The 52404-nt window shown below is 37.4% G+C and overlaps 7 protein-coding genes across 14 annotated transcripts; 5 read left to right on the top strand and 2 right to left on the bottom strand.

The window, feature by feature from the left end:
* The first annotated feature begins 7097 nt into the window (after positions 1-7097).
* LOC110718180 (protein CELLULOSE SYNTHASE INTERACTIVE 1-like) lies at positions 7098-17607 on the top strand. The gene is made up of 8 exons (XM_021896989.1): positions 7098-7631; positions 8100-8258; positions 9115-9188; positions 9832-12880; positions 13154-15698; positions 16138-16592; positions 16893-17009; positions 17098-17607. Exons 3-8 carry the CDS (start codon positions 9124-9126, stop codon positions 17236-17238), a joined length of 6372 nt encoding a protein of 2123 aa, XP_021752681.1. The 5' UTR covers positions 7098-7631; positions 8100-8258; positions 9115-9123; the 3' UTR covers positions 17239-17607.
* A 517-nt stretch (positions 17608-18124) lies between these two features.
* On the top strand, positions 18125-24669 carry LOC110717428 (aspartic proteinase-like protein 1). Of its 2 annotated transcripts, none has more exons than XM_021896126.1 (10): positions 18125-18724; positions 19990-20128; positions 20849-21084; positions 21219-21449; positions 21567-21708; positions 21784-21854; positions 21948-22047; positions 23444-23508; positions 23600-23671; positions 24126-24253. In XM_021896126.1, exons 1-9 carry the CDS (start codon positions 18444-18446, stop codon positions 23631-23633), a joined length of 1299 nt encoding a protein of 432 aa, XP_021751818.1. In that variant the 5' UTR covers positions 18125-18443; the 3' UTR covers positions 23634-23671; positions 24126-24253. The 2 variants fall into 2 exon arrangements, with proteins under 2 accessions (XP_021751818.1, XP_021751817.1); XM_021896125.1 differs by having other exon boundaries at positions 18129-18724; positions 23444-23504; positions 24126-24669.
* Positions 24670-24764: 95 nt separating this feature from the next.
* LOC110717429 (heavy metal-associated isoprenylated plant protein 23-like) lies at positions 24765-27506 on the top strand. The gene is made up of 2 exons (XM_021896127.1): positions 24765-26919; positions 27071-27506. The coding sequence occupies exons 1-2, from the start codon at positions 26760-26762 to the stop codon at positions 27376-27378; spliced, it is 468 nt and encodes a 155-aa protein (XP_021751819.1). The 5' UTR covers positions 24765-26759; the 3' UTR covers positions 27379-27506.
* A 127-nt stretch (positions 27507-27633) lies between these two features.
* Positions 27634-29797, bottom strand: LOC110717926 (photosynthetic NDH subunit of lumenal location 4, chloroplastic-like). 6 transcript variants are annotated; one of them, XM_021896724.1, is made up of 6 exons: positions 29318-29797; positions 29124-29216; positions 28707-28767; positions 28542-28610; positions 28230-28381; positions 27634-27941 (listed from the first exon to the last, which is right to left on the bottom strand). In XM_021896724.1, the coding sequence occupies exons 1-5, from the start codon at positions 29720-29722 to the stop codon at positions 28299-28301; spliced, it is 711 nt and encodes a 236-aa protein (XP_021752416.1). In that variant the 5' UTR covers positions 29723-29797; the 3' UTR covers positions 27634-27941; positions 28230-28298. The 6 variants fall into 6 exon arrangements, with proteins under 6 accessions (XP_021752416.1, XP_021752417.1, XP_021752418.1 ...); XM_021896725.1 differs by having other exon boundaries at positions 27634-27922; XM_021896726.1 differs by having other exon boundaries at positions 27634-27914.
* A 1131-nt stretch (positions 29798-30928) lies between these two features.
* LOC110717635 (agamous-like MADS-box protein AGL66) lies at positions 30929-33971 on the top strand. 2 transcript variants are annotated; one of them, XM_021896382.1, is made up of 11 exons: positions 30929-31113; positions 31230-31283; positions 31410-31428; positions 31682-31743; positions 31904-31931; positions 32018-32079; positions 32272-32371; positions 32678-32728; positions 32820-32944; positions 33050-33377; positions 33459-33971. In XM_021896382.1, exons 1-11 carry the CDS (start codon positions 30929-30931, stop codon positions 33660-33662), a joined length of 1218 nt encoding a protein of 405 aa, XP_021752074.1. In that variant the 3' UTR covers positions 33663-33971. The 2 variants fall into 2 exon arrangements, with proteins under 2 accessions (XP_021752074.1, XP_021752073.1); XM_021896381.1 differs by lacking the exon at positions 30929-31113 and having other exon boundaries at positions 31129-31743; positions 32015-32079.
* Positions 33972-35119: 1148 nt separating this feature from the next.
* Positions 35120-37952, bottom strand: LOC110717796 (L-ascorbate oxidase-like). The gene is made up of 5 exons (XM_021896560.1): positions 37387-37952; positions 37125-37217; positions 36779-36991; positions 36363-36548; positions 35120-36227 (listed from the first exon to the last, which is right to left on the bottom strand). The coding sequence occupies exons 1-5, from the start codon at positions 37672-37674 to the stop codon at positions 35256-35258; spliced, it is 1752 nt and encodes a 583-aa protein (XP_021752252.1). The 5' UTR covers positions 37675-37952; the 3' UTR covers positions 35120-35255.
* A 3126-nt stretch (positions 37953-41078) lies between these two features.
* LOC110717450 (trafficking protein particle complex subunit 12-like) lies at positions 41079-44601 on the top strand. The gene is made up of 2 exons (XM_021896151.1): positions 41079-42414; positions 44116-44601. Exon 1 carries the CDS (start codon positions 41343-41345, stop codon positions 42411-42413), a length of 1071 nt encoding a protein of 356 aa, XP_021751843.1. The 5' UTR covers positions 41079-41342; the 3' UTR covers position 42414; positions 44116-44601.
* Positions 44602-52404: the final 7803 nt, after the last annotated feature.

The following is a 52404-nucleotide window of genomic DNA, read 5'->3' as shown; positions in this document are numbered from 1 at the left end:
ACTGTTTCTTCAATTCTGCTGAACATAAACTTGCACTGGTAGTGCCTCTTGCCCCCCCAGAAATGAAGTTTGACCTCAGCTGAATAAACAATTTCTCTATTTCTTAAAAATGGGTATCCGAAACACGGGGCCAACTGAAGGCAATGCTTCGGATAATGGCTTTCTGGGATACAAGGCTCAGCTAAGGCAATATCCCAGACTTGTCCATGGACTCATGCCATTGGAGAACAAATCTTACTGAAGTTTGACTTCAGCTGAAAGACCAGAGTTCTTTAAAAAGACGAGTCTGCCAGCAATCTGAAACCCAGGTACCCGAAGGCGAAGGTTTCAGACGAGGCTGAATAAACAATTTCCAACAGTTGCTGTTATCCTTAATTTTCTGGCTATCTTTAAAAAATGGATATCCGAAACACAGGGCCAACTGAAGGCAATGTTTCGGATAATGGCTTTATGGGATACAAGGCTCAGTTAAGCCAATATCCCAGACTTGTCCATGGACTCATGCCTTTGGAGAACAAGTCTTACTGAAGTTTGACTTCAGATGAAAGACCAGTGTTCTTTAAAAAGACGAGTTTGTCAGCAATCTGAAACCCAGTTACCCGAAGGCGAAGGTTTCAGACGAGGCTGAATAAAAACCCTTAAAGAGTAGATAGAACAAAGAAAACTTTGAAAGAATAAAAAGTTGCAAATATTTATATAAATGGTGGCTCCAAGGCCTTTCATTAATTCAAAATGTACTTACAAAGATTGTTCTGCCCCGAAGGGTTTACACATGATATTTTTTCAGTACATCAGCGTTCCAGTGATTTTTCAACTCAGTTCCATCCAATTGCCGAAGTCGATATGTCCCTGGCTGAAGCTCATCTCCCATGCAGCTGAGAGTTTCCCTTGGATTCGGCTTTTCTGAACTACAGCAGCATTCCGAAGGACAAGGTCTCCAATTTTGAGAGGCCTTGCATGGACCCTTCGGTTGTAAAATTTTCTGATTCTCTGCTTATAAGCAGTCATTCTGTCTCGGGCCGAGTCTCTTACTTCGTCGAGGAAATCGAGAGATTCCTTCATCAGTTGCTCATTCTCAGCCGAGAAGTGGTGCACTCGTAAACTCTCAGAGCCGATTTCCACTGGAAGAACGGCTTCGGCACCATACACCAGTTCAAAAGGTGAATAGCCCGTTGCCTCTTTTTCAGTTGTCCGAAGGGACCAAAGGGTTCCAGGGAGCTCCTCCAGCCACTTGGACTTTTGATCTTCCACCCTCTTTTTGAGGGCATTTAGGATCTGTTTATTTGCAGCTTCAGCTTGTCCGTTACTTTGCGGGTGACATACCGCTGAATATGCCAGTTTGATGCCGAACTGATTTGTATACCGCTTCAGCGGTAAGTTATCGAATTGCCTCCCATGATCGAATACAAATACTCTCGGGATGCCGAAACGAGTGATGATATTCTGCCAGATAAATTTTCTGACAGTTTGCTCTGTAATGTTCGAGGCTGCTTCGGCCTCGATCCACTTACTGAAGTAGTCAACACCAACTATCAGCCATTTTTTTTGGTACATAGCATCTGGAAATGGTCCTAGTATATCCAGTCCCCATTGGGCAAACGGGAGTGGATTAAGGATCGGCTGAAGATCCCTTGCTGGCTGGTGGATAACCGGTGCGTATTTTTGACATTTTTCGCATTTCAGGACCAACTCCTTAGCATCTACGATCATGGTGGGCCAGTAATATCCGGCCCTCAATGCCTTGTGGGCTAAGGTCCTTCCCCCGATGTGGTTCCCGCAGATGCCGAGGTGAATCTCCCGTAGGATATAATCCGCATCTGTTGGTCCCACGCATTTCAGCAATGGGGCTGAGAAGGACTTTTTCAGAAGCTCCCCCCTGAAGACAATGAACCTTGAGCTGGTTCTCTTCATCTTAGAGGCCAAAATCCTATCTTCGGGAATCTCTCCCCGAAGCTTGAAAGCTAGGATGGGGTCCATCCAGCTAGGCTCTGGGTCAGCGCAGCACACTTCAGGTGCTTCGTCGACACCTCTTTCTCGACGCACTTCCACATATACAGATCTGTTCAGCTCAGTGAGAGTTGAACTGGCAAGTTTGGAGAGTGCATCGGCTTGAGTATTCTGAGCCCTTGGGATCAGCTGAACCTCAAAAGTTCTCAGCTTTGCAATGACTGATTTGATCTTGGCAAGATAGGCTATCATGGAGGGCTCTTTGGCCTCGTAGCTGCCACTGATCTGATATGCAACTAGCTGAGAGTCTGTTTTCAAGCAGACATGCTCGGCTTCCAGGGAGATGCACAACTCTAGGCCAGCGATTTCTGCCTCATATTCGGCTTCGTTGTTCGAGGCCTTAAAAGAAAATTTTAGTGCATACTCAAAGGATTTGCCTTCGGGAGAGGTTATCACTACCCCTGCCCCGAACCATTTTCGGTGGAGGATCCATCCGTAAACACGGTCCAGACTTTCTTTTCATTGTCTAGCGCCTCCTGGTACGAGCATTCGACCAAGAAGTCCGCTAGAGCTTGAGCCTTGATGGCAGCCCTCGGATGGTAGCTGATGCTGAATTCGGTGAGCTCAAAAGCCCACTTGGCCAGCCTACCTGATTTTTCAACTTTGCCGAGAACTTTTTCCAGCGGCTGATCAGTTAAGACCACTATCTGATGGCAATCAAAATAGGGCCTCAGCTTCTGAGCAGCTACCACTACCGCAAAAGCGACTTTCTCGAGTAGAGGGTAGCGAGTCTCGGCATCCGTCAGAGTGTGACTGACGAAATAGATCAGTTGCTGAATTTTGCTTTCTTCCTTCAGCAGCACTGCACTGATGGTGGCCGGGCTAACGGCCACATACAGATACAAAGTTTCTCCTTCTGCTGGGCTAGCCAGCGTTGGGAGTTGAGCCAGATGCTCCCTAAGCTGCTTAAAGGCTTCTTTTTGCTCTTTCTCCCAAACAAGCTCTTTTGTTTTCGGGAGTTTCAGGGCTTTGAAGAAAGGTAACCCCTTATCCGAAGCTCTGGAAATGAACCTCGAGAGGGCTGCCATTCTTCTGGTGAGCCGCTGGACATCCCGCTTTGTTTTCGGCTCAGGAAGGTCGAGCGCTGCTTTGACTTTGGAGGGATTGGCATCAATCCCCCTCTTGCTGACTATGAACCCAAGGAATTTCCCTGACTTCACGCCGAAGACACACTTCTTCGGATTCAGCTTAATTTGATGCTTTCTTAAGGTGGCGAAGGTTTCAGCCAGGTCTTTAACATGGTCCTCGGATTTTTTGCTTTTGACGATCGAATCGTTGACATAGACCTCCATGTTTCGGCTTTTTTGAACGGCGAAAACTTGATCCACCAGCCTTTGATAGGTTGCCCCCGCATTTTTCAATCCGAAGGGCATCATTTTATAATTGTACACCCCGGCGTTTGTGACGAATGCCGTCTTTGCTCGATCGTCGGGGTGCATGAAGATCTGATGATACCCCGAGAATGCGTCCATGAAACTAGGCAAGGCATGGCCAATTGTCGAATCGACTAGCTGATCGATCCTTGGCAAGGGATAGAAATCCTTCGGACAAGCCTTATTTAGGTCCGTGAAGTCAACGCACATCCTCCAGGTACCATTGGCCTTCTGAACCATCACCACATTTGCCAGCCATTCTGGATATTGGCAAGGCTCGATGAAGCCTGCCTCCAGCAACTTTTTGACCTCAGCTGCGATGTCTCGGTTCTTATTAGCGGAGTAATTCCGATTCTTTTGCTTAATTGGTCGACACGTTGGGTCAACATTAAGCTTATGGGAGATGAGGTCTGGACTTATCCCGGGCATATCAGCTGCCGAGAAAGCAAACACATCTCTTTTGTCCCGAAGGAGCTGAATAAGTTCACAACGGGTGTTCGGATCAAGGTCCATCCCGATTGTTACACATTTCTCAGCGTCTCCTTCGGCCAACTCGACTGTTTCAGTCTGTTGGTCCATGTCCATTGCTGATGGACTGGACTCTTCACAATCTAGCCTGCTGCCTATGTCAGCAGGTGTCCCAGTCTTTTTGTTCTTCGGCTGGCTCTCTGAGTCTTTCGGCTCAGCTGAAGAGCTAGCCTTTTCCCTTTCTGGCCCTTTTTCTCTGGGCACAAATCCTTGGGCCGAAGCACTTAGGCCTTTCGGCTTTTTTGTGCTTGGCTCTCTTTCTTTTTCTTTCTCCTCCTCATCCTTGTCGTCATCTGGGCGACTAGTGGATGGCTTGAGGTAGTTGCACCTTCGGGCGTCCTTTTGGCTGCCCCTGTATCCTTTCGGGGAAGCCGGCGTCTGAGACGTAAATCATCAGCTGATGATAAGTTGAGACGACCCCTTGGATCTCATGAATTATGGGTCTCCCCAAAATCACGTTGTATACTGAAGGAGCGTCAATGACCAAAAATTCAGTCATGACATTCCTGGCTGCCTCATCGCAGCCGATGGTGACAGGAAGTGTCACCTTCCCATCTGGATAAGTTGAAGCCCCGTTGAATCCGGATACCGGGTAAGGTACCGGCGTAAGGTGCTTGGGCTTCAGCTTGATTCGATTGTAGGCCTTTCGGAACAGAATGTTTGCTCCGCTGCCACCGTCAACAAGGACCTTACTGACGTCGTGGTTGGCCACCGTGGCGATGATCACCAACGGATCCTCGTGAGGGAACGTTACCCCCCGGCAGTCGGCGGCTGTGAACGTCATGTTCGGCACCGGCGACTGGGGAGGCTGAATGTCAGCGTTGTTCACCTGGTGGGTCAGAGCCCTAAGGTGTCACTTGTGTTCCCTCCGAGAGCATATTCCTCCCGAGATAACATTGATCGGAGAGAATTTTCCCTCCGCCTTTTTACTGTTCTTCCGGGGGAAGTCGAGGTCTTGCCGAGGGTCCTTTGCTGACTTCTCGGCCTCCTTTTTCTCGCGGTGATCCATGATGTATTTTTTCAAGTATCCCTTCCGGACCATGTCCTCTATCTGGTCCTTCAGTTGGATACACTCCTCAGTGTTATGTCCCAGAGATTCGTGGAACTCGCACCACTGATTTTTATTTTTTCGCTGATACCACTCTGGGAGTGGTCTCGGCTTTCGGTAACTCTGCTCCTCCTTCGTCACGCTGTAAATTTTGGCGCGTGGAAGAGAGAGCGGAGTGTAGGACTCGTATCTGCCTGTGTATGAGGCAGATTTTTCCTTCTTTGGCTCGCTGGCCGAAGATTGTTCTGAGGCCTTGGCCTTTCCCTTTGTCCTCTGGCCTTGGCCTTCAGACAAGGGCGTTTGTTTTTGCTTCCCTCCCCCAGATTGAGGTTGGGTTTTTGTTTTGTTCCACTCTTCGGCTTGGATGAATTTATCCGAGGCGTTCAGGGCTTCCTCCAAGGTCTGTGGGGTATGCATGACCATGAAGTCTAGGAACTTCCCGGGCTGAAGGCCATACTGCATTGCAAAAACGGCTAGCCCCTGGTCCAGCTGAGAGACGCTGGATGACTCGTTGCTGAAACGGGTCAGATAGTCTCGGAGGCTTTCGGTCTCCCCCTGTTGCAGACCCATGAGTTCTGCAGTAGTCTTCTCTCGGCGGTTTTCCGTGGAAAACTTGCTCCTAAATTTGGAGGACAGATCATCCCACCCTGTTATAGAGCCTTGCTTCACTCCCTTGGAGATCCATGCTTGCGCGACCCCCTTTAGAGTGGTTGGAAAATATTTGCACCAAGTCGCTTCGGATCTGGGGCAAAGATGCATATGAGCCTCATACGATGCAACGTGGTCCTTCGGATCCGAAGTCCCATCATATGTGATGTGCGACGGTATTTTAACCGTGGGCACGTGCTCTTCCAGTATCCATTGCTCGAATGGGGAACTGGTGGGTAGCATAACGGCCTTGCCCTTGTTCCTGGCCGAAGGGACCGCGCTCCGCCCTCTTAGAGAGGTAGGAGTGGTTTTCGTCCCTGGCTGGGAAGTCTGGGCCTCAGCTGCAGGGAACGAGAGGCGACTGTGCACGCTCGGTTCCTTGCCGCCGAGTCGGTCGAGGACGCTTCGGCGAACAGTCTCAGGTTCTCGGCGAGCAGATTCTGGCCGAGAAGCTGAGCTGCTGCTCTTATGCGTTTCCGGTCGGGAGGTTGAGGATCCTCTGAAAAATTGAGGGTTCTTTTTCCTCTCTCTTTCAGTTTTCCAGGTATCCTCTTCCTACTCTTCCAGTTCCCGGAAGGAAGGAAGTTTCCCACCATCATGGTCTAGCTTCCTCCGCTGATGCCGGGTATGCGGAGGAGTTCGATCGCGAGGTGGCGGCATATTTTGTGCCCTCATTGCCTCCATGAGCACTGCCAGCGCTCTCGCCACCTCCTCCGAGCTGGGCCCCGTCAAAGGGGTCCTCGGCTGAGTGTGGGAATGAGAGCGGACGGTCGATGGTTAGCTTTGGAGCACTGAATGGGTCCTATGATCGGACTGACCCCTGCTAGACCGAGAGGGACTCGGCCTATGATGAGAGTTGTGAATTACGGGAGAAAGGGAATCCTCCCTGTATGATCCTCCCCCCGAGCTGGCACCCTTGGGAGAGTTCCGGTCCGGTGAGGGTGATGGTGTAGGGGTTTTAGGCTTTTCGCCTGCTCCTTGACGGAGGCTTTTGCTTTTGCGGTTCTTAGCCATTGCTACTAAGATAATTGCAAGATGATTTTGGTTAGAAATTTGGCTTAAAGATTTTTGAAAGTCCTCCCCACAGACGGCGCCAAATTGTTTAGGGTGAAAACAATGGGACCTTGTCGAGGGTCCGATGAAGTGGAGAAGACTGGATTCGGTCCAAGTGATGTTGGGCCGAAAGTTTCCTGCACAGCGAACACACGTAAACTAGCCTCGGGGGTGTTGCCGAGGGAGGCCCCTCCGATGCTAAAGTCAGTACAGTGTGTAGAAAGAGAATGCTATGCAAGAGAATAAATTGCTTGAGGCTCTGTCTGAATGAATGTACAAATGTAATATTGATGGCTTTTATACCTTTGCATATATGGAGAAGTTGGGTCTTAGCCCAATTGACTTGCCTTGTGGACTGATCTTGACTTTAGCACAATTGGAGAGGTGAACCTTGACCTTGGGTTTTTAATTGGATCATTTAATGACTAGGCCCAATTGGACTAAATTGGACCCAAACAGTTGCCATAGGACAATCTTACATCTAAACAATAATCTACGCTAAAGTGGTAAAACAATTTACAGACCGATAAGTAATTACTCCGTAAGTACTTCAATATTAAAATAATTAAAAAAAAAAACAAAAACAGTAGGAAAAACCAAAACCAAATTATAGGAAAAATAATTAATCATAGAAAAAAATAAAAAAAATTGCAGACATTCGGATGTGTCGGTGGCGTTTCTGTAAAACTGAAAGCTCAAGCTTCTCTGTCAGTAGTCTTTTCTCCCACTCGTATGCATGTGTGTTTCTTCAACTACACCCCCCCTTAAAACTTTTATAATTTAACTCCAATGAATTTTCTCTAATTTCCGAATCTCTCTTTCTCTCTCCTCTTTTTTCCCAGCCCCCACTTACACTTTCTCTCTCTAAAACCTCTGCTAATTTGGTTTCCCTTGTTTGTTACGCAACAAAGTTTTCATTATTACTAGTGGATGCTTCATTTTGCTACTTCCTCATTTTCTCACTCTCTCTCCAGGTTTTTTTTTTTTACTTTTCTGCATTCAATTCAATTCATTTCCTTGTAATTTCTTCTGATCTGCTTATTTTTATTCAATTTGTTATTGATTTTGTTTGTTTGATTATGCATTTGATTATACTTGTATTGATTTTGATTTTGTTACTGCGTTTTTGCATAATTTAATAATTGAATTTGATTTTAGTGATTAATTTGCATGATTTTGATGCGAAATGCGGCTCGTTTTACTCGATCTACTTGCTTTTGATTCAGATTTGCGTTAGTTCGTTTGATTTTCTGTTGAATTTTGCTTCGCTTTTATTGATTTGGTTTAATTTGTGAATTTTTTTGTTTAATTTGATCGGCGAAGTAGTGGAAATACTTAAAAGTTAATGTGAACGAATAGGATCTGGAATTGATACTGTTTGAGTGATGATGATGTTACTGGAGTTTACTTACTGAATTATTTTATGTTGCTGGTCTATACAGGATGCTTCTAGATTAAAAGCAGATTCTGCATCTGGAGAGAGACAACTGAAGCTAATATCTGCATCTCTGTAATTTTTTATAAAGCCTGTCAAGCTGGCGGCTGCGACCGCTTGGAGGTTTGCTGGCAGCAATGGCAATGGCCATGCTGCCAATGATCTGGTAATGCTCCAACTATATCTGTATTTTGGACTGAAATGCCGATGGCAGTGAAAATAAGAAGTTTATTTGCAGATCTGTTATGACTTCTAGTTTGTTATGCATGGGTGCACAATTAAGTCCATTGTGGCACTTGTCAGTGTTGTGAACTCTCACTTTTCGCGGCTGTTTTTTATGGCTGCATTACTGGTCTGCATAATTTGATTTCTAGCAACAAGGGTTATGCTTCGATATGGTGCTATAAAACTCACGCTATCTTTAATATGATTGGAGCCTTTTGTTCTTGGGTAACATTAACAATTATGCTTCGATATGCTGGCGATTGTTATGCTACATCAAGTTAACTATTGATCTTGGCTGCATATACCTTTTATTTTTGAGGCAGGCTAGATTTCTATTTTACACAATTCTGTTTCTGACACAAGTGATCCTGGCTCTATAAATGGAGTTTTGGACAGAATAATTGGCCTTATGATTTGGGTACATCTTTTTAGGAGTGTAATTTTGTAAGAAAGATTTAAGCATGAAATTCGGTTGCTGCCGACATTGATAATGTAGAAATAGTTGAGTGTAGTAGTAATTGTATTTTTGAAAGTTACTACTTCAAGCTGACAGTTTGACATCATATGAACTCATGACAGATGACAAACATGACATAGTGGGATATGTGATCTTGAGGTCATAGGCGTTGAAACCTATTCATTGTTTCCCTGTGTCTATCTTTCTAAACTTGTACAACAATTTAAGTTAGTTAATTTTGTCTAGTTATGTCATCAACTCTGTTGTTTTACTTTACAGAGAAAGTACCCCTTTTATTGTTTCTAATTTCCATTGCTACTAAATCTTTTGATTTATGCAGGAAAGAAATATGGATGGAAAACTCCAAAATTCAGAACCTTCATCCCCACGATCGGTTACAAAAATGGGATTGAGGTTAGTAGCTTCAATTTTGTTTATTATGTTGGACTTGTTCATTTAGTAGGAAGGGATCAAGGGTAAAGAATTTTCCACTTTAAAACATGCACTTTCTTAGATATAAGATCCTGTGTCTTGCCGTATGCTCATGTTATAAACTAAATTTCACTTGCTTGAGTGAAATACCTAAATGTCATATTATCTCATTGTAAATGGAATTTGTAAGCAAGATTTTGTGATGAAGTGAAATAATAAATCTTTCACTACCATGGATACAAGTATACTGTGGTGTACAAAACAATGTATATTATTCATTTAGTGTCATATGAGATATACAGAGGAATAATTGGCTAAACTCCTGTTTCTAGTAGTTGAACTGACTAGAGAAGTTTAAGTAGTGTTCCTTTGTCTGAGAGCATCACTTTTCTTTTTCTGTAGTTTTGATGGCTTCCTCTCAAATGTTTAATTTGGGTTAGAACTGCTGACATTAGCCGTTTGTCATCCCTTCTCCTTGGTTTATGTATCAGTAGTGTCTTTGAACTATCAGAAAAGCGTTTAGTGATTGAAAAAAAATTGAACAAGTAAAATATTTAAAGTTCTTGCATTTGATGGCACTAATAACTGGGATTTTGATATTTTGTCCTTTGATTTCAATGTGTAGAGACCGTACAACCAGTATGGAGGATCCAGATGGGACACTAGCAAGTGTTGCCCAATGCATTGAGCAGTTGAGGCAGAATTCTTCCTCGTTTCAAGAGAAAGAGTTTTCTTTAAGGCAGTTGCTGGAACTCATTGAAACACGGGAAAATGCACTGAGTGCTGTTGGATCTCACTCACAGGCAGTCCCAGTGCTTGTTTCTCTTTTGAGGTCAGGGTCGCTAGTGGTCAAAATACAAGCTGCTCGTGTATTAGGGTCTCTCTGCAAGGAGAATGAACTGAGGGTGAAAGTTTTGCTAGGTGGTTGCATACCTCCTCTGCTTGGGCTTCTTAGGTCCAGCTCCTCTGATGGTCAGGTTGCTGCTGCAAAGACCTTATATGCAGTCTCTCAAGGAGATGCGAGGGATCATGTTGGTTCGAAAATTTTCTCCACCGAAGGTGTTGTACCAGTGCTATGGGGACAGCTAGAGCGAGGGCTGGAAGCTGGGAAATTGGTTGAAGAATTACTGACTGGAGCTTTGAAAAATCTTTGTGGAAGCACAGAGGGATTTTGGTCAGCAACAGTCCGAGCTGGAGGAGTGGATATACTTGTGAAATTGCTGACAACTGGACAGCCTGGTACTCAAGCAAACGTGTGCTTTCTTCTTGCTTGTATGATGATGGAGGATGCATCTATCTGCTCTACTGTATTGGCTGGCGAGGCAGTCAAACAACTCCTGAAGTTGTTAAAATCTGGTAATGAAGCAGCTGTCAGAGCAGAAGCTGCGGGTGCTCTAAAATCTCTTTCTGCTCAGAGTAAGGAGGCAAGGAAAGAGATAGCTAACAATAATGGCATACCAGCTCTCATAAATGCTACCATTGCTCCCTCAAAAGAATTTATGCAAGGGGAGCATGCCCAAGCATTGCAGGAAAATGCGATGTGTGCTCTGGCGAACATATCAGGTGGGTTGTCTTCTGTCATATCCAGCCTTGGAAAAAGCCTTGAATCTTGCACTTCACCATCACAGGTCGCTGATACTTTAGGAGCTTTGGCTTCGGCTCTTATGATATATGATCAGGAAGCTGAATCTACGAAAGTTTCAGACCCTCAAACTGTTGAACAGACATTGATTAAGCAGTTTAAACCTAACTTACCATTTCTCATCCAAGAGCGCACCATTGAGGCACTTGCCAGTTTGTATGGGAATTCTGTACTTTCAAGAAAACTTGCAAATGCAGATGCTAAGCGGTTGTTGGTTGGTTTGATCACAATGGCTTCAAATGAGGCTCAGGATGAGCTGGTAAAATCGCTGTTGAAGATTTGTGATAATGAAGGTAATCTCTGGCATGCACTTCAAGGGCGTGATGGTGTCCAGCTACTAATATCCCTTCTTGGATTGTCGTCAGAGCAGCAACAAGAATGTGCTGTTGCATTGCTTTCCCTTCTTTCAAATGAGAATGATGAGAGCAAATGGGCTATTACCGCGGCTGGTGGAATACCTCCGCTGGTTCAGATTCTGGAGACTGGTTCTGCAAAAGCCAAAGAAGACTCTGCAACTATATTGGGAAACCTGTGTAATCATAGTGAAGATATACGAGCATGTGTTGAAAGTGCTGATGCTGTTCCTGCTCTGCTGTGGTTATTGAAGAATGGGAGCTCAAATGGGAAGGAGATTGCAGCCAAAACATTGCATCATCTAATCCACAAATCTGATACTTCTACCATCAGCCAACTCACTGCACTTTTAACCAGCGATCTTCCTGAATCTAAAATTTATGTTCTGGATGCTTTGAAAAGTATGCTGTCTGTGGTACCTCTTAATGATATTCTACGGGATGGTAGTGCTGCCAATGATGCTATTGAGACTATGGTTAAAATATTGGGTTCTGCAAAAGAAGAAACCCAGGCAAAGTCTGCCTCCACTCTTGCTGGAATATTTCATCTTAGGAAAGATTTACGTGAGAGCAGTATTGCAGTTAAGACTCTCTGGTCAGTAACGAAGCTCCTGAATTCAGAATCAGAGAAGATTATAGTTGCTACCTCTTGTTGTCTTGCTGCTATATTTCTGTCAGTAAGGGAAAACTCTGAAATCGGTTCTGTTGCTAGAGATGTTTTGCCTCGGCTACTTGTTCTTGCAAGTTCTTCTGTTCTTGAAGTTGCTGAGCAGGCAACATGTGCACTTGCAAATCTCCTATTGGATGATGAACTTTCAGAAAGAGTGGTACCTGAAGAAATTATATTACCTGCTACAAGGGTTTTGCGGGAGGGTACACTTTCTGGCAAAACTCATGCAGCAGCTGCTGTTGCTCGTCTTCTGCATAAACGTCTGATTGATGATGCTCTATGTGACTGTGTGAATCGTGTTGGTACTGTTCTGTGTTTAGTTTCTTTCTTGGAGTTAGCCAAGGATGGCTCCCTTGCCACATCAGAAGCCTTGGATGCCCTTGCATATCTGTCAAGAGCTGGAGTTCCAGGTGGAAAAGTCCGACCAGCATGGGCAATTCTAGCAGAGTCTCCAAGCCGGATCACTCCAATAGTTTCATGTATAGCTGATGCTGCTCCAGCATTACAGGATAAAGCAATTGAGATATTATCTAGGCTTTGCCGTGATCAGTTAGTTGCACTAGGGGAGATAATTTGTAGTTCTTCTGGTTGTATTGAATCTATTGCTAGAAGAGTTATTAGTTCTAGGGACACAATTGTTACAGTTGGGGGTGCTGCACTTCTTTCTTGTGCAGCAAGAGTTAATCATCACAGAGTAGTGGAGGATCTGAATGACTCGAAATTATCTACTTATCTCATACAGGCTCTGGTGGAAGTGGTTACTACCTCTCAAAGTTCACTGGAAGATCAGGAGGATAATGAGCAGGAGGCAGTGTACATTTGCATTCAGTGGGTTACAGAAGAGGGAAGGGATGCAGAAGCCACTCCTGCCACAAAGGTCATGTGTGGTACCAATATTGCTGTGTGGTTGTTGTCTATACTTGCTACTCATGATGAGAAAAGTAAACTTGCTATAATGGAAGCTGGAGGAATTGAGGCTGTCACAGAGAAAATTTCACTGTATACTCAGGTAATGCTTTTACTCAGTTTAATATTGGGATTTCATGTGCTGGTAGATTTGGTTTTCTGTTGGGCTGAATATATATATATATATATATATATATATATATATATATATATATATATATATATATATATATATATATATATATATATATATATATATATATATATATATATATATATCATTAAATGTTCATTTGTATGTTGATTTTTTCCCTTTTCTTTGGGTGAGGATTTGCATAAATATTTCCTTGATATGTATTTGTTATATATGTTGCAGACTGACTATATTGAAGATAGTAGCATATGGACCTATGCTTTATTGCTGGCGATACTGTTTCAAGATAGAGATATCATACGAGCAAATGCAACCATGAAATCCATTCCAGTTCTTGCGAATTTGTTGAGGTCGGAAGAGCCAGCTCACAGATATTTTGCAGCACAAGCATTGGCCAGTCTAGTCTGTAATGGTAGCAGGGGAACTCTCTTATCTGTTGCAAACTCTGGTGTAGCTGGCGGGCTTATTGCTTTACTTGGCTGTGCTGACGAAGATATATACACTCTCTTGAAATTGTCGGAGGAGTTTTCTTTGGTTCGTTATCCTGATCAAGTGACGCTAGAAAGATTGTTTAGAGTTGATGACATTAGAGTTGGAGCTATGTCTCGGAAAGCAATACCTGCCCTTGTGGATCTCCTTAAACCAATTCCTGATCGTCCAGGGGCACCATTCCTTGCTCTTGGGCTTCTCACCCAGCTTGCGTTTGACTGTCCATCAAATAAGATGGTGATGGTAGAGTCAGGAGCACTTGAGGCAGTGACCAAATATCTTTCACTTGGTCCTCAAGATGCAACTGAAGAAGCTGCTACTGATTTGTTGGGGATTCTCTTTAGTAGTGCTGAAATATGCAAGCATGAATCTGCATTTGGTTCAGTAACGCAGCTTGTAGCTGTCTTGCGCTTGGGTGGAAGGGCGGCTAGATACAGTGCAGCCAAAGCGCTGGAAAGCTTATTTTCTGCAGACCATGTAAGAAATGCAGAAACAGCTAGACAAGCTGTGCAGCCATTGGTGGAAGTTTTAAGTACTGGCTCGGAGAGAGAACAGCATGCTGCAATTGCAGCACTGATCAGGCTGTTAAGTGAAAATCCTTCTAGAGCCCTAGGAGTGGCTGATGTTGAAATGAGTGCAGTGGATGTTCTTTGCAAAATCCTGTCATCAAATTGTTCAATGGAGTTGAAGGGTGATGCTGCTGAGCTATGCTCTGTTCTCTTCACAAATACAAGAATCAGGTCTACAGTAGCTGCAGCACGTTGTGTTGAGCCATTGGTCTCTCTTCTAGTTACAGAATTCACCCCTGCCCAGCATTCAGTTGTTCATGCTTTGGATAAGCTCTTGGATGACGAGCAGTTGGCTGAACTAGTTTCAGCTCATGGTGCAGTCATTCCTCTTGTTGGCCTTCTATATAGCAGGAATTACTTGCTTCATGAGGCTGTTTCAAGAGCTTTGGTGAAGTTGGGAAAAGACAGACCTTCTTGCAAGACGGAAATGGTGAAAGCTGGGGTCATCGAAAGCATACTCGACATACTCCATGAAGCACCTAATTTTCTTTCTGCTGCTTTTGCTGAATTGCTCCGGATATTGACAAATAATGCCACAATTGCCAAAGGCCCGTCGGCAGCTAAAGTGGTTGAGCCACTTTTCATGTTGCTGTCACGATCAGACCTTGGCCCAGATGGGCAACACAGTGCTTTACAGGTTCTTGTTAATATTTTAGAACATCCGCAGTGTCGTGCTGACCACACCTTAACCACTCACCAGGCTATTGAACCTGTTATTCCATTACTAGACTCAAATGTTCCGGCCGTACAACAGTTGGCTGCTGAACTTTTATCCCACTTGTTGTTGGAGGAGAACCTGCAGAAGGACTCCTTGACACAACAAGTTATTGGTCCACTTGTAAAAGCTCTTGGATCTGGGATACACATTTTGCAGCAGAGAGCAATTAAGGCTCTCGTTGGTATTGCACTTATTTGGCCAAATGAAATCGCAAAGGAGGGTGGTGTTATTGAGCTGTCCAAGGTGATATTGCAAGTTGAGCCACCACTTCCTCATGCTCTGTGGGAATCTGCAGCCTCTGTTTTATCTTGTATTCTGCAATTCAGCTCAGAATTTTATTTGGAAGTTCCCATTGCTGTGCTTGTAAGATTGCTTCACTCTGGTTCAGAAAGTACTGTAATTGGAGCATTGAATGCTCTTCTGGTTTTGGAGAGTGATGATTCAACCAGCGCTGAGGCCATGGCTGAAAGTGGTGCAATTGAAGCTCTGTTAGAGCTTCTTAGATGCCATCAATGCGAGGACACTTCTGCAAGATTGCTTGAGGTGTTGCTGAATAATGTAAAAATCAGGGAGTCAAAAGCCGGTCGATCTGCTATCTTACCTTTGTCTCAATATCTCTTAGACCCTCAAACACAAGGTCAGCAGGCAAGGTTGTTGGCAACTCTGGCTTTGGGTGATCTATTCCAGAATGAGACTCTAGCCCGTTCTGCTGATGCCGTTTCAGCTTGTCGTGCCCTGGTTAATTTACTTGAAGATCAGCCCACTGAGGAAATGAAAGTGGTAGCCATCTGTGCCCTTCAGAATCTCGTGACATACAGCCGAGCAAATAAAAGAGCAGTTGCAGAAGCCGGTGGAGTTCAAGTTATACTTGATCTGATTGGTTCCAGTGATCCAGAAACTTCAATTCAGGCAGCTATGTTTATTAAGCTTCTCTTTTCCAACAATACAATCCAGGAGTATGCTTCCAGTGAAACTGTCAGGGCTATAACTGGTAAATTTCCTGAACTCATGGTAAAAGTTGCTAGTACTTTTGTTAAAATGATTGAGTTACCTCGGTCTTCAACTATCATTCTCATCTTCTTGAAGTCGAATAGAGAAAACATGTCCACCTTGTTGTCTAGTCACCTTGTTGGGCAACCTAGTCACCTTGTTGTCTGCACATGGTCAAATACTTGCTGCAGTTCCCTTTTGTTTGCTCTCCACTACATTGTGGCATTTTGCCTTTAATAGATCCTTCTTTGCTTTAAACATGTCCACCTTGAAATCTTCAAAATTAAATTTAGAATCTTAGTGGTCCCAAACTCTGCTGATGCAATGAGTGGAGGGAAAAAAGGAGTGAAGTCAACTTTTCCCATGGCAATTTCTATTATCAGCATTAGATGGTTATCCATTTATAAAGTTCTGTTTTTGACTAGTTCTTGATCTTGCAGCTGCTGTTGAAAAGGATTTATGGGCCTCTGGAAATGTAAATGATGAGTATTTGAAAGCCCTGAATGCACTTTTTGGCAACTTCCCACGTCTGAGAGCCACTGAACCTGCTACCCTTAGTATACCACATCTAGTGACCTCACTCAAAACAGGCTCAGAGGCAACTCAAGAAGCTGCCTTAGATGCTCTATTTCTTTTAAGACAAGCGTGGTCAGCATGCCCTGCAGAAGTATCTCGTGCTCAATCTATAGCTGCTGCAGATGCAATTCCTTTGCTGCAGTATTTGATCCAATCTGGCCCTCCTCGTTTCCAAGAGAAGGCTGAATTTCTGCTGCAGTGTTTGCCTGGAACTCTTACTGTAATTATCAAGCGTGGAAATAATATGAGGCAATCAGTGGGAAACCCTAGTGTATTTTGCAAGCTAACATTAGGGAATACTCCACCCAGACAGACAAAGGTAAGATTCAACTTAGTTATTTGCTAAACCTTCTCTTCTTTTTCTATATTTAATCAATAGTTTTGCTTATAAAGACATTGACCTGCTTGCTATTTAATACTCCATACATCCATTTGAGACTGGTTACTCTCGACATTGGTCACAAAATCATCATATAACTTGCATTTGTACTTTTAGTTTGTGCATTTTTTCAACATATCTTTGTCATTTTATGGGATGTATGTGAGTAGCTTGTTTCATCACAATCCGACAAAGTGTTTTTTCCTTCTGCTATCAGCTAAACCCTGCTTGTTTTGACAGGTTGTGTCAACCGGTCCTGCCCCAGAATGGGATGAGAGCTTTGTATGGTCGTTTGAGAGTCCTCCAAAGGGCCAGAAACTACACATTTCATGCAAAAACAAGAGTAAAGTGGGAAAGGTAAATGAGCATTTTAGAGGAGATTGAACAACATCATTTGAACCATGATTGTATTATTTCTTACCTCAATATTTCCTTGCTTTTGCAGAGTTCATTTGGTAAGGTGACAATCCAGATTGATCGAGTAGTTATGCTGGGAGCAGTAGCTGGGGAGTATACGCTACTACCTGAAAGCAAGAGCGGTCCCTCAAGAAATTTGGAAATTGAATTCCAATGGTCTAACAAATAGCAGGATCCTCCAAATTCCCCTCATTAAATATTTTTTTTGCTCAAGCTACAAAGATGATGATATTACATCAGCGTAAGGGCTGGGAATATAATACTTACCTATATTGGGACTAGCTCATCCCTGAGGCGTGAGATACCTTCTTCCTACTTTTATTCTTTTGTCGATCAACTTTTTGCCCTTAAATAGTGTTGGTCGTGGTCTTGTACATAGTATTGTCGAGATTGTATTTGTAGTATACCTGTGTTTTGTTTGTAGTATACATGTTTCTTGACATTATAATCATTGATTCGTGCATTCTTTTGTAAACTGAGTTGAAAGACACCGTTAATAATGTAACAGTTTTTGTTAGTGGATTACTTTTCTATGTTAGTCACGCCACATGATTTTCGATGCAGACAGACAAAGGATGACCTTAAAAATTGCCAAAGGATAGCAAGGGTCATCATACGTTTTCCAAGCTCCACTAAATTCTGGTTCCACGAAAATTCTAATCTGAGACAATACAATGATACAGATACCAATATAAAAGCAGTAACACTTTAATCCAATTAAAAGTAAACATGAATCTCGTAAGATCTTAATTTAGGTCGTCTTGAGTGAATACTCCATTGTTCTAAAAATAGTTTAAACATGCTAGAAAACTCCATATACGAGTATTATCGGAGGAAGCGAGATAAAGAAAATTCCTCAAACGAGTCTCATAACGAGTCTCTTGAGTTTTGATCCCTAAACTTCAGAAATACGAGTTGGAGAGCGATATCACTACTCCACCTCAACTTCAGACATACGGAGATGTTATAGTATATGCTAAGGGAAGTTATTCAAGAAATACAGATGTTACAGTATATCAATCACATGATAGCTTCTAAAAATAAATAAAAAATCTAGATGATAGTGATGTGTGCTAAGGAAAATGACAATTCCTAGCTTACCCTTTCCATAATTAAATAGCTCCAACAAAACAATAAAGCAAAATTTAAAAAAGGTGATTTGGACTTGGGAATTACGATACACATGGATGACGGAGCGTAATTAGCGTAAACCCCTCTTTTTTGTTTTCTCTCTCCTCTTTTTTTAAACACACCTTTTATCACTCCTCTTTCTCACTCACTACTCTGCTCACTTCTCCTTCTTCACTTCGATTTATTTCCAGATCTCTGCAAAACCCTAGATTAATAACTTTGTTCATCGATTAATCGCCGAAAATGGCGAAGAAATTAGCTCTATTGTTATGGATGTTGTTGATTTTGATTATGATTAGAGAGAGTAGTATGATGTATACATCCAGATTAGTGCACCGATTTTCCGACGAGTTGCGAGGGTTTTCCGGTAAGAAATTGTGGCCGGAATTTAAGAGTAAAGAGTATTATCAGAGGTTGTCGATCGGTGATTTTCAAAGGCAGAAGATGAAAATCGGTCATCAACATCAGTTGGTTTTTCCTTCTCAGGGTAGTCAAGCTCAGTCTTTTGGCAATGAACTTGGTTGGTATGTCAATTTCTATGCTATAATTGTTATTTTCTGCTTTAATTTTGTCTGATTTATAGTTAATTAGATGTAAATTTCTGTTTTTAGGGATTTTGTGTATTAGTTTACGATTACTTGATGGGTTATGTGCTGTAATATGTACTCACTCTGTTCCGCAATATGCCACATTTACTTATTAGTCGTCGTGTTTGAGTAAATGACTTGAAATAACTTGTTAGTCTTCGAATGTTTACAATTGCTGAGAACAAGCATCTAATGATGATACTACGCATTAAATCCTTAGAATAGTACTCAGTAAGAGCAGTATGGGAGAATTCTTAATAGAACTTATTAGATACAGTATGAAGAAGACTAGATACAGTAGGAAGATTGTGGCGTATTAAAGAGTGACGGAGGGGATTCTAATTGCCGGAATTAACAATGGCATAATCACATTTACTATTTTATGGCTTTTGTAGAAAGTTATCACCTTATCGAATATATTCTGGGATGCCCTTGTAGTATATATAACTTCTATAATCAGAACAACATTATACTACCTCTCCCGCCGTAGGTAATTTTCCCATTGGCTTAACCCCACATTAGTGAGGATATGACATAGAAAGCTTTACTGAGTCATTACCACACTATTTTTTCATGATTTCAGAACATACAATCATTAACCATTACTATTTTAAGTAATGTGATAGCTATTGTCAGTATGTGATAATTTAGGGCATTACATTATTTCACTCTCTGTTATTCTTCCTAGAATATTTCTTATTGTTTTAAGTTCCCAAACAATCACAATTTAGGGCATTACATTATTTCACTATAATTACTGTAATGAAAGCTTAGAACCTTAAATATTACCACATTTTTTCCATTGTTAAATTCAAGTAAGGATATATTAGGAAGCATTATAGCTCCTCTGTTAGTAGTGTATTGAAACTTTGGGGGATAAAGCTTCCCAAAGCACAATTTCCATTAGTATCTTGAAAGTATATATCGAGACAAATCTAATGAAATCCTACATGACTATGCTTTTCCTCGCATATAAATCACAATAGATGGTTAGAGGGGAGTGTGTAAGTAGTGTAATAGTCTAAATTAAATTGCATATGATTAATTTAGGACGTCTTAAATAGTATATATGACAATTATTCAGTTATTAGCACATTTAGAGGAGTTATGAATGGACATTTCTGCATAAGTTTGCAGCAGTCAAGTTAATGTGCTTTTGCTTCCGGTGTTTGTTATTGTAATTATGAGCGGTAAATTTGCAGGTTATACTATGCTTGGATTGATATAGGAACACCAAATGTATCTTTTATGGTTGCCTTGGATGCTGGTAGTGATCTACTTTGGGTTCCATGTGATTGTGTCCAATGTGCTTCTCTCTCGGCTACTCATTATGACGGTTTGGTATGCTTTTTTTCTTTCTGCCCGTATTATTTTATTTCTTTCTGTTTATTTTCTTCATTTACTTTTTTTTTAAAAAAAAAAAAATTAGTTCTAGAAATGGTTTTATGTATAGTATCTTACAAGTTTTAAGCCATTATAATAAAGATTATATTGATATCAAAAGATAATCTCCTTTATCTTAATTCATGTTCTTTCCACATTAGAAAATATAAGTTTAAAAAAGAATAATTATGTTCGCATAAAGACTAGTAAGTTCATATTTGGGCTACCAAGTTCATTTTATCACTAGAAGCAATTAGTGATAAGTTCATTAATTTAGGTGAGGGCTAATAAGTTTGAATTATTTCTAATAAGCTCAATAAGTTGAGATAAGGGAGACTCATGTGAAAAAAGCTTGAATTATCTTCTTAAACTGAATACTATTGAAAAGAATGAGTAAATAGAGCTGAAGGGCGGTGTTTGAAAGAGAAACTGAAAGAATTTGACACCATTACCAATGAAAAGGCTGATAAGGATTAAGGAGTATGCGACTTGCCGACTTGATTTGAACACTTCTATTTACTTGCAAAATTATTGTTCTATAAATTTTGCTACTGTAATACGATTTATACCTGTGCTTTGTACGATTAGTACCTGCTAATACTTGGAACAGTGTTAGCACTTATTTCCAGTGATTGATTGGCAGGTGCTCCTTGGTCTATGGGGGCATCTATTATGCAGGATAAGAACCTCAACGAGTACAACCCAGATAGCTCAAATTCCAGTAAGCTTCTGACCTGCAGCCATCGGTTATGCGCACAGCAGGAAAACTGTAAAAGTCCCACTCAGTCATGCCCTTACAATGTCCAATATTTTTCGGAAAATACATCAAGTTCGGGCCAGCTTGTTGAGGATGTATTACATCTCTCATCTAGCAGTAATAGCCCATCAAGTATAAAAGCTTCAATTATATTTGGGTATGCTCTGATAATTGATTTCGGGTCTGATATTTCTTATTAAATACTTCGTTTAACTTGCTAGATATTTGTTAATTGCTGCTATGTCCAGGAAATTTGAACGCCATCTTTATGGGTTGTTTGATCTTGTACAGGTGTGGTAAGAAGCAAAGTGGTGTTTATCTGGAGGAGGGAATTGCTCCTGATGGTCTGATGGGTCTAGGTCCTGGGGACATTTCTGTGCCAAGTCTTCTTGCAAAATCTGGATTAATTAGAAACACTTTCTCATTGTGTTTTAATGAAAATTTTTCTGGGAGAATATATTTTGGTGACCAAGGACTCAATACCCATCAGTGGACTCCATTTTTGCCTTTAGATGGAAAGTAGTATGTTTCTTATACTTAATATACTACCCCCTTATTAAATAGACCAGAATCTTGTTGGACTAATACTAATTTGTTCATTGGTGCTGGCTCTCTTTCTCTCTGCTCCCTTCTATTCAGTTCAACTTATGTTGTTGGCGTGGATTCTGTCTGTATTGGGAAGGGCACTTGTCTCAAACAAACAAGTTTCCATGCTGTTGTTGATAGTGGGTTTTCTTTCACTTATTTACCAGATGATGTGTATAAAAAAGTTACTCAGGAGGTACTTATTGTCTGTCATTCATAGTTGAATTCTAGTTCAGTTTATCCAGTGCTGAAGCAATGCTATATCTGACAGTTTGATAAAGAAGTTGAAGCTGCTAGAGTGAATTATGATGGATCTCCATGGGATTATTGTTACAAGTCAAGGTTATTTTTTGTGAAATCTTAATAATTCATTTCTTGGATGCTGTGTTTATTCTTTGTACATTTGACCACTCTAAAATATTCTTGTTGAAACAGTGGAGATGATCTACATAATTATCCTTCTCTGGAGCTGATGTTGCCATCTAACCAGAGTTTTGTTGTCCAATATCCTATGTACACTGTCAATGGGTATCAGGTTGGTATCTAATTATCTCCCCACCTTCTTCCCTGCTCCCCTAAAAATATCTGTGATCTTCAAAATAAGGAGAACAGAATAATATCTGCTGAGTTACATTCTGTAGTTACTAGCTAGCTGATAAAATTACGCTGCTGGCAGCTGTTTAATACTGAGTGAAGGTGTGTACATCAAATTTTTAAACGAAGTATTAGGGATTAGTGTCTCATTTGTGAATGAACCAGAGTGTTGTATAATAATATAATATATAATAATTGCTGATTGTTTCTAGTTTTCCCAAGTTCCTAGTTTCGAAGCTGAGTTGATTCTGGTTTCCATTGCTGGAAATCTGTTATCTGTCTTCCAAGATTCTTTCTCAATATTCTGCAAGCATATGCATAGATTTTGAATTTGCTTGTTTTCACTCGAATTTATTGATTCAAGTGTCATGTTTATGTGAATATAATTAGCTATCCATATGAACTTGAATTTAGCTTCGAATTTTTGTTGTTTCTTCCTTTTGAAAAATCTGTATGATTTGACATGAACCACCTAAGAAATGACTAATTTCATTCAGCTCCTTCATTTGGGCATAATGAGGACTTGGGTTAAGGTAGCTTTTATTAATATCTGAGAAAGAATGGAAATTTACTATTCTGTATGAGGAGTAATAATAGTACACCGTGAATCGAGTCAAAGAGACAAGGTATTCAGCTAGCTAAAACGATTTGCTAGCTTTTTGCTATTAAGTTTGATTGGTTTGGTACTTTTTCAATAATTTGTCAAAGTTTGCATTGGCTGAGATGAAACGCTAATCCAACAAGCTTAATCAAAATTCATTATCAAAGCCTTTAAATTTTATTTTACAACATGGGCTTGATTGGTCTCAGTAGCTTATTGCTTATAAGTTTGTCTGGTTTGGTAGATTTTCAATAACCTGTCAAATTTCGTGTTAGCTGAGATGAAATGTTAATCCAACAAACTTGTCATAATTCAACATCAAAGCCTTTTTATTTACGACGTGGGCCTGATTGTCTCAGACTCTCAGTAGCCTGCCCTATGCTTGCGTTTTCTTTAATTTGTATACTACCTCTGCTCTAGGTTGTGTCTTATTGTAAAGCTATTTTCTAATAAGAATATCAGTACCCATTATCCAAAGCTATCTCCTTGTTGAAGAGTGGACTCGCTATATTAGAGTCTATTGAAGCGTGTTCTATTTATGTGAATTCCTATTATATTTAATGTTGATGGATATCATTGATGTGATTTGTAAATCTTGCTAAGATATTAAATCAGCGGAAACCATGATTATCTTTCAGGTTATTGTATGAATATTGTAGCTATGAATTGAAGCATCTGATATTCCTACTTTCCTGAACCTGTGGCCTTGCTAAGTTATTGGGATGCTATGCTGCAGGGAATTGTGGGATATTGTCTAGCTGTAGGACGTGCCGATGGAGATATTGCAATTATTGGCCGTAAGTGAGGGCCTGTTTAATTTTTACATATAATTACTTTAACATGCATTGACAGGTAAATGTTTCTTATTTGGAATAAAAATATTATTTTGCAGAGAACTTCATGACAGGATATCGCATGGTATTTGATAGGGAAAACATGAAACTTGGCTGGTCTCATTCTGATTGTAAGTATTTAAAGTTTGAAGGTCTAATGCTTCAATTTGCAATCTGCGTTGGTGAGGCCCTATGGAGTTTTGCATTTGGTTTCTTTATGGTTTGTGAAGGAATCTTCAATCATCTATTTATTGTTTCCCGCGTCTCCTCTAAAGTTCTTTCTGTCTGAATGAAGGTTGATTTGAATGATCTTAAGCTGATAGGTGCTCTTGTTTATCCTGACAAGTTTCTGTTAATGATACTACGAATTGCCAACCTGTGTTTGTATATAAACTTGCTTGTGTGATGCACAAACAAGTTCTTCGGGAAAGAAGGCCGTGTCAAAGCGTAAAGCATCAATTATTACGTGCTCAAATTAATCTACTTTCAATGTGGCTGGCTAGAATTCTTTGCTACTACTGGCTGAAGTCAAGAAATGCATAAGAATAAAAAAATAATCTAATTACGCCTGTGGCATATCTGTAGGTCAAGATCTAAGCAATCAGAACCGAAAGCCATCAATGCCACCAGCAGGGGATAAACCACCTAATGCATTGCCTAGTAATGAACAACAGAGCATTCCTGGTGCACAGGCCGTGTCTCCTGCTATTGCTGGCAGGACTTCTCCCAAAGCCTCTGCTGCCTCAGCAATGCATCCACCATTTTCATCTTGGATTCTGCTTTCTGTACTAGCTACCTCGTTTGTGACCTTTCATCTACAATGGTATTTCAAATCAGTATTTTTTCTAGACCTGATGTAAATACCATCCTTGCACTTATATCATATCGATCCAATGCCTTTACATTTTTCCCTATAAGTCATTGGATCTGTAGCATACCTGTATCCCCCCTTCCTCCCACTTAGGTCTTCCATAATTCTCGATTAAAGCCGTGTATATATAGTTAGTATTTTTTCTCTCTAGATGGAGCTATGTTACTCGGTTCTCTTATATACAACTGCGATTCATAGAACTTTGGGATTTCATATGGAGTATATAATGAGCCTTTTCTGTGGGTTGTGGAGCTTCAATTTCTGGTACTTTTAATTAAAAAATCGCGTCCATTGTAGGAGTGTTACTTCGTATTACTGATCTATTCTGACATTTCCTAAGTTCCTTATCTACACGAGTTTTTTTTAGGTGATAAAACATCGCTTACTTATAATTGTCGATAAAACAGGATGTAATTCCCAGCTACATGAAGACACTATTTGGTGTATGTCGAAGTATGAGATCACAAGAAGCTAATTACTCTGTATAATTTATATCAAGTATAAACATTAATGTTATTCTCATTTTACTGAAAAGCTATTAAGGGTGGCCTGCCTAAGATATTTACATGATAATTACACCTTACCTTAATTGTTAAGGATATGGACCCACCCCCACCTGTGACGTGTTGATCAATCAACCAATTAGAAGACAACCTAAAGATGATGGTAGCCAGCTTCTGATGATCTTTGTGATCTGAACCGTTGGATGCTTAACACGTGTCAAAATGTATGTATTTAACGATGTTCCGCGTTTTTAAACGTGACTACGTGACAACATCTTATTTTCGCATCACCTTCTCAATGTTTTAGGTTCATTCATACCTACATTTCAATATTTGCTTTGTGATCTGTATTTTCCACCAGCTGACCAGCTTCACCTTTTTAAATTGATTAGTTATTCTGTTTGATTGAATAATTTCCAACTTAAATTAATTATGTCTACTAAATTTTTGTCCTTTTTGTCTTAGATTTATAATTTGTAGTAAGCTATTTTGATAAAGTTCTAATGTCTTAAGCAAAGTGTAAAATGAAGAAAGGTAATGGTCTAATGGATGCTACTTTTAGTGAACTTACTACTTAGGGAAGGTAGGGGGTGGGGGGATTGGGTGAATTCCCGATTAGGACGGGTATGGTTAGGAGTTTCCAATTTTGATAGTAGTAAAGTCGGTATGAACGTGAAATGTGTACATAGTATGTATTGATCGAGAATTCAAGATTTTACCTATAAATATACAATGATTAGTTTTTATTTCTTGAAAAAACTTGTTTGATTTAGGTTTTTTATTTTTTTTAATTTTTTTTTCCTTAAGCATTTAAGAATTACATTATTATGCATAAAGTGAAATCTAGTGTCAAACAACTTAATCAAAAGTTTAAACTAATTAGGTGCTGGTGGTAGATCGTGAGATGCGTGGATTGGGTATTAGAGGTAAGTAGTGGGGCAAGGTGAATATAAGTGGATAATAGATTAATAGGTATTCTAATGGGGGATTGGGTATGGTTTTTGGTTGTATGCTAGTCGGATCAAGTATAGTGGTTAGAGTTTATACCTTCTAACGATGGGGATAGGTTTGGGGATGAATACATAAATCTTCCAAACTTTCTCTATTTTCTACAAGTATCTGTTTCTTCGGTACAAAGTAATCAAACCACAATACTACCTGTACTGTAGTGCACTTATATTTTATAAGTATCTCTTATAATAATGTGACTGATTAATCTTTGATCACCTTTTGCTGTCCGTAACCCTGTTTTTTAAACAGTTCATGTGTTTGAACTTTCGAACCGCCCACAATCCTGTCTAAAAAAAGCCGTTAGAAGAAAGCTAGTGAAGAAAGAACAGAGATAAAAGGTAAAGTTTCTACATTACACATTGTAGCAAAAAGGGAAAGAAATTAGATCACAGTTTCTTTATTTTTATAACTTAAAAGCAGTCCAATTTATAGTTTATTTTATACTATAGTTTAGTTGGTACATACTCGTATTTGTTATGAAACTGAGATTTCTACGAGGCAAAGAAAGGAATCTAGTTTGTTGGAGAGAAGTTTCCTACAAAGTCTCTCCCATGTCATTTTAGCTATAAAAATTCACCTGCCTCCCTCTCATTATACATATGATTTGATCATCTTACAAACATATACAACATAATACATCATATTTCTTGGAGAAAACGTTTCAGTTACAATACAAGATTAATACTTTTTGTGTGCATTCATTTTGCAAATCCTTTGTTGCAAAAAGACTTCTCTAAGGCGATAGTTTGAGGGGGTTGATAAAACGATAAAACTCTGGTTAGAAGGGTTTCTGGGATTGTATTTACATTAGCTCGTAAAAGAAAATTTAGAAGTATGGGAGTTGGAGGTACATTGGAGTATTTTTCAGAAATGATGGGTGGTGGTCATATGCACAAGAAGAAGAGGAAGCAGTTTCAAACTGTGGAGCTCAAAGTTAGAATGGACTGTGATGGATGTGAGCTTAAAGTCAAGAAAGCTTTGTCTTCACTATCTGGTAAATTTCTTCTTCCTGGCCTTTTGCTAAATTTTGCTAGAGTTAGTAATTCATATTCTTGTTTCGTGTAAGGTTTTGTTATCGGTGTTAGTTAAATGGATTCAGTTTGTTGCCAAATTCTGATATTTGCGAAATATAATTCTTTTTGCAGGAGTGAAGTCAGTGGAGATCAACAGGAAGCAGCAGAAGGTGACAGTTACAGGGTATGTGGAGGCAAATAAGGTATTGAAGAAGGCAAAATCAACAGGGAAGAAGGCAGAAATATGGCCATATGTGCCTTACAATCTAGTGTCTCAGCCTTATGCCTCGGTTGCTTATGATAAGAAAGCTCCTCCTGGCCATGTCAGAAAGGTGGAATTCGTCGAAAACCCAAAAAATGCTACAGTCTCGCTATATGATCAGGACCCTCTTATGACCATGTTCAGCGATGATAACCCAAATGCTTGCTCTATCATGTAGATCAATTCTGTAATTTTTCCAATTTTGATAGTTTGATCTTCGTTTGTTACACTTTGGATATGCTGTGTAAAATTTCCCGTACTAACTTCTGATAACTAATATACTTCGTACACCAGTTTTCGTGATAATCCTTGTTTGAAATTCTTTGTCAAAACTTAACAGGGCCTCTAAAATCAAGCTTGCAATAAAGGCACCGAAGACTAAGTATATGAAGTATATATTAAATTAAGTAAATATGGAGTATATGCAAAACAATAGCACAGTATGAAATTTTCATGACTTCCTATGAATATAATAATGATGACATATACTGTAGCTTTTATAAACATTGCGCAGCAGGAGGAACTTGTACAACAGGATACATATAAGTATAGCGAAAATGTAATATATCTGACAGTCTCTTTTTAATACTAATAAGTAGAATCTGAAGTAACAAAAACATTCCAAACTCTCAGCATGCCAATTCGCTAACAATGTTTCAACTTTGGTAGGCATCAGTTGGGACTTGGAGCAATGGAAGCTGCTGTTTGAATTACCTGTTAGTCTATATTACAACAGAATTTCTATAGGGTGGTTAAAGCATAACACATATTCAACTTGAATGACTTTATAAAATACAGTCAATGAGACAACTGCAACTTTTTGGTTGCTCTAGGATAGAATTATCTGCAAATGGATGACATTTAAGAGATTGAAACAAAGCTTTCTTCAAAAAAAAAAAAAAAAGAGAGAGATTGAAATAAAGCTGTTATCTGTAGAAGACTTATTACCTGAGCACATGCTAAGGTTACTGATACAAATGTACAATATCTTGTTACTAAAGAAATTTAGAGTGAGGGAGAGGAGCTCACTTGGACTGAAATCGATCTCCTGGTGCATCGAATCAAGTGTGATCAAGTGTGCATTGAGCAAGATTGTGCTTACTTTGCCCTATTTCCCGAGTATATATTCACAAAGTTAATGTCATAAAGCAGAGTTGCATTGGCCGGTATGTTGCAATCGCCTGCAGAAGTAATTAGTTCAATTGTTAGACGTATTGTCATTGCTGAAGAACACAAGCCGAGGTTTTAGGCAACCTGATATTGTAATTTTTTTAGAAATGTTCTGATTTGAGACCTTTTTCTGGCTGTGTATTTCAATGAACACAGTTTTTTGTATTATACCTGAAAAACAACCAGCTGGTTCTGGTCCATAGGCTAACTCTGGAGGAATACGGAGCTTACGTTTCCCACCTGTATATGAATCCAGAGATTTAATTGCAGGGAAAGACTATGTAAAAGCATTGCAAAACATATTATGCAAAAATTTAATCTTTCAAGCTGGCATACCAACTTGCATAGGGGGTACCCCATCACCACCAAAAATCCCTTGATCCAATCCTCTAATAACCTGCAATTTGAAATGAAATTGATATATTCATCACAATTATATGGTTGATCAGAATTATATATGCATTCCCTGAACAATATACAATACTGCTGAGAAACCGGTTTAGAGTAAGAGAAGTTCCATTTTGATTGTGCAATTATTTCAAATTACAGCCCCAAACAAATCATATTATTATGTGATTCTTATTCTTAAATGAAATTAGGCAAGTCTTACTTGGGTGTTAAGCTTAAAACTATCCTAATTTTCAATATTCCTCACATTTAAGTATAAGAAACACATAATAATATCACCAAAAGAAAGAAAGATTGATTTCTTAAGAGTGGAAGGGAAAGAGCAGAGCAGAGCAGAACGTATACTTTGCCTACACCAATGCGCATAGTAAGAGGTCTACCGCGTTTATAGCTGCTATCAAAGACAGTCTCATCACCAAATCTTGCAGTGTAGTGCACCTAAAATCCATAAATAACCAATCAAAATTGTAGAGAAACAAACAAGTTAAGCTAGGAAGAAAATCAAAAAGTTAAAGAAAGATTGTCAATGAGACTAGTACATTGATAAGGGTGTTATAAGGAGCTGCAGGACCGGAACCAACAACAAGGTCACAGTAAGCTAAGCCAGAACGAACTACATTGAGTTCACAAGAAGGCTCGGCAGTAGTGGCATAGTACTCTACTCTTAAAGCATCTGCTTCTGATGGAAACCCAAAAGCCATTGTAGAAGCTGCCATAACTCCAATAAGTCCCATTTCTAGTACTTTTCGCCTTCCTGCAACATTTGCTGACATTTTCTTATCAGTATCGTCCAACCAACCAGTAGGACTACTTGGGTTAGATTTGTTCGAGGTTGGTTTCAGAGTTCGGAATTTGAGTTTTGAAAGCTTTTTTGATGTACTCGAATTGGCATTGGCAATGGCTGTGAGTGCTGCTGTTGTTGCTGCAGTTGCACATACCGCCATTTTAATTTTTTTTGTGCTTCTTCTGGTTGGAGGAGATGTGCTCACACTCTTCTTATCCCAAATACATGGTAATAGACAAAATGACAAATACATGTAATATTTAGATAAAAATTATATGTACTCTAAAATAGACATATTCTATATTTCATTGAGGGCTTCCTAAAAAAAATTGTCACATACTCACATAGATATGCTACCCAGGTGTAACCGTGTAAGGAGAGTTAGTAATTATATATTAATGTGAAATATAAAAGTTTGATATAACTAGGGTGGCAATTGCGCGCGATCCCACCATAGCTCGCGTGTCATAATTAGCCTTTTTAAAGGAGTTTTTTAGTTGTTGGCAACATAATAAGGAAAAATATATATGTAAACAAATATTTTTAGGGGCCTAAATATTGGCACATTATTCTTAAGAGTTAAAAAAAAAAAAAAAAAAAGCAATTAACATTAGTAAGGCAAATTAAGTAATTAAAATTTTAGAGGATATAATTGTCTAAACACTATTCATGAGAGTTAAATCATTAAATTTCACAAGGATAAACTTAGAGTCAAGCAATTAACATCATATTAATAGGGGCATATAGGTAAACAAATATTTTTAAGGATATAATTATCTTCACACTATTCATAAGTGTTTTTTCATACTTTTTAAAAGGTAGGGATGACAATATACATAGAGACTAATTAATCCAAAAATATTTTATATAACAATATATGTTTAAAAAATATAGTCAAGTAAATATCTAATAGTGCAAAAGTCAAACTATTATGATTATAGAGTATGTTTCAGTACATGAAACATCAAACCCGTACATTAATATGTGTGTTTAGTATATAATTCATTTAAAAATTGTAGTGTAAGTACAACACTACAACATCTATTGGAAATTTTTTTGTTTCGTTCCAAAACCATTGGGAAAAATAAATAAATAATGAGCGTAAAAATTGGTTTCCACATCACCCGCCATGACAGTTAATTTAACAACAAATAAAAAAAATGATGAAAATTTGACTCAAACTCTTCAATTCCTCAGCGTAAATCCTTGCTCCTCTCCTCTTTCATCGCATCTTTCTTTTCTCTTGTCCCTTCATTTCTCTTTTCCTTTTGATCATCTTCATTTCGCCATCATCATTTTCCTTAATTCTTATTGTTAATTTTTTTGTGTATAGAACATAAAATAACCTTAGTACAATAATATTATCATGGGTCGGGTTAAACTTCAGATCAAAAGGATTGAGAATACCACCAATCGTCAAGTTACATTTTCAAAACGACGAAATGGACTCATTAAGAAAGCTTACGAGCTCTCTATCTTATGTGACATTGATATTGCACTTATTATGTTTTCGCCTTCCGGTCGTCTTAGCCATTTTTCTGGCCGTAAAAGGTTCGTTTTTCCCTAGGAAACTTTTTTCATGTGTGATATTTGCGTAACTTTGGCTAATCTGTTTATGATTTTTTATATTAATTTTGTTTGATTTTTTTTTTTTTTTTTGTTTGTAGAATTGAAGATGTATTAACGCGTTACATTAATCTTCCCGGCCATGATAGGGGAAAGTAAGTTTTTTTTTATCAATTATATTTGTTTTGTCATTCATTGTTTGATTTTACCTTTCATGGATTAATATGCAATACTTACTGACATTTTAGTGGACCTTTCTTTCTTTCAACTCCAATGAACAGCTTCGTTCATAATCGAGAGGTACGATATTGTAAGACTTACAATTTTTTTTTTTAATTTTGTTGTTATATTAAGAGAATTCTCTCCGATTACTAGACCATCTAATTATGGAAATGAAAAATGGGAAAATTTTAAAAGAATGAGAAATGTCGTGTTCACAAACCCCTGCCTAACGATAGGTGGGCCGTCTAGTTATTGGAAAGAATCTCGTTCAATTTAATGTCTAAGCTAGCAATTGGCAAAGGGTCATGTATTAATTTCCATGTCCTTGCAGTACTTAATAGGCACCCTAAAAAAGCTCAAGACGGAGAATGACATTGCTCTTCAACTTGCCAAGTTCGTATTTCTCATCCTTTCGCTTATTTAAAATTGTTTAGAAGCACACACAAACGCGTACAATTCATCATGTAACTTTAAATGATAGGTTTTTCACATGTCGCGTTCTTTTTGTTTTATTTTATTTTTATCTTTCCTGACAAGTTGATTTTACTTGCAGCCCTGGAGGATGTAACTCAAACTTGGAGGTATAAATTTATTATCTTCCTTCCTAATTAAATGTAAAAGGACTTCGTTAGATATTAATTTGGCTTGGATTTATGTTTTTTAGCAGGATCTTCAACAAGAAGTGAATAACTTGCTACACCAACTTCAGATGGCTGAGGATCAATTAAGGTTATAAACTTAGTTTACTGACACAATGTCAAACATTTGGTTTTTGTTGCATTGTTTCTCTGTACCTCGGTTTATTTGAGAAAGAGTGATAATAATGCATGATTAATTTGAATGTGTTGAACTATTTTCCTAAGAATTAGTGTTTTGTTACATGATTTCTGACTAGTGTTCTGTTAAATTTTTTATGATCAGGATTTATGAGCCTGATCCAATGGCCTTCACATCAATGGGAGAACTTGAATCATGTGAGAAGAACCTCATTGATGCTTTGTCACGCGTCTCACAACGAAAGGTATGTACTGCACTACAGCAAATGGACAGACTGATGAATCGAGTTCAGTATCAAATCTTTATTAAGACTATTGTTGTAATTAAGTATCATAACTTCTTGTGTAACACTTTAGTGCTCTATCTTCATAAGGTGCAGTTTTCCTTTCAATAGTATTAGAAGGCAGGACTTAAAAGCATTTGTGAATAACTGTATTAAAGTTGAGGATTCTGTTTTTGTAGTTGCTTGATTTTGTGTTGTCCTTTGTAACTGTATTAAAGTTGAGGATTCTGTTTTTGTAGTTGCTTGATTTTGTGTTGTCCTTTGCAGAAATACTTGCTGAGCAATCATATGTCTAGCTATGACCCTTCAGGTGTCCAGGTAACTACTAGTTATTGATATTGCTTTGTCTTTGAACTTTGAAGTGCTTATAACTCCTTGGCTAATATGTTGATGATTGTAAAATCGCAAGATTTTCTTGGACACGAGTGAAGGGATGCCAACGTCGTTTGAAGACATAGGTTGGTTGCCAGAAAATGGTCATAACCAAGGCCAAATTTTCACTAGCTCTGACCCTTCTAATACCATTGCCATGAGGTAATTTACTTTTCGCTGTTTCTTAAAACATCTTATGATTTGTGTCTGGAAACCTGTAATGAATGACTATCCTCTGGCTCATTGTTGTATTGGTACAAAATGAAGGCCAAACCATTCTTCAGCAACACCGGGAACAACAACTATATACGAAACCTTGAATCATGGGCAGGGGGGGAATGCCATGAATGCTGCCATGAATCAACATAACACTCAGATGGGAGGCACAACAACTGCTCATCATCATCAACAACAGCAGCAACAACATCATCAACAACAGCAGCAGCAACAGCAACATCAACAACACCAACATCATCCCCATGATCAAACAGGTGGGATCGGAGCACTTCCAACGTGGCATCAGGCTTACACTTCAACTGAGCTTCTCAATGCTTTGATGCAGTCTAACACCACTTCATATTCTTCACTTATCAAGGTTAATGATATCCTTTAGTATTTTTTTTTACTCATCATAAGGTCAAATAAATACTAAATTGAATTGATTGGTCATTGGCAGCAAGAATTGGCAGGGGGGGCTGCTGGTGTAGGGGAAGCACCATCCGCGATGGTTACAGGACAACAAGTAGAGGCGATTCCTGCAACCATGGGATGCGGTATAGTAGAAATTGGAGTAGGAGGGCATATCCAATGCAGTGAAGATGCTTCTGCTACCTCTGCATCAAATTTTGACCATAAAATTCCACAACTCAATATGCAATGAAGCAAATGCTCCTAAAAGTCTCTGTAATCCCATGATCCTATCCATGTATTACTAATGTTGTAACTTATTGGCTCCTGGCTGTCTGAAGGCGTTGCAGCCGTACGTGTGCTCCTGATTCTTTACATTAGTTTATATCATTCCAAACTGTAAATCCGAGACAAATTTAAAGGTCCCTCCTCCATCTCCCATACCACAACCAGTAGCATCTCTAAACAAAATGTGCATGGTGCTGGACTAATAGAAGATATATACATACAGTATTTAGCATTTTGCAACTTTTATTATATACAACGTAAATAATATTACATTTTTGAGGTTATGAACTTTACCTAAGTACCTATCAGAACTTAATTTCAAAGGAGCTGTGTATGATCATACACCAAGGTTGTTACTTGGTGGGTATGTCACTTTGAGTGTTTGAAAGTACAGGTAACTAGTCCTAATCATCTATTTGTAACTCTCAATCAGGTAATAATGATCAATCTAACCCAATAAACCCTTATCATCACGGGCATTAATTAGATAATCGTGTTAGTTGTGGTTGCAGCAATGATAAGCAATGTGTTGGAAATTTTGTCCGTTTGATGAGGTAGATATAAGTTTCAGGACTAATCAAGGTTGATCAGCTCCGATCATATCAAGTGTATAACATGAAAATTAGGGCTAATCAGGTCTGATAAATTTAGTTTAAATTTTTGCAGGTGAAAAAAAAAGAAAAAAAAGGCACCTGTATAGATTACTACGTTTGGTTAGCTTAATACAGAGTACACAATTTCAATTGAGATCATTATCTGCAATCTTAATCAGATCAGCCCACAGATAAGTCATTGTCCAATTTGACCAATATAGCGATGCACATTAATGCATTGTGTCAACTGTAGGGTTGGAACATGGGAATAAAAATAATGGGAAGAGAGGAAGGTGGTTTATTTGAAATACCACTACGTTATTCAAACACCCATAATTGCTCCATCATTGTATGTCCATGGGACAATTTATTAAATTACGAGTAATCGAAAGGAAAGATTAAGTATTAAGTACGAAAGAAAATATTAGGTACTCGTATTAAGCACAAATAATACTTATTGGTGCATGATTTTGTCATAAATTTTCAAATGCAGTCCTAAGGGTTGTAAATCATAATTAAAAAAAACGAATCACCCATAGTTGTACCAAATACGAGTATTGTTTTTATATCTACATTAATGAATTTTAGCTAGTGATTTGTACATGTATGTTTTGGAGATGGAATTGTTGTTAATTGAGAAAAGGGATTTTGCAAACTAAAACTTATGACTAAACTCAAAATATATAATTGCACAAATACGCGTTTATTAATGGCATTTAATGGACAATTTGCCAGGCCAGTCCATTATCAAATACAAAATATTTCGAATTAGGCTATACTTTATAGTCTTTATCCAAATAACTTGCACCCCTAATACACGCATTGCATGTACAAATAAGGAAGACATCGATCATTTCATTAAATATGATTTACAAAGAAAAATGATCCCTTGAATTCAGGGGGATAAAATTAAAGTAAGAATAAAAGAATTCTCAAACATTGAAGTTAGGCTAATAATTAAGGAACTATGGAGTGATTAGGCGTTTGGTAAGTCCACAACCCATAATGTTGTTAGGCAATTGACCAACCCTTTCAATTCCTTCCTCAAAAACAATTCCCATACCCATGGCAAAATGGGCATCTATATGACAATGGAACAACCAAACACCCGGGTTATCGGCCCGAAAACGTATGGCAGTCCACCCGTATGGATGAAGGGGTACCGTATTCTTCATTATCGGGTTTACCAAGTTGTACTTTTTCGGGTCGTTGAAGGGGTCAAACTTGCCATTTCCATATCCTAACACCCAAAAATCATGCCCATGCAAATGCCACGGGTGAGTTTCACTGTTGTTAGGGTTGATCATGTTTGCATTTTGTAACACAATGTCAATAGTCGTGTTAAACTTGTTACGGTAGATACCGTTACTAGAGGTGGCATTGACATTGGTTTGGTTAACATTGATGTCATAGTTTAGCCAATCATAGCCGGTTGGAGGTGGTGTTTGGTCAAACACGTGGTGGAGTTTGTTCCTCAACCTGTTCTCCTTGAGAGCCACCAAGTACGGGGTGGTGGGCAAGGTGAAGGATACGTTGTTGATGGCCCATTTTGTGTATCCATTAACCTTGTTCTGAGTGTTGAGGAGAATGATCACTTTATCTGAGGTGGCAGGTGGGGTTTGAATAAACCCCTCCCGCGCCTTAATTGCTAGACTCTGGGCTCTTCTTGGTTCAGAGTCGTTCCACATGGGGCCCGTGGTGGGGGTAGTTGGTGGATTTTGTTCAGGTCGATTTGGGTAGTAGTTAAAGATGGCTTGACCCGTGGGAGTTCCGGGCTTTCGGCTCACAACATTAGTTGTAGCCCAATAGTTCCTTGATGGGTCTTGGTTGGCCTTTACTAGAACTGAGTAGGTTTCTCCTGAGTAGATGAATAAGTTTTTAACTACAAATGGCTCAACAAAATGTCCATCTGCCTCGACTACCGTCATGTTATGCCCCTGGTAACATATACAAGTGTGCATATCATCAGTATTATAATCAATAATATAAACAAAATAATTAAACAAAAAAATAAAAAAAAAGTTACTAAATAAATAAAAGTCAATTACACATGAAATATGAATTATTATTACCTCAATCTCAAAGTTTAGTGCAGACAAAGAAGTTAAGCTAGCAATGCGAAGGCGATAAGTTTTCCCAGGAACCACAGTCAAGGCAAACGGGGAGCATTCGGGACGTGTAGCGTTACAGACATCTGGCTCCGAAGCAATGCTGACGGCTGAGCAACTGAAATTGCCTCTTCCTTGTATAAGAAGCGACTATATCATATTAAAACAAACATGTAACGAATTAGTCATTTGAATTTTATAGCTAAAGGCCTAAAGTAACACGAATATACATTATTTATTATAATATAAAAGTAAACTCTCGTGTAATTAACATGAGAAAATAAAATTCTAATTAACATGAGAAAATAATATAATAATGTAAAGACTATTAATTAACTACGTGAGAAAATAAAATTCTAATTAACATGTTTGACTAATACCTGAGGTTCACCAACCCAAACAAATGGATTGGAATTCAAACCTACGGTGTGATCAAGAGCACTCTTGTGGTACCAATCTGTTAGCATGATGCTACGATCAAAGTCATAAGTGAACGGCTCGGATTGTCCTTTAGGAACCGAAACAATGATCATGCCGTTCAATCCTTCTTCTCTCTGCATCCCGTAATGGGCATGGTATAAGTATGTGCCCGCCTGTTCAATTTTGTACACAAACACGTATATTTGATTAGTATAATGATAAATACTACAGTATTTGCTAATCTTAAAATCAGGCATATTGCTAAGTAAATTGAAATGAAGTTTTATGTTGTACTAAAAAAATTACCCTGTCAACAACAAATTTGTACACAAAAGTATCTCCGGGGATAATAGGACATTGAGTAACGCCTTCGGTTCCATCAGCCCATGGTGTTCCAATCTATAAAGCACGTATACCAATTAGTAAAATTGAACACATGAAAAAAATACACATAATACAGTACTAAGGTAAACTTAAATTAAAGGTAAAGTAGAAACTAAAGCTAATAATCTTTCAATATAAAAAAGTACAAAGTTATATAAATGAGCAAATTATCAAATAAACTAACCTGTCGAATACCATGCCAATGAATGGCAGTGTTTTCAGTAACCAAGTTATTGGTAACTTCAACAACAACAGTATCACCTTCTTCAGCAGTGATGGTAGGTCCAGGGAACATGCCATTTATAGTAATCACTAATTTCTTGTAACAATCTGGTGACTTGAACTCATACTTTACATCCCATTTATAATATCTTGTTTTGGCTTCTACGGTACAAGTACTCAATATTATCATAAATAGCACATAATATAGAGGCCACTTTAAACCCGTCCTCCTACATCCATCGGTCGCCATTGTCGACAAACTAGTTTTTTTATGTTAGTCACGGTAATTGTTGCGGTCGTGGTGGCCGGCGAGGCAGGGCAGCTAGCACAAGGAGTAGAAGGAAAAACTAAGGGTGGTTTGGTTTTAAAAGAAAGGGGTGCATATATTTTGATATGCTTAAGTTTGGGTAGCTTTATATATATAGTGTGTATAAAATATCGTACACATGTAGCTATCTGTCCGCAGTAGTAGTTAATACATATTGATTTTTTTGGGATACTTCTTAATGTCTGCCATTCTTGATAGCTTAGTGTAATATATTGACTTTCACTTTGCACTTTATATTCAAACAGATGATTACGTACTATTATTATATTCTAAAACCGTGTTTCTATTTTTTTATGGTATCTCTCTAGATGGACGGTAATGTAATAGTACTCCGTTAGTTTGTAGCAAAAAACCAACTAGTGTGTGCCCATACTACCAATTACCAAATAATATAATAACATTGTATGTATGTCTGTATATGTATGTTTGACTGCCGGATGGAGACTGGAAAAGTAGATTTTGGAAAATACATACATCTACAGATCTATACACCCTCCGTCCTACTAAATATATGGTTGTGGATCCGGCCAAGTTTGGTGTATGTGCCTTGGGCTTGTCTAAGCTTTAGCCTACAACTAATAGACCCATCAACTTCATCTTATGTCGAAATTTTTAAGAAGTGGTTTATGCATTATTTAAGTCCATGTACCATTGTGATGTACTGATGTGCTTATATAGTCGTATTTAATTTATTCGTGTACACTTTGTGAAAACGAATTGTTGTGTTGTATTATGCTTTTCCTAAACAATATGGTATATATGTATTACTCACATAGTAACGTCTCTTGTCATGTCATGTTTTTTTCATGTTGGATCAAATTGTGCCACGGACCAGTCTGACTCGATAATGTTATCTCTACGTCTCACTAGCTTTGTTCCGCTTTCTATATTGGCTGTTCCATCAAATTTGCCCCATAAGTCTTGTAGAGGAAAGAGAGTAGAAGATAGCGAAAGAACAAATACACAAGCTCACCTACTTTCTTTGAACCAACTCTTAAAACTGAAAACGCAGTTGGCCTGGGAAAATCTATGTGTATCAGTGAAGAAGTCTTCAGATTCAACCACTAAAGTAAGATCTTTTTGAATCGCAATTTATTCTACTCAGTCAATTAATAACATGCGTGTATTATTTCTTTTAAAAAAGGTTCAATAATTGAAATGTTCGTTCCGACGAATAATTCACAAACTTTAATCAGCTTTCTCATTATATATTCTTTTAATATTGGAGACCAAATAAGCTACGAGTACTACACTTTCTATTTTTATATTGTCATGCAACTCACACCTCTCATGGTAGTTGACACTAAAGTACAAGACAAGATTTACGCGTTATTCAATAATTCATCTACCATATAAAAAATAATACTACTACACTTTTTATAATTTTATACAACGTGATGGTCTGATGGAGTATATAGATGTTATCGTGTGTTACTCGTTTTTACTACAGTACTGTTTTTTGTCTCATAAATCTTTCCTAATTGGGTTATGGCTTATGGGGCATATTCTGATCTTATCTTCTTCTATTTCAATTAAATTTATTCCATTTATAGATAATCAATCCAAAATGTGTAGTCGTCACAAGTAATTTCATACTAGGTTAAACTAACAATTAGATATATATATACTACCTCCGGTTCGCATTACTCGTAACAAAAGAATATTTTATGTCTCACAAATAATACCTCTTTGTTGTGAGTAATAATAATCGGAGGTAGGTAGTATATACAAATTATATAGTATTAGGGGGTTTTTTGGTTGATATACATGGTCATTTTTTGTATTATGGTCTTATATATAAAGTACGAGTAGATAAGAGATATAAAGGGTTAAATATTTGGATACAAGTTGAGTAATTAATTTTGATAATGTTACTTTTGTAGATGTAACATCAAACAGTTACAACAATTTAGTTAACTTTGTAATATAGTCAATTTAGTAAACGAATTCTATCATGTTCAAATCAACATTATCTTAAAATATCTTTTAAAGTCTATTCAATTCTTCTTGCTTGGTCTTTAATTTGTTGATTTCATGCAATTCTTCAACTATCATCATATATTAAACAAAATAAAAAAAGGATAGCAGAGCACCTTGATCTACAGAATTGAATGCAAACACATGAAAGCCCATTCAGGCCATAGCGGGCCATCAGATTAAGATATAAATCTGTCTCCTTCAATCCTACTCGGATCGACAGTAAGTATATACAAGAAATATTCTTATTATAAAGTATTGTTACGTAATTTGTGTATTAACTACGGAGTAGTTGGGTTCGTTGCTTTCGTTGCTACTTGGCTACTTGCTATAAAAATATAGTTGCTTGAAACATGCATAAATCTATATGTTCTTTGTCAAACAAATAATTAATGAGATCATATGATAATAAGAATTGTATGTGTATTGTGTATAAACTTGGGGATAACAACCTCTAACTATAATAAATACGTAATTGATGTGACTATAAAAGCTATTAAGCTATTGCATGGGTTTGCTAATATGATAATGATAATAATTAATATTCCCCCGTTGATTGTTTGGTGTGTTTACTTAATTAGAAGATAGTTTTATACATATTGGGAGAATTTAAACAAGTCAAGCCAAAATTTTCGAATAGTAAAAGAAAGTCGTTTATAAAGAAAGACTTGTATATCTTAATTGGTGGATAACTACTACAACAATGACCATTATTATATAACAAATGGCAATGACCTCTTTATTAGTCATAAGACTACATCAACGATTATGCGATCAATGTTACTATTTTGATGTTTGAATAAGAGGGTCGAGTTTGGAAATTCAGAAATGGAGATAAAAGGGGTATAAAAAGAATGAATGCGAAAACATGTACTACCTCCGTTAACAGTTAGTTGCAACGATGGAACATTTTTCCTCTCTACTTTATGTCAAATCGTTGCAACTAACTGTTAACGGAGGTAGTATTAACCTTTAAATAAACTTAATGATTTTTTTACTTTTTCAAATGAAAAGGATAGAAGACAAGGTGCGTCTCATGGACTCTATAAGATCTTAGGAAATCACTTGGTGGTTTGAACCGTCTACTTTGGCACATAATTTGCATTTAGTTAGCAACTGTAATCCATATATAGACACACATCCTATTATTAACTCAAAACCTTCTTACTGTAATATTTTATGTGACTAACTACTAGGCATATATAAACCCAAACAGTCTTTCATGATCTTGAGGGTTAACCATTACTTGAACTTTTGACACCAAATTTCAAAAACCTCCAAAAATAATCTAATTTTGTGTATTATAGCCTTTAATACGATATCCGTGAAAACATTTTCAAATTTGAACAAGGTTAGGCATTGAGCTATTTCTCATGCTTCTCAAAAAGACCCCATACTTATTTGGTGGCTAAAAGCCTAGAACTCTAGAACTATCCAATTCATATGTTGTCCCATGACTTTTTAATGCCTTGCCAACATAAGCTCACTAAGTTGAGTTCAATTAATATTATTGGGCCAAATTGGGCCAACACAACAGCCCATTTCACCCTACACAAAAAAACCAAGCCCCTTTATTATTCAACTCAGATCCCACCATCCACAACCTCCTCACAATGGAAACCTCCAACACACAAACCACTGCCGTCGACGGCGTTGCCGACACTAAAACCTCCGACAATCTAATCACCGACGAAATCAACTCACTCCACGAACTCGCACTTCGAGGATCATGGAATACAATCCTCGAAAAAGTATCAGCAGCAAGATCATTCTCTCAACTCCGATACCCTCACGAACACCTCGTCTACCTCGCCTTCAACGCCGTCGCACTTTCCAAACTCCGTCGCTACTCCGACGCTTTAGACGACATTGAATCTTCCCTCGAAAATCTCGACAATTCTTCCTACCGTTACGAATCATACCCGAATGTTTACCCGAATCGAACCGGGTCGATGATACCCTTTTCTCTTCGATGGCTTCAAGCTCTTCTTCCTTCTTTTCTGGGCCGCCGGCCCGATTCTCTGGACCGGTTGTATCTTCTTCTGCAATTTGTTCGTGCTCGCATTGATGAGGGTTGTAATGGGGAGGTTTGGCGGAGGAGAGAGAGTTTCGTTTTGTCGACGATTATTAGTCATCATTCGAATCAAAAGGAATTTGGGGTTTGTTTTTCTTTGGTTAAAGAGATGTTGAAGAAAGATATGGGTAATTTATCGTTGATTTCGAAATTGGGTTATGTGCAGTTGCAATTTGGTGATTTGGAAGGTGCGAAATTGTCGTTTCAGAAGGTTGAGGGTTTGATGAAGGAGAAAGAGGAGAATTTGAGTGTTGAAGTTCGGAATTTGGTGGGGAGAAATAAGGCGTTGATTTATATGGTTGGGAAAGATTATGTTTCGGCAGTGAGGGAGTATGATGAATGTATTGAAAGAGATGGTTCCGATGTTGTTGCGATTAATAATAAGGCGTTGTGTTTGATGTATTTGAGGGATTTATCGGATTCGATTAAGGTTTTGGAGAATTCGCTTGAGAGAGTTCCTACTGTTGCGCTTAATGAAACTTTGATTGTTAATCTTTGTTCTATGTATGAATTAGCTTATGTTAATCACACTGATATTAAGAAGACTCTTAGTAATTGGATTGCTCGGCTCGCTCCTGATGACTTTGATCCTTCTTGTACCCGGATTTGAGGTAATGAATCATTCTCATTGCTTCTAATTTAGTCAAATTGAGCTGCATTTGATGTTGGGCTGCTTTGAATATGATGTTTGATTTAGATTTTTTTGATGTGGATTATGAATGTTGTTCTGGTTGTGGTTTCAAGTTCGAGATGATATCCATGATTTCAATGTTATTGTATGAGGTCAGTGCAGGTGAGATAAGCTTGGTTTCTTTTAAATTTTAGCTGCTGAATTGCTGATGTTGTGTTACTCTATAAACTGTGTTTTTAAGATGATGATATGACGATGGCTCTTGAAACCATGCTGTGTGAAGTTCATTTGTTTATTGCTCGAAGTTATTGTTCTGTGACTATGAAACTCCTTATGATGTAAATTTTTTTTATAACAAACCTAATTAGAGGGGTGATTAGGACCAAGTATTTGCTGGTAAATCTCCTTGTGCCATAATGTTAATGCCTAGTACCGTTAACTTTAGAGAGAGTTTTGTAGTCATAGTTGTGTGAATTGGGATCTTGTGGCAATACAAAAGCGACTTTGACATGGTGGGATGAAACTTATGTGCTCGTAGAGTTGTAGTGTTATGTTTGGAGGGTGGCAATGTCAACTGCCGAATAGGACGGGCTGGCTTGCTGATTCACAGTTTTTGGACAAGCTCTATATACTTGTAGATGAGGCACTTTGGTCTTTTGGCCTTTTTAACTTACATGGATTAGGAGACTGCTTGATGCCACACAAATACAAGTTAGTAGGTTTACTGCCAAAATGGGTGTATGCCTCTGAGTTATGCACGCATTAGCACCAAGATTAGTTTCTCTTTTTTGAATGTTTGGCTATGCTTGTCCTTCTTGAGGTGGGGCATCTTAAGACATGTTCTCTATGCCTTGGTCCATCTTTCGCCATCATGTCTTAAGATGTCTACCCTTGACCTGGTTACCTTGTCTTGGCCTTGCGTTGCCTTGCCTTCCTAGGCTTTGCCCTGCCTTAATTAACTTGTACTGGTATTGATTATTGGTTTGGAATCTGGTGACATCTCACAACTTGTGCCTTTGGAGATTTTTCCTTGTTACAGGAAGGGAGTGGAGGGATTGCAAAAAATGTTGGGTTCAATTGTTATCATAAATTTTAAGATGAACATGATATAGGTAAAATCCTGGGGTTCAGTAGCCTTTGGTTTAACACAAGAGTATTGAAAATGAAAATTAGAAAACAGCCTTGCTCAGTTTGAGCTACTCAACTTTCATACCCTTGATTAATTAAGCCTCTTAAGTTCGCTTAGCTTAAATTAATGGTGAAGAAATGACTTAGAATCTTCTGTATTTAATCTCTGGGGATGAATGTTATGCTGACAATATGACAATATGTGTTTTTTGGGTTTAGTGGATCCATTATCATAGAAATTTTGTTGCATGTTATCTGTGTGTGCATTGTGAATTCGTCGCATGATCCTGGATCGTTTGCAATTGTATCTTATATTTGCTGTGGTCTTGTTAAAATCCATTTATTCAAATTATTGCCCCTTAGGACCTTTAGTTTCAGAGACAATGATAGCTAGTTCTGATCAAAGAGCCACATGTACTTCCTGACTTTCTGTGTAATGTTGCATTTTGTAATTTTCTTTTCTTTTTTTTTTTTTGGGAGGGGGGGGGGGGTTTAGATTTACCTTAAGTACGCTATAATCAGCGTCTTACATTTGTGCGTCCATCTTGGCCAGGTTTTGATCAAAATGGAGTGACAGAATTGATGAAGATCTCTTTTGTAGGCCGAGAGCTCATTTGGATGTGTTTCGTACACGATGTCAATTTCCCCTCTGGTGGTCTACTGTTAACAATTGCTCTTTTAACCCGGTAACAACAGTGCCATGCTGGAATTATAAATTTGCTTGATTTGTGGAGATAGTATATCTGTAACAGCATATAAAGGCGATTTGTGGAAGTAGTATATCTGTAACAAGCATATAAAGGCTCAAGAAAGAAATAAGCTGTGTACAGGATTGTGTGGTTTCATGTAGTGCTGCATCTAACTATCAGAATTCAAGTTCTGTAGCTCAATTGCTGTAGGCCTGTAACCTGTAAGAGTGTTTGATGGTTTAATTTAATCTCTTCTTTTTACTTTTTTTTGTTAGAAAAATTATGTTTTGCTCAACTATTTGTTATAGACTACGCAGAGAACATCATGCAAAGCTTTTGGATTTGTTGTATACCAGGTATATACTTTTGAGTTATAACAGTAATTAAAATAATTTGTGCTCTTCAACTGAAAATTATAGTTTTGAGAACATCATGCAGAGCTTTTGGGTTTACAATGTAATTAAACTAGATTAAGTCCCGTACCATGCACGGTTTTTACAAAATTTTATAACGAATTATATTGTTAATTCAAAATCTACCAAAAAATATAACTCATATTTTTAAATGAAATTAAAAAGGTTTGAATCTTAATTTATACCCAGAATTGAGCTCAAATCCGCATTAACTCAATGGGTAAACTGGGTGGATCACCCAAAAAAAAAAAAAAAATATAGAATATATTTTATACAATAAAAGATATGGAAAATATGTGAATTTTTTTTTAAGGAATTGAATCACAATTATATAAAGAAGTGAATATTTTTTTTAGGAAGTGAATAAAAAAAAAAAACAAAAAATTGAAGGGAAAAAAAAGCACAAAAAAGTAACACGTGTCTGGTGTTTGTTTTATTATTATGTTATTGATAGATTGATTTATTTGTGTACTTCAACTGAAAATTTGTACGACTATTCCCCTAGTTGTATCATATGAGCACCATCTTCCCCATCATTTCAGATTTTGCAATATTGTACAGTGCTGATTTTATGGCTCATCTTTTTTATCTTTTCCACATCGACCCAATTCCGTTCACTTTAATGTTTATTTATTAAAAATAAGTTTTAATCCGTTCAAAAAAAAAAAAAAAAAAAAAAAGAGAGGACATCAAATAAGAAATAAATAATTATGTAACTGAAGCAATGAAAAATCTTGTGAGTTTTTTATACAGTCCTTGCCCTTCGTTCCATTCAAGGTGTCACATCTTTTTTGAACTTATTATACTACTAATTGTAAACTACATCATTTGATGAGAAGTTCTAAGATAAAGAATCGGTTTATATCTACATAGTACTTCGTATTATTTTATAAAAAAAATAGGTTAATTAGGCAATTAAGAAGGGGTAAAAAGTTAATCATTATTATATATTAGTACATTTTGGTGGTGTCAACCGCGAGATTATTCAGGACTATCAGTTAGATATATTTAATAATATTTCGGCGGGTGTACCATGAGCATGGTGCACCCGGCCCAAAACGACATTCAATTGCCTATTAAACGCAGGTCCGTGAAGCCCAATTAAAAAAAAAAAAAAAAAAAACTCGCAGAACATTGTGTACATATGAAAAGAACGCGATTTTTTTTTTACCAAGTAAGTAAAACAGAAAGTAAAAAAATAATTACCACATATAAAAAGTAAAATCTGTTCAGATCACTTTCTCTCTCTAAAAATAAAATTCTCTCTCTACTATATTCTCTCTAGAAAAAACTAAAACCCTAAAAGAGTTGAATGCTAAAAAACCATAATTGGGCTTCAAAGATTTTTGAAGATGGTGAAAGAAGATGATATGTAAGTTTAATTTCTTTATTGAAAGTACTCTTTTAATGAGTTTCGACGTTTTTCGTTTTTTTTTCTGTATTATAAATTTTTTTCGGAATTTATTTTTTGATTTTGAACACTCATATTATAGATCTGTTGAAGAAACATGCAATTGTATTTTTTTTTTCCCTTCAATTCGTTTTTTTATTGATGAATTCGTGTGGGTGTGTGTGTTTTTTTTATGAAAATTCGTGAGGAATTTGATATGCACTTGATTTTTGTTTTTTCTTTGCTTTAATTCGTGTGAATGTGAATTGTTGATTTGTATACAAAATTGGTGAGTTTGTGCAATTTTCCGTGACGGGGATGAGTACTGTGATTGTTGCATAGAATAGGGAATAATGGCGTGATATTTGAGTAGAAAAGTGTAATGGGGCCTATTTTTGAAGTTCATAGCCAGTAGTTTACCCATCTTTTGGCTAAAGGGATATTGGGTAATGGACCTTTTAGATAGATTTAAGCTCAAAGAATTTAAAAATTACCAGTGAGAATAGCATGGTTTCCACCTGATGTGTCTAATCTGCCGATATGTGTTGCAGCCTTCAATATCTCAAGAGCTTCAACTTCCGAAATATTTTAATCTATTAGAAATAGAATATAGCATTTTAAATTGAAACTTTGGAAGTGCAGTTTGAATATAATTGCTAAAGGGATATAAAAAGACAAGGCAAAAAAGGAAGATTATATAGTAGAAAACAAAAGGGTAAAAGATCCGTGAGTTATTTGTTTATACAAATTTGGTGATTTTTGTATAGATCCGTGAGTTATTTGTTTTTTTTTCTGATGTAGTGTGCAACACGAAGATCAAGATGATAAGATAATAATATCTTACCTTGAAAAGAAAAAGGGTAAAAGTAAGAAGAAAATTGAAGGATTCACTAGTACAGATGTTCAAGATCCAATTGTGGACCCTGAGATGTTGAAAGCCATTAACAAAGATATTGCTATTATCAAGTAAGTACAAGGTTTGACTATTACAAAATTGCTTTATTGTATCTTCTATTTTGGTTTTTTTGTTGAGATGTCACAGCTATTTTATTTTTATTATTGGATTGGTAGTTGTCAACAATAATTAGAGTATTATTTCATATAGTGAACTTTGTTATGCTAGTTTAATTTGTTCGTTTTAAAATAGTGTAATGTTCATTATCTAAAAGTATATGTTTTTTGTACCTTCGAATAGATTTGAATAGTGTGTTTTCTTTTTTATAGTTTAAATGTTCTTTTTTTATAGTATGTTGTTCTTTATAGTTGAAAACTATGTTCTTTCCATGAAAAACCTTCTCGTAGTTTGACTAGTATATAGTTTGAATGTTTTTTTTTTTTATAGTATGTTCTTTGTAGTATAATCCGTCAGTGTTGGAAATAACACTTTTGGCCAGTAACCTATTGGTTCGTTTTCTAAGTCACTCTAGTTTAACTATAGTTTTTAAAAATGAATTAAACGTGCATATACCTGAAGCTTGTGATTCTTGAGCAATGGGTGATAAAAAGCCGGTTGCTTGTATATATCTACGCAATCAATAATTTCACCATCCAAATCTATTATAATGGCAATAAAATTGTTACTTTGTATATTGAATAATTTGTTCGTTTTAAAATAGTGTAATGTTCATTGTTTAAAAGTACATGTTCTTTGTACCTTGGAATAGATTTGAATAGTGTGTATTCTTTTTTTGATAGTTTAAATGTTCTTTTTAATAGTATGTTTGTTCTTTATAATAGAAATCAATGTTCTTTCCATGAAAACATATTATTAGCCACATGTTCTTTATGGAAATATAGTTACCATTTATTATTATATTTGGATAGAATGCTTTAACTCAAATCATTGACGAGTTAAGTGTTTGGCTTATTTTCAATAACACATTCCAACATAATGTTAATAGCAAAGATCATGTGAAGTTATTATTTTATGATTGCTATTTTAATTGTCTATCATTTTCAGTTAGAAAACAATGTTCTTATTTCAAATTTTATATTGACTCAATGTTCATTTTATAAGAATTTAATTTAATTATGCATCTTTAACTTAATTTTTGAAGATTTGAAGACAAAATTGAAGTACCAAAGCAATCTGCTGTAGTAGAGCCTAAAACTGAGGATGAAACCAAACGAGACAAAGAACATGGGGCTGATGATGGGCCTAAAAAGAAGCCTTACCGATTTAAACAAATTGCAACGAAAAAGGGGTAAGGTCATTTATAACTTAGTAGGTCAAATTATTACAGATATATTGCATTTATAAGCATGTTGAATTTATTAATTTCTAATTTTTTTTTTTTTATTTTCAGTAAAAAGAAGGTTGGGAAAGTTCAAGATAGACATAAGGAAGAGGAAGTTGATCAATCAGAAGACCTGGTGAAGGTTATTAAGGAAACACCTGAACAATGCAGGTTCCAAAGGTGGTTGCAATAGAGAAGATGCCTAAAATAAAGAAAGCCACGAAAGGAGTTGCACAAATAGAGGTAGTACCCTATGATGATGTAGGTAATGAGGAAGGACCTAGAATAAAGTTGTCAACAAGGCAAACTGTTATGCCTTTGATGCACTTGGTCCAGCAGTTGGCTTACCAAGCTGATAAGCTTCAAGCTATAAAGGATATGGGTTTTGGTGGATTTTTGCACTTGGCTTTTCCCCACAATTTTCCTGAATTTTCAGCACAGCTTGTGTTGAATTTTGATGCCGTAGGAATGAAATTTAATTTAGATAGAAATAGATCATTTGACGTAAAATCTGCTGATGTTCACATGGTATATGGAATACCAAGAGGAGGAAAGGAAATAATGGATGCAAAGGATGACAATGAAGATTATAAGAAAGTGTTAGATAGTTATAAGAGATACCATGGGGGAGTACTTCCCAATAATGTGAATAAACTTATCGTGGAAATTCCTCTTGATGATGACTGGAAGAGGAGTTTCTTGGTGTTGGTGGTGAACTGTTGCATTAAGAGTATTCAAAATCAACAACCTTATCTCAGGTTTGTTATACAAAATCGTCTAATAGGTACCTTTTAATGTGCATTATCTTAATATAAAGAGTTCTTTAACATTTTTTTAAAAAAACAGATTTTGTGGTTACACCATGGAGAGCTTGATTGAGTGGTGTTTCGGGGTTTTCTGATGTCCTGCGAGAGAGTTACAATTCCGAGACTGGAACCGGACATCTGTACCTGCAAAACAAACGGACTCTCCGGGTGGTTTGGAGGTCCGCCTCCAACGGTCAAGTTAGTACTTGTTTACGGAGTAATTAATGCGGAATATTGTAATTGAGTTTCTCTAGGTGAGAGTGTTTAATGTGCGTAATCCCCTTTAATGAGGATTAATGAGCATATTTATATGCCTTGGGATGCATGCCAATACCTAGGTTTAGGTTAAACCTAAGGCTGACTGGGCTTCCCACCAAGATTGGGCCTTGTTGGCTAATTTACCCATTTGGCATGGATGGACACGTGTCGCGTCGCAATTGGTCCATGGAGGACATATTTCTGGTTGACACGTGGCAGGCTCCCATTGGCCTACGTGAAGGACACGTGGCGAAACCTGGTTGGTCCATGTGTTAGATGGTGATTGGTGGATAAAAATCCCCTAATCAAGTGGGTTCTTTGTTGGAAGAGGGGTGTTGCAAGATTTTTCTGTGGACCATTACCATTTCTTTGGGTATGAATACTTCACTCATGTTAAAATAGTTCTTGAATTAATCTTTTCATATTTACTATGCATATAATTGTTTTAGTATCTATTTTTTTAATTGAAAATCTATCATGTTATGATGTGCAGGTGTGCTACTTTGATCGGCTTCAAAAGATGACTTTGGAGCAAAGTAGAGACTTCCCCCTCATTAAGGTCTGGACTACTGATCTATGAGCTGAGGTTAGGCTTTGGCCTTTGTACTTTGTTGGACAGAGTGCAACCATCAATTGATGTGGACATTCCAATTCCACAACATCTAGAGGGTGTTCTGTTTGAGGAAAAATATCATGACTATCCAGAGAAAATAGTATGTTTTTTAAAGATAATATAAATGTTATGTTCTTTATTATTTTATGTAATGTTCTTTAAAATAACTGTTATGTTCCTTATAATAGAGGGATGCCTTTGCAATGTACTTGAACGAGTATGAAATCAAGTTAGGGGAGAAAATGTCAAGATATACTGTCAAATTGGTTGAGATGCCATGGAGAACTTTGAACAACAATGTTGATTGAGGCGTATACACAATGCTCCACATGGAGGCGTACTTTGGAAAGCAAAGATGGAATTGTGGCCTTAAAGCTGATAATGTAAGTTGTATATTAATGTATTATCAATCTTATTCTAATTACATTCACTAATGATATTTTTTTTTAACAGTTTGATGCATTGAAGAGTCTTAGGATGCGTTACACATATGAGGTTATTGTAGACGATCTCAACAAATACAAGGCAGATGTTGGCGTCAAGACTAGATAGTATTTCAATGCAACAAGCAAGAATTAGTGGATATTTCGTTGGTTTTTTTGGGGGTCAATTTTATCTTTTGTTGAACTTGAAATTGGGTTCTGAAATTGCATTTTGAATTTGAAGAAATGATACTTTGTAAAGTTAACTATAAGTTTAACGTTCTTTTAAATATATGCAATGTTCTTTTTAATTTATGCTATGTTCTTTTGGTTAAGTGAAACGTTTATTTTTTTAAAAAAAGAAATTCTTTATTAAATAAGAAATGTTTTTTTTAGTTTATATAGTAATTAAAATGTCAATAATCAATATGCACCTGACTTATATAGTTAAATAGTACGTAAATTCATATGTGTTGAATATCTATTTCTAAAGGTTAAGAGTGTATTCTCCTTACCTAGATTTGACTATCTTAATTTATTGTGATTGGTAATTGAGTGTGGGTTTCCATTATTATTTTTTTATGAATTAAATATTAGCAAGGCTAAAAGGATGAAAGTTTTCTTTGTAAAAATAATGTGTATGTACGTGTTATTTTGTCCCCAAATTATGTTAAGATTCATTTGTTGTACCATTGTAATATGCTGTATAAAAGCTTTGATAGATACTTGCATAAATAAATTAAGTAAATGTCGATAAGGTCTTGTTTTATGAGATAGGATGGCTTTTAATATGACATAAGGTGATTTCTATCGAAATCAATGACTTTTAATAAGATATGATGATATGACTTGACTATTTGTGTTGAATTCTCCTTGTAATTAAAATAATAAATAAACATATAAGTTAAACGTTCTTTTAAATATATGCAATGTTCTTTTTAATTTATGCTATGTTCTTTTGGTTAAGTGAAACGTTCATATTTCTAAAAATAATTCCTTAATTAAATAAGTCATGTTTTTTTAGTTTATTTAGTAATTAAAATGTAAATCATAACAGTAGTTAATTTATTATATAATAGAAAATCTATCAAAACTAGTTGTAAGTTTGAATTATTATGGCTTGAATAAAAATTTCATACAAAGAAAATCAAAAGAAATTTAATATAGTAATTTCTAAACAATATGACTTGCAACAAAAATTGAACTGAAATATAATGTTGTTTAAAAAAAATTTGAAGCATAAACATACAAATATTGAGCAGTAAACAAATATAATTAAATGCTTAATTTGATGAGCTTATAACATTTACTCCAAAATACTCGTCAGGCTCAAAAAACTCCAAAGAACCTCCAAACTCTGTTGAATGTGCCAAAATATTTCCTTCAGGGACAGCCAAAAAATCCTTGCAAAATGGAAATTTTTTTTTATTAATAACGAACAATGTAAACTTAACTAAAAGACCATTTAACCTCCACAAAAATAACATGTCAAATACTTATAAAGAACATAAGACATATATTACCTTAATTGAAGTCTGAGCCTTTTGTCTCATTTTTGAAACCCCCTTTGTACTTTTTTTTCCATGACTTAATCTTTTGACCCTTGAGCTTGTTGCAAATCTTTTCTTGGGTGCTCTTCCATCTAGTGTTTTTTTGTCCCTTTTTCCTCTTTTGGATAGGATTTTTTACTTCAATATCAACTGTAGGTTCTTCTTCCACAACATCCTCTTTTCCAGGAACTTCTTCTTCAAAATTTTGTGGCTCTAAAAGGTTGCCTTCACCTGTATCTGGAGCAGCATTATGTTGATCAGTTATCAAGGATTCTTGAGGTTCATCTTTATCTTTTATCAGTAAAAGATTGATCCTATTAGAACACTCATCAATTGCTTCCTCAATGACTGTTCGAGCACCTAAGTCATTTTGCGCCCGATCAACAAGTCCAATAAAAGTTCGAATAAAATGCAATCTCCATACATAGGGGTGGGACTTTTCAAACCGAACCGTGAAATCGCCC

Source organism: Chenopodium quinoa, unplaced genomic scaffold (assembly GCF_001683475.1).
Source record: "Chenopodium quinoa cultivar QQ74 unplaced genomic scaffold, ASM168347v1, whole genome shotgun sequence".
Classification (NCBI taxonomy): domain Eukaryota; kingdom Viridiplantae; phylum Streptophyta; class Magnoliopsida; order Caryophyllales; family Amaranthaceae; genus Chenopodium; species Chenopodium quinoa.
Note: the sequence above shows the minus strand (reverse complement) of the source record. Positions and strands in the feature narration are given on the sequence as shown.

Excerpts from the sequence above, each read along its gene's own strand:
- LOC110718180 (XM_021896989.1), top strand. The coding sequence starts at position 9,124 with ATGGATGGAAAACTCCAAAATTCAGAACCTTCATCCCCACGATCGGTT. Across the intron at positions 9,189-9,831 it reads GTTACAAAAATGGGATTGAG|AGACCGTACAACCAGTATGG; the intron begins GTTAGTAGCTTC and ends TTCAATGTGTAG. Across the intron at positions 16,593-16,892 it reads CTCCACCCAGACAGACAAAG|GTTGTGTCAACCGGTCCTGC; the intron begins GTAAGATTCAAC and ends TTGTTTTGACAG.
- LOC110717428 (XM_021896125.1), top strand. The coding sequence starts at position 18,444 with ATGGCGAAGAAATTAGCTCTATTGTTATGGATGTTGTTGATTTTGATT. Across the intron at positions 21,709-21,783 it reads ATAAAAAAGTTACTCAGGAG|TTTGATAAAGAAGTTGAAGC; the intron begins GTACTTATTGTC and ends TATATCTGACAG. Across the intron at positions 22,048-23,443 it reads ACACTGTCAATGGGTATCAG|GGAATTGTGGGATATTGTCT; the intron begins GTTGGTATCTAA and ends GCTATGCTGCAG.
- LOC110717429 (XM_021896127.1), top strand. The coding sequence starts at position 26,760 with ATGGGAGTTGGAGGTACATTGGAGTATTTTTCAGAAATGATGGGTGGT. Across the intron at positions 26,920-27,070 it reads AGCTTTGTCTTCACTATCTG|GAGTGAAGTCAGTGGAGATC; the intron begins GTAAATTTCTTC and ends TTCTTTTTGCAG.
- LOC110717926 (XM_021896724.1), bottom strand. The coding sequence starts at position 29,722 with ATGGCGGTATGTGCAACTGCAGCAACAACAGCAGCACTCACAGCCATT. Across the intron at positions 28,768-29,123 it reads TGCGCATTGGTGTAGGCAAA|GTTATTAGAGGATTGGATCA; the intron begins GTATACGTTCTG and ends TTCAAATTGCAG. Across the intron at positions 28,611-28,706 it reads GGTACCCCCTATGCAAGTTG|GTGGGAAACGTAAGCTCCGT; the intron begins GTATGCCAGCTT and ends ATTCATATACAG.
- LOC110717635 (XM_021896382.1), top strand. The coding sequence starts at position 30,929 with ATGGGTCGGGTTAAACTTCAGATCAAAAGGATTGAGAATACCACCAAT. Across the intron at positions 32,080-32,271 it reads ATGGCTGAGGATCAATTAAG|GATTTATGAGCCTGATCCAA; the intron begins GTTATAAACTTA and ends TTTTATGATCAG. Across the intron at positions 32,729-32,819 it reads ATGACCCTTCAGGTGTCCAG|ATTTTCTTGGACACGAGTGA; the intron begins GTAACTACTAGT and ends TAAAATCGCAAG.
- LOC110717796 (XM_021896560.1), bottom strand. The coding sequence starts at position 37,674 with ATGGCGACCGATGGATGTAGGAGGACGGGTTTAAAGTGGCCTCTATAT. Across the intron at positions 36,549-36,778 it reads TTTGGGTTGGTGAACCTCAG|TCGCTTCTTATACAAGGAAG; the intron begins GTATTAGTCAAA and ends AATATGATATAG. Across the intron at positions 36,228-36,362 it reads CACTAAACTTTGAGATTGAG|GGGCATAACATGACGGTAGT; the intron begins GTAATAATAATT and ends ATATGTTACCAG.
- LOC110717450 (XM_021896151.1), top strand. The coding sequence starts at position 41,343 with ATGGAAACCTCCAACACACAAACCACTGCCGTCGACGGCGTTGCCGAC.